General features: G+C 37.4%; 2 long non-coding RNA genes across 3 annotated transcripts; one reads left to right on the top strand and one right to left on the bottom strand.

The window, feature by feature from the left end:
- Positions 1-50,450: 50,450 nt before the first annotated feature.
- LOC111877768 (uncharacterized) lies at positions 50,451-53,133 on the bottom strand. 2 transcript variants are annotated; one of them, XR_006190782.2, is made up of 5 exons: positions 53,038-53,133; positions 51,385-51,456; positions 51,115-51,304; positions 50,893-51,046; positions 50,451-50,648 (listed from the first exon to the last, which is right to left on the bottom strand). It is a non-coding gene; the product is annotated as an uncharacterized LOC111877768 (long non-coding RNA). The 2 variants fall into 2 exon arrangements; XR_002845528.3 differs by having other exon boundaries at positions 50,459-50,648; positions 51,396-51,456.
- On the top strand, positions 51,396-51,831 carry LOC111877767 (uncharacterized). Its single transcript, XR_008232193.1, has 3 exons — positions 51,396-51,482; positions 51,550-51,656; positions 51,729-51,831. It is a non-coding gene; the product is annotated as an uncharacterized LOC111877767 (long non-coding RNA).
- Positions 53,134-72,089: the final 18,956 nt, after the last annotated feature.

Below are 72,089 nucleotides of genomic sequence, written 5' to 3'. Positions count from 1 at the left end.
TTATTTATTCGTTTTCCACTAATATTACATATTACAAGTCTGATCTTGCAACAGGTTAAACGATCAAGCATGGACGATTCTCAATCTAATCCTATCAACATCTCAAACGGTATTGGATCAACAACAGAGATTCCAATTCTTTACACTCAAGATTACGAGGTATGGGCGCATCATTTTGAAGACTATGTCATTGGATCTGAAGATAATGAGTATCTCATATGGAAAGCTATTGTGTCTAGACCATTTGCTCATTCAGGAACATCCAGAATCATTAAAACCCAGAAAGAGTATAATGATCTATTAAAAGATGTGAAAGACGTTGCTCAAGATGAAAAGGAGAAGTTTCAGTGCAACATCAAAGCATTGAGACTGATCCGATTCGCTCTTCAGTCTGACACGTTTAGGTTGGTGAGTTCCTGCCGTACAGCTAAAGAAATCTGGGATCGGCTGCAAAGATTTGGAACACTCAATTCAGACCTTGCTTTTGTCTGAGTTTGGTGAGTTCAAGCAAAACTCTGATGAGTCTGTTACACAGACGTTTGATCGCTTCAATCATCTTCTTAGCAAGATGATCAAACATGATATCGAAAGGAAGCTGATTGAACAGAAGGTCACCTTTCTGAATGGCTTAAGATCCGAATGGAGAGCTGTTGTGTCTACAGTTAAAGCTCACGAGCAGTTCAAGTCATATTCGCTGGCGAAACTGGTGGGAATTCTGAAATCCCAAGAAAAGATAGTGATGCAAGAGAAGAGTGTGGTCTCAAATTTGGGGTCCTTGGCCCTTCTGTCTAAAAGCAAGAATGTAGTAGAAGATGAAGATCTGAATCTAGAAGACTACGATCTAACTTCGGAAGATTATGCTATGATGGTGTCCAATCCAAAAAGGTTCATCAAGAAGAGGTTTCCTACCAATAAGAACCGAAATTGGCAGGGAAGCTACAGTTCAGAAAAAGTAAGGGAGGGGCCGAAGACTGAGGAACCAAAGAAAGAGGCAAAGGTTGAAGGAGATTCTGGTGTCAGCTGCTATTACTGTGGTGGAAATAATCATTATGCCAAAGATTGTGTTCTGAAGAAAATGGCAGAGAAAGATGAGGAGAAAGATGAAGAAGCAATCCTGATGAAAAAGCTAGAAGAGATTAAGAGAAAGAAATGTGCTACTAATCCTTCTATGAATGCTCTTATTGTACAGGGTTCGGCAGAGGATGACGAGTTCGGTGGCGTACAGGTGTGGTCGACCGACTCAGAAGATGATGAGGTGAAAAACCCTTCGCATGGAAAGGCGTATGTTGCTAGAGGTGGTGAAAGCAGTGGAAAGTGTCTGATGGTGACTGACGTATCTCACATGAGAGGATACAATACAGATGGTGGAAATGAGGGCACCAAAGAGCGAGAGGACTTATGCTTCACAGCAAAACCTCTCAGTGTGCAGATCAATGAACTTGATGAATTGATCAAGAAGGTACAATCTCTTTTTATTTCGTTCAAAATTCCACAGAAATCATATGAAAAGGAATTAAATAACTTAAATTCAAGAATCTCAAATCTGGATAGTTGTTTAACTCAAACACGGGTCACCAATTCTAACCTAACTGACCAAATAATCAGGGTGTCATCCAAGAGTAAGGAGCGAAGGATGTGGATTGAGCAGAAGGAGTCAGAGCTGATTAAGTCTAAGGATGAAAACATTTATTTGCAAAGAGACAATTTGAAACTTTTAAAACAAAGAAATGTTTTTTGTTTGATCGCTAAAAGACTTTACGCTCACATTACTCAACTACATCTGAATTGTGAAATAGGGCAGAAAATACATCGCATGATTTTACCCTTCCTTGAGTTTAAGGAGGATGAAATCGATGCTGAAGCATACAACTGTGAAAGTGTTGTTTCGTCTGATGATGTGAATCCTACTTATATGTACGGTCTGGACAAAATAGAATCTTTTATAAAGTCCAAAGACCATAAGGACATGCTGAAAAATCTTTTGGATGAAAACGATAAGCTGAAACTAAGGACTGAAACCATACAAAAATTCGACTCATTGAGTGCCAATTTAAGTTCAGAAAATAAAATTGATGTTGAAAACGCATCCGAACTTAATGAGGACGATGATATGAGTGAAATTTCTGTAGAGGTTGAAGTTGACTGTTCTGAGTTTGTCAAGAGCGAACCCGAAAATCACAAAAATCTAATTTCTGAAAATTTTGTGGAATTCGCTCGTTTGTCCAAGAATAAGTCCCCAGCCCTTAAAGAAAAAGCTCTTGTGTTTCAGAAGGTTAGAACTACCCCAAATCAGGTATATAAAGTCACAGGAGTAACCGTACATCAAACAGCCGAACTCACTGCGATAGTGAAAGAAGATAACGCAGATGGCTGTGATGAGTTCTACTGGTCAGCTCCTATAGATAATGCCGACGAAACAGTTGGTTTGTCAGAGCGAACATCCTGGAAAACAAAAGGGAGATATGTATCAGAGCCGCTGAATAAGCCTAACAACTTTGACGTGCCAAGCACAAGTGGCACAAAAGAAATACCAGTAGAAGAAGTCAACTCCACAAGCAAAACCTCATCTACGAAGAGCGAACCAGCTGTCAAGAAGTTAAAGCAAAAGGCTAATATCCATAGACAACCGAAACAGGTGAAAAATCAAAAGCAGAAAAGAAACCTAAGATACAAAAAGAATCTCTCTGAGCGAAAGCAGTTTTGGCGCTCTCAAAACACTCATTTCTCTTATCATGATAGAAATTCAAAGTCAGAGAAAAAGGCTTTCGGGCCACATGAGGAACAGAACCGAAAGGTTAGGTTCGGTCATGAGAGCAACAACAACCGAAAGGACAAATTCGGTCCCGAGAGCAACAGCAACCGAAAGGATAGGTTCGGTCACGAAGGCAAAAGCAACCGAAGGTCCAGGTTTGGTCCCTCCAATGACCAAAAACAAAAGGGTCATTTAAAACCTCATGTCAGAAAAAACTCCCAGTCTAAATTCACTCGTTCTGATTCCTCTCATTCTCAATTCTCATCTAAACCCAATTATGTTCCTGCATAAAATTCAAAATCATCAACGAACTTGAAAGAAAAATCAAAGATTTCCTCAGTCCAGGAAAACCGAAAGCAGACTAATGCCCAAACACCAAAATCTGAAACCAAAACGTCTGTAACTAACCCTAACAAAATCAAATTTTTCACTATTAAGAGGAAAGATGAAACAACATTAATAAAAAGAACATATCTTGTTGATGTTACTCTTACTATTCCTTTTCCTGTGAAAGGCTCACGTGGACCCAAGAAACTTCGGTTCCTAAATCTGCTTAATTTTTGTAGGTTATAAGTGACGAGCAGTTCGACGAAGAATAGTACATTGACAGTGGTTGCTCACGTCATATGACAGGAAGGAAGGAAGAGCTAAGGGAGTTTCGATCTCTTCAAAATGGTGGGAATGTCAAGTTCGGCAACAACTCTTATGGAACGATAAAGGGTTATGGGATGATAACCAATGGAGACTTTTCAATAAGAAAGGTGGCGTACGTTGAAGGGTTGCAGCACAATCTCATCAGTGTATCTCAACCGGTGGGCGGTACCGGTCTCAAGGTTTCATTCGACGACGAAGGTTCAGAGATTATAGAGAAGAAATCAAACAAGGTCATTCTGAATCAGACTGAAAAGGCGAAATGTTTCCTCTTAATCTCAAACCAATCAAAGGAAATCCAGCTATATGTCTTTTGTCCAAAGCTCATTCTGACGAAAGCTGGTTGTGGCACTGAAGGCTCTCACATCTCAACTTTAAAGACATCAACAAGCTTGTCACCGGAGGTCATGTTCGGGGTCTTCCCTTGCTCAAGTTTGATCAAGAACACTTGTGCGCTGCATGTGAAATGGGGAAACAAAGTCGTCAAAGTCACCCTTCTATTATAAACACAAAAGTTGTTGAACCACTTGAGTTGCTTCACATTGACTTGTGTGGTCCATCATCAATCGAAAGCATTGGCGGTAGCAAGTATATTCTTTTTATCGTTGATGATTTCTCTCGTTTTACATGGGTGTTCTTTCTGAAGCACAAATCTGAGGCTACTCCTAAGCTAAAGATGTTCATCAAGCAGGTTGAAGTGTAACTGAGAAAAGTCGTTCGCAACATTAGAAGCAACAATGGACTGGAGTTCAAGAACATAGAATTTGAAGACTTTTTGGCAGAAAAAGGAACCAGTCACAACTTCTCAGCCCCCTACACGCCTCAAAAGAACGAAATTGTCGAAAGACGAAACCGATCCTTGTGTGAGGCGGCCCGAACCATGCTAAGTTTTGCTTCTCTTCCTTTATATTTCTGGGCTGATGCTATTGCTGCAGCATGTTTTACGCAAAACAGGTCTTATCTCAAAAAACGTTTCTCTCTTAATCTTTATGAGATCATCAATAACAAGAAGCCTAACGTAAAATTCTTACATGTGTTCGGCTCACGATGTTTCATCTTCAACTCCAAAGAACATCGTAACAAGTTTGACGTTAAAGCTGATGAAGGAATTTTTCTGGGATATTCTCTTACTTCAAAAGCATACTGGGTCTTAAATAAGCGTTCTAGGAAGATCGAAGAAACATATTATGTGACTTTCGATGATAACTACGTCAAGAAGCTAAAGGCTACTAAAGAAGCAATTGGAGAGATTTTCTCTCAAACAGGTCAGGTCACGACCACCATTGCTAATTTGTTTGATCAGTTTGTGGAATTATTCGATGATCCTGAGAAAGCTACTCTCTCGGAAGCCAAGGTAGAAGACAAAAAAATCGACCATCTAAAGCAAATCGTCGAAGATGCAGCCAAACAAATGGGTGAAGGAGAAAAAGTTCCAAACGAACCTCCTCAGCAAGGTACTTCAGTCGAGGGGGAGAATCCAATTCCTTCAAATTAACTGAACTCACACTTTCAGGGGGAGAATTCTATTCCTGCTACACCCGAAAGTCCTGTAGCACCAGAAAGCTCTGCTACAACCGAAAGTCCTGTACCAACCGAAAGTCCTGTAGCACCCGAAAGCTTAGCTACAACCGAAAGTCCTATAGCACCAGAAAGTCCAGCTACACCTGAGAGTTCTGCTGCACCTGAGAACTCATCGGTCGAGGGGGAGAATTCCGACATCTTTTTCGATGACAATAGTCAATCTGAATTGGAAGACATGGTCAACGCCGAATTGGATCCATCTTATGATCACAAATTATCCTCCTCTTATTAAATGGACCAGAGATCATCCTGTATCTCAGATAGTGGGTAATGTCTCTGAAAAGGTCCTGACCTGATCTCAACTGAAGGCAAAGCACTCATCTCTATTCTCCAAAGTAGAGTTATGCATGTATAGTTCTTTCGTATCCAAAGTTGAGCCTAAGACTGTCAACACAGCTCTTGATTATTCCGATTGGGTCCAAGCCATGCAAGATGAACTCAATGAGTTTGAAAGAAACAAGGTATGGCGCCTCATTCCAACTCCTACAGTTGCCTCAATCGTTGGTCTCAAATGGGTTTTCAGAAACAAAATGGACAAGGAAGGCAATGTAATTCGAAATAAAGCTCTTCTTGTGGTGAAAGGATACTACCAGGAAGAAGGAATTGATTACGAAGAAACTTTTGCTCCGGTAGCTAGGCTGGAATCTGTTCGAATATTTCTGGCCTATGCTGCACACAAGAACTTCGAGGTCTACCAAATGGACGTAAAAGGCGCCTTTCTAAATGGAGAACTTGAAGAAACGGTTTACGTGGAGCAACCTCCTGGTTTTGTCAATGAAAAGTACCCAAATCACTGTTATATTCTAGACAAAGCAGTTTATGGTCTGAAACAAGCACCTAGGGCATGGTATGAAACGCTAACTAAGTTCTTAAAGATGTCAAAATTCAAACAAGGTTCGGTTGACCCAACCTTCTTTCGTAAGAAGGAAGGTAACCACCTTATGATAGTTCAAATCTATGTCAATGATATCATCTTTGGCTCAATGAATCCTAGCTTAACAGCTAAATTCAGAAAACTGATGGAGACTAAATTTGAAATGAGCTCAATGGGTCCGATTAACTTTTTCCTTGGTTTAAATATTTGACTGGGACCCGAAGGCATCTTTATCAACCAGGAAGCATACACCAAGACTCTTCTTGCTAAATTTGGCATGATGGGAGACTCAAAGGTCAAAGTTCCAATGGCGTTCGGCACCAAGCTCACACCAACCTTGGAAAAACCGGCAGTCGATATTACGCTATATGCCAGATGATTGGGTCCTTAATGTACCTTACTGCTAGCAGGCCTAATATAACGTTTTCTGTATGTTATTGTGCTAGGTTTCAGGCGAATCCTTGTGAACCACATATGCTTGCAGTGAAAAACATACTCTGGTATCTGAAACGAACCACCTCCCTCGGTCTATGGTATCCATCAAACTCAGGTTTCTTTATTCAAGCCTACTCAGATGCAGACCTTGGAGGATGTGGTTTAGACAGGAAAAGCACCACTGGAGGCTGCCAATTGCTAGACGGGAAGTTGGTTAGCTGGCAATCAAAGAAACAGACATATGTTTCTCTGTCTACAGCCGAAGCAGAGTACATCGCAGCTGCCTCCTGTACATCTCAAGTGATTTGGATCCAAAGCCAGCTCCGTGATTATGGACGCAATATGAAAAAGATCCCACTGTATTGCGATTCAGAAAGTGCAATTAGGATATGTCATAACCCAGTGCAACACTCCAAGACCAAGCATATTGCACTGAGGTATCACTTTATAAAGTATCATGTGGAAGATGGAAATGTCGAAATTCACTTTGTTCGAACCACTGATCAACTGGCCGATATCTTCACCAAAGCTCTTCCTGAAGCGAGTTTTAGTAAAATTCTACAAGGGCTAGGAATGATGGAATTGGAGTCAGTACCACAAACCACTTCTCAAAACTAAAAGTTGGAAGCGAAATGAACCGAACGTTCGGATTCGGTTCACGTGTGTGCCGAAATGAACCGAACGCTCGGGTTTGTTCCTATTCTCTTATCTTCGCCTATCACTCAAAGGTAGTTTCTTTGGCTATAAACCTTTTGTATCTTTTTCAAATTTCATCTCTCTTATTTTCAAAGTTTTTTTTATTTTAATTTCAAAATTCTTTTCTTTCTCAAAAAAATTTTTGCAACCGAAATAGACCGAACGCTCGGGTTTGGTTCCAAATTTTTTTTTTGTCTCATTTTTTTTCTCTTTATATTAAACATTCCAAATTTTTTTTATCAAAAACTCTAGAAACATTTTTTTTATTTTTATTTGTACGAAATTTTTTTTTATCTCATATTTTTGTGTGGCTATTTGTGTGGAAATTCTTTCATTAGTTAAGTGTCCCTAGAAGCATGTTGTTGTATGTGTCCAAAGCCTTACCCGATTCAGAATAATAGCCTTACTGACTTGGTATATACAAACCTTGTCTTCCCAATTAGGCTTTTATATTTATTCTAATCATGAGCTACCTTACTCTCTTCTCACATGAGATAAGAGTTTTCTGCTTGGTCCATATTTTAATAGCAGAGGTACTTTGGTCTCTTTACACCATCTACACTACTTTTCTCCATATCATTCGCTTCATAAACGTAACCCTTGAGACTCTCAGAAATTACCACTGAGGTTTATGGTTACACAACATCTGTGTTCATGATCTTAGCTTTGTGCCATTGCGTGCTAAGTGAAACCCACAATTCAATACTTATTATGCATTGACAGTGAACAATCAACCTTGTTCTAGCTTTCACTAACGAATTGACGAACTTATCCATGGGGATGTTGATGGGTTTTAGTCCTAAGAACATCCTATGTGCTCATACAAACCCTAATGCTTGGATCTAGGTTTCTCTATTGTACATGCAAGTTATCCAAGACTATAAACCCTAATTCTAGCATATTACAATCAATATAACATATAATTAGGTTTATAAGATGTTACCTTGATTTTTATGTAGCAATAACAATCCCAAATCTCCTTGTATTGACTTTAGAAAGCTTAGAGTCACAAATGTCACTCCTCTAATGGTTCACAAACACCATAAGCAAGAGGATGAAGAGGAGAGAGGATGAAGGCTGCCTAAAATGTGTTCTAACCCTAGAAGAAAGCTTCTTCTCATTTTTGGGTCATAAGGGTCTTATATATAGTTAGGCAATTAGGGTTATCTAACAAGGAAACCCTAATTTGGATGCTTAAGCCCTAAGCAACCCATAGACTCCATTAATTAAGGCCTTAGACGATTTCTTATGGGCTTCCCCAGAGAATTCGTCTACTCCTTAATTTAAGACAATCCATAGCCCAAATTGCAATTATCTTATAATTACAATTCAAGCCCCTTAAGTTTAATTAATCTCTTTTAGTTACAAAACTAATTACTAATTAATTATTGACTAATATTAATTAAACAATATGATTTCTCCTTTAATATATTCTTCTCATAATATATTAATAAATCATATTTAATCCTTTCTATCCATAATTCATCCTATCAAGTTGCTTTGGTGAAGGCAACCCAAAAGGACCATGCACCATCGGGTCAAGTACATACTAAAATAGTTATGGACTTAGGCACTAATCCAATAGTCTCCCACTTGGATAAGTCTAATAACTATTATGCGTATGACTTCAGATCCTGATCTACAATCGTAGCTTTCCAAAGCCGCTGTCAACTCTGATCCTATTAGATACGCGTGTCCTTAGATAAGGGATCATATATTCCTCCATTCTAGATATCGTATGAGACATGATTTCAAATCATTCTCTTTGTACTATATCTCGATTCCCGATATATGACGACTGACTAATTGAACAAATCAGATTAACCCTAGCCCGGCCGAGCATTTACGTTTGTCATCACTAAACCATCGAGGGGCCCAAAGATATCGCTTTTATCCTACCTTGGATAAAAGGAACGGATAAACTTTGATACAATGCTTGCTTGCACTTACTCACCGAATCACACACAACAATATGTTTTATAACACCAAGTTACTAGTGCGGTTACATATTATCAATGTCCAACTGATTTGCAAGATACAACTCACACATCTCGGTTTCAAGAATATAAGATGTTATCGTCTCACCAATCACTCGTGATACAATCCATGGAGTGATCCAAGTGAGCGTGGGTTTAATCCAATGCTCAAATCATATTCATAAGCACTCGTGAACGTTGCAACAAACATTTGCTTATGTCTAACACTCTTTTAGACAATCCACACACCAATTCACGACAGTCTTCATTCATATCTACTTCCAACATATGAACGATTGTGGCCCGTTCGAATAATTCGATTATTCTCAATAAATTCAATTATTCTGGAAGTCAAAACATGCAAATGTGAAACACAAGAATAATACTAATCCCATATGGCCTTAAACCTTTGAGTATAAATAAAACTCCTTTTATTTATCACCATATTGATTACTCATTATTTGTCATTTCGGGTAATCAACTTCTTACTTGAATTATTACACTTGTCCCATGCTCCTAGCATGCACACAATGTTTACCTATGGTTCTTACTTTGTGAAATAGATCAAATTGAACACATTTCCAATCATTCTCATTTCACAACTCCAAATCCTTTTTCCATAAGTGAAATAATATCAAATTCTTGCTACTTATAGAATATGCTAGATTATAACATTTTATGCAACGATCCTTTCGTAATGTCACTGCACCAAAGTCACAAAGACTATTGCCAATGATATTACAAAGTCCTCTATCGGAGATTGTTACAAGACAATTCCTTAGATACGATGTCTCTCACTCAAAGTACATTCTTTGATCATCCTTTTGCATAAAAGTTTCTAATCTAGACATAGATTTTCAATATTCAATTCCTAATATGGACACGCTTCCATATTTTCCATATGGCAACTCATTCTTAATAGAATCTTATCTATTTGTAATGATGTCGATATGGTCCATCCAATATGGAAACATTTCCATATTTTCCATATGACAACTTATTCTTAATAAAATCTTTTCTATTCATAATAATGTCGATATGGTCCATCCAATACCATGCTTCCAACTACCCACAAGCGACCAATCCTCGTCGAACTTTGGATTGTTCTTTGATAGTTGTTTAATTATTTTAGTCAAAATCGATTCTAGTCCCTTTTCCCTCTAAATGCGCTAGACATTTGGAAAGTTTTAGAACGGTCAAATATTAAAGCATTTGCAATCGATCCTATACCTGAAGCGTATGGGACACGACGCATAATGTTTTATTTGCTATGTTCTCAAACTTCTAATTGTGAAGAGGAATGCCGTAATCATAATCAAAATTTTAAGAACACATTATGTACCCTTGACTAAATATATTAACATTTCTCAACCTAATCCTTTAGATTTTAAATGAAGCTTAATATTCTCTCCCTCAATTATAGCAAAACAACTTTACAACCCTTACGACTTTGCAAGGTATAACTCTTGTTTTCTATAATTAATATTGCCAACTTGTAATACATTCCATACTAATCATACAATCATAACTTTTATGCTCCCACTATCATGATGATTACTATAAAACATAACACTTATGCTCCCACTAGCTTTGACATGTATTCAGAAACAGCTTAACTTTCAGAAAAACAATGCTTATTGAATTTCTTAAGTTCATGTTTCTAATACTTAGTGCTTTGATAATCTTTTATCAAGGCTTCTTGAACTTATACACCTTTTCCTTAGATAGTTCATATGTGTGTGTAAACAATTGCCAAACCTCACAATTCAAATTATGGAAAGGGATACCGTAACCATAATCGAATTCGAGAATGCAATTTTACAATCACTATCTTCTTAAAATCTTTCTTAGTGAAAGCATTTCCTCACAATCATTTTCATGAAGGAGGAAATCTTATGAAACTTAGATTTAAATGGTGTATTTGTTCCTATCCATGTGAATTTGTCAAAACCAAAGTTTACGACAAATTCAAACTCATATGGATCGAACTTTCTTGATCTCGATTTCTTGTCTTTATGGTAGCACAACTGCCCACCATGTCTTCCAAGTAGTTAAGCAGCTCACCTTTTCTTATCAATGTACTTTCCATTGATCAAGGTCCTTGCCTTTTATGCATTCAAATGAGAACTCATAGGAATTACATGCATAATTAACTCAATTGGAACGGCACAGAAACAAAATAATGTCAACACGATAGGTTGTAAACGTCAACTCGTGTGCTAGTGATGATCGAGAAGGTCTATTTGATTTTTTCTTGAAGCCTTTCAAGACCAATAAGACTCCCACTGACTCCTTGACATATAAGATTCTCTTTTCAATAACCATTTCTTGACAAACAAATATTGAAGAGTTAGTGTATCTTTTATTAAAACACTTCATAAATTGGTCCTAGTTGGTCTTTGTCCTACCCAAGACATCGCAACTTTCCATATTTGATGAATGTTATAAACCTTTTTAATACTTGTCACTCATTATCACAATCTTAACTTTAAGACTTGTTATTGGAACGATGTATGATTGACTTCCTAATTTAACCATTTCTTCAATTCTTGATTCCTCTTCTTAGACATACAATTGTACTAAGACTCACTTAGAGGATCAATTGAGATATGATTCTTAATCATTAAGACCTATCATAAAGCATAAAAGCTACTCTCCCTTCTTCTTAGAATGGAGAAACTTTTATCTTTCTGCCTACTTGATTCTTCTTATTCGTTTTGCTATTGATTTAAACCTTTTCAATCAATTCATAATTACACTTGATTTTGTAATTATAATCACATTTACTAAACTTTTAGTAAATCATGACGAATATCTTTGTTACTCTTATGGTGGACTTGATCAACACACAACTTTGTGTACTCGATCTCCTAGTCCTTCACTTGACACTTTGTCAATGAATTAGTCTAATTTCCAAAATATGAAATTTCTCATTCATCGTGCAACCAAGTTGCATGATTCCAAGTTTCTGTCCAATTGAAACTTTGGCGATGAGAAAACCTCCCTATTTGGTAAATTCTCGACTTTCCATAAATAACATAATAGGAACCAAATCCATTACTGCTAATATTCAAACATCAATTTTTCATATACGCCATTACAAGGATAAATAAATAATATAAAATCAAAATTTATTTTATTGCGGAAGAATTTGTCCTTACAATGCAATTCATTGAAAACTTTGCTAATACATCTTTCTTAGCAATCTAATTCTAACTCTAAGTAGTAGCTCAAAAATCTAATCTTCGAGAAATGCGATCGAAATCCATTCCTTCACGGTTAGATTCTGCTCACTTCTTCCCTTAAGCTTCCTCTCTTTTCTTCGATCCTACAAAACATCAATTGTAATCTTATCACAATATGTATTAAGAATCTAGAATAGAAGCTTAAAAGAGTTAGTTAATGGATTTTACCTATATTAGAGCCATACGTTTCGACTCTCCCATCTCTTAGATCTCTTAGGTAAATGGGGCAGCTTCGTCTCCAATGCCCTTTCTCTTGGCAATAAAAGCAAATTGACTCTTTTGGAACATGACATGGAACTACTTCAGACATTGCCTTTCTCTAATGATCAAACTTTTTGATCATAGCATGTCTTTGGTTGCCATTGTCTATATCCATAGAGGTCTTGAAGGCAGATTCACCAATCAACTTTGCTTTTCTATTGCACCAAACCATTGTTGATTCAGCAGCAATAAGCATATAGGTGAGATCTATAAGGGTCACGTCGCGGTTCATCATATAGTACTCTCTTACGAACTCACTATATGAGTTAGGAAGTGTCTGAAGAACCCAATCAACAGCCATTTCCTCACAGACAACGGATCCCAACATTCTTAACCTATCAATGTGTGACTTCATCCCTAGGATGTGTGCACACACCGACTTTCCTTCTTTATGTTTACTTGCCAAAAGGGCTTGAGTGATCTTGAACTTTTCAAGCCTTTGAACTTGTGGGTTAGGGAGAATAATTTGAGGAGGAGGAGGAAGTGAAGTATGATCTCTTGTTCCTCGATCGAATCGTGGAATATCATCTTCATGTGGAATGCTTATTCCATGGGATTTGAGAAGACCATAGTTGTCAAACTTTGACATCTACAAAACGGGAGAAAATGAATTCAAGTTAGTTGATTGATTGAGTCCTTAGTAAATCACCCAAATGAGATACTAAGGCTAGGACCCAACACAATATTCTACAACTCGGGAGAGGGATGCCGTAACCCTAATTGCAAAATATTTGAAGGTAAGTGAATGACGATTCACTAATTTCCTCGACGAAAAACGAAAAAGAATTTAAGTTTTAAATCTATGAAAACTCCTAGATCCTATGAGATTCATTGAACATTTCAATGGCATGTTTAAATCTCGATATGCCCCTCTTGTTTGTGACTGGGATGTCGAGGATCACAAAGCGGGTGTGAATAACCATGCAAACTTACATGGTGCCCTCACATGTTACAGTCGCCTATTCAATGTGTCGGTAAACCACACACGCTCCACCGAACTATGACAAACATTGAGTCACCCTTTGCTGCCTTTGCTTAGAACCATTTAGTGTGCCGGTAAACCACACACGCTCCACTAACGTCTTCGCAAGGGCACAAAGTGTAATTTCATGGAATTGCATCAATTCACTTTTGCCTAAGTAACTAAGATTGGGAATTTTATGAAAACATTTAGTTACTTTAATAATTCATTATACTTATAATGGAAGGTTTCGTCCTATCCTACCTATTCGGCTAAGGACCCTCCACTAGTCAAGAGTGCGGTGGGTAAGAGTGGATACCCTTTCAATCGCCATTTTATAGGCAATTTCCTTAAACACCCCTTATAGATCAGCTTCGTGAATGAGGCCTACTAACGGTAAGACTGACTTTTACTCATACATATATATAATGTTAGACTTTTAATGTTATATATAGTATAGGGTGTATTTTACACATTTAAAATACTAGGTGGTCTAATTTAATAATTATACTTTTAATTTAATTAAATTGTATACCTAAAATTTTATGGATTTATTAAACTTCTTTTAATTATACACCTTAATTAATTAATAAAATCATAAGGGAGTGATTTGAACTTTTCAAAACATTACTAGGGTTTTAGAATTTAACATTCCTAAATTAATCTTTTAATCAACTTTTAAATTCCAAAACTTGAGGGCAAGTTTTGAAACATTTCAAAACATTAGGGTTTAGAATTTAAATATATATCAAAATTAAACTATTAATTCAAAATTTAAATTCCAAAACTTGAGGGCAAGTTTTGAAACCTTTTTCAAAACATTAGGGTTTCAACTATTTAAATTTCAAAACAACAAAACTTTTGGGTTCAAATTTAAACTATAAAACCTAAAGGGGAAAATATGAAACTTTTCATAACAACAAGGATCAAATAACAAATAATCTTAATCACATAATTATCCATATTTGATTTATTTAATTATTTCTTGCAAAACAATTTACCAATTTAATCAAAATAATCAATCAATTATCACATAAGGAAACAAATATTTTATTAATTGATAAATATCTTCAATTATATCAAAAAAATAGTCAAATATATCATAAAATCGGATTTATATTGATCTAATATGATAAGGCAACTATCCTTAAGCAAAAACAGCAAGAAATCCCGGTTTTCCCTCCTTCTGACGAGCCGACTCGCCGAGTCAGGCATGAACTCGTCGAGTCACCTTGGACTCGTCAAGTTCATCTATGGACTCGGCGAGTCCAGCCTCCAGAACCACAAAAATCGAATTTTTCAATCATACAATGCATCAATACAATAGAAACCAATCTAGGCTCTGATACCACTGATGGCTTTTAGTCCTAAGAACATCCTATGTGCTCATACAAACCCTAATGCTTGGATTTACGTTTCTCTATTGTACATGCAAGTTATCCAAGACTATAAACCATAATTCTAGCATATGACAATCAATATAACATATAATTAGGTTTATAAGATGTTACCTTGATTGTTATGTAGCAATAACAATCCCAAATCTCCTTGTATTGACTTTAGAAAGCTTAGAGTCACAAATGTCACTCCTCTAATGGTTCACAAACACCATAAGCAAGAGGATGAAGAGGAGAGAGGATGAAGGCTGCCCAAAACGTGTTCTAACCCTAGAAGAAAGCTTCTTCTCGTTTTTGGGTCATAAGGGTCTTATATATAGTTAGGCAATTAGGGTTATCTAACAAGGAAACCCTAATTTGGATGCTTAAGCCCTAAGCAACCCATAGACTCCTTTAATTAAGGCCTTGGACGATTTCTTATGGGCTTCCCCATAGAATTCGTCGACTCCTTAATTTAAGACAATCCATAGCCCAAATTGCAATTATCTTATAATTACAATTCAAGTCCCTTAAGTTTAATTAATTTCTTTTAGTCACAAAACTAATTACTAATTAATTATTGACTAATATTAATTAAACAATATGATTTCTCCTTTAATATATTATTCTCATAATATATTAATAAATCATATTTAATCCTTTCTCTCCATAATTCATCCTATCAAGTTGCTTTGGTGAAGGCAACCCAAAAGGACCATGCACCATCGGGTCAAGTACATACTAAAATAGTTATGGACTTAGACACTAATCCAATAGATGTCGCATTAAATCTCTAATTTCTTTTTTGTGTGATTCCTATGAAATTGTTAAAACCCATAACATTTCTTCCCTTGGAATCCAGTTTTATTTTTCTTTGAGATTTCACATAAAATATTTTCACAATTCCACTTAGATTCTTTTCAAACCTACTTGTTCAACAGACTACATTGGTCTCACAAGTACTTCAGTAGATTTCTGTCTTATGTCAAGATCAGGAATTCTAAATTGAAGCAAAAGCCACCCTAATCAGCCTAATTAAAAGAAGCCTTTCAACACTTCTCAATAAGTTTCTGATCGTTATTCAACGGGAAACCAAACAAACACTTTAAGGTCTCTCTTGACTTTGAAGGAAGTGATTTGTGCTCGGGATCCATTGTTTTGTGTCTTTATTGACATCACAATTTCCCACATATGTGTTGCTTTACTTCTTTTTCTTTTACACACTAAGCACGAAAATCTTTTGATTTTCCATAATTCTGGCTTCATTACTTACAAGGCAATTTTTTTTAAAGACGTGTGGCTCACATTCTTACACGTGGTCATTTTGATTTAAGATGGCGTTCCTCTCTAAAGGGATAAGATGTTGAATCAGGTGGGAGTCCAATCGATTTAATTTTCAAATGGCGCTTGAATGACAGGCGTGCGAAGTGGAACCATTTTTCTTAAACGGCGCCTGATGGGAAGGCACGTGAATCGGGACAGTTCTTCTCTCTCCTGCGTAATCATCAAGGCTACCAACTGTCACGCATCAATCACCTCCGAAAAACCCTTCGTATTTCCTTCGAAGATTTGGGAACAAATTCTTCTCTCTCCTTTAGCCACAGTATAAAAGGTAATCTTGACCATTATTTACCTCTTTACTGCACCCAAAATTCAGAGATCAAAAAAAGCTTTGAGAATTCTACTGTTCATCATCTCTCCCAACTTGTTCACTTCAATGGCAGATTCATCATCTGTTCATGCCACTTCCTACATCCTGCCGATTCGTCCTCAATAGAGTCTGATCATCGATCTTACTCCACACGTTTACGACGCCTTCATGTTCCCGATCATCGAATGCCTCAAATACTCGCCGCTTGCTCCCGCTCTCACCAAAGCTGAAGCTGTTCCAATGGAATTTTTATCCCAAATATTTTCCACTGCTCATTACGATAAGTCTGTCGATAGGATCTTCTTCGACATTCTTGATCACAAGGCATCAATCTCCAAGCAGCGATTATGCTCACTTTTAGGGTTTGAACTTGATTCATCTAGGGTTAACCCTGAATCCATTCCAGTGGGTCACTTGTTTTCTATGTTCTATAACATGGGATACACCGAGGTTCTGACGACTGTCACTAAGTTCAAGAAATCGTGCCTGCCTCCACAATGGAACGGGTTATTTATGGTGCTATTCAAGGGTTTATCGGAATGCAGTGCCGGTTCATACGGAGCGAGTCGTCTGTTCATCACGATTCTTTATGGGGTATACAACGGTATCAACCTGGATTATGGGTCGGTGTTATGGCAGCAACTGATCCAGAGCCTTGCATCCACATCTCGACATTCAGAGATCTCCTACGCTCGATTCTGGACGTTGGTCACAAAATGGGTGATGGACAAGTATCACATCCCCATTGTTGCTGATTCTCCACTCTCTTCGATTGGTACTTTCCATACCACGAAGATCATAGTCTCCGATGCATCAAAATTTCAGTTTATTGGCTCCATCCCTGAGTCAATGTTTGGAGACGTTCCTGCTGACAGCGGTATCATCCGAACCTACAAGGAGTTTTGTCGCTCTGGTCCGAGAGAGCTCACTCCTGAGATGATCAAATCCATCCACGAAGCTGATAAGCCTACTCCAAGGGGAAAGAAGAATGAAAAGGGAAAAGACAAATAGGTTGGCAAGGGAGCGAAAGGCCCTTCTCCCAAGAAACGAAAACCTACCAAGGCTGCTCACTCTCCTCCACTGAAGAAGAGAAAAACCCAACCTAGGAGAAAGCTGATACTTGCTTCCTCCTCAAGCGAATCTGAGGAAGACAATTCAGACTCTGATGAGTCCTCTCATGGTAACACTCCTCCACGATCGCCTACCCCAGAAGTACACTTTTCCAGTTCACCTGTCTCTTCTCCACAAATCACCATTCCTATTTCCATTCCCCCGATAACCTCCACCACTCAAATCCCATCTACCTCTATCCCAGTACCTCCTCCCATTTTCACTGAAGCTACCACAACAACAACTGAAGTAAGAACCAACGTATCTGATACGGGGGCTTCTACTAAAGCACCCGAACCTACTCCCACTAACGAACCAACTTCACAACTCGAACCTACTTCCACTACCGAGCCTCCACCCTCCTCTCCTGCTCCGTCCGCAGAGGATGAAGAACCATTTCTTAATGGGGAGGACATGACATTTGATTCGGTCTACTACAGTCCGTATTAGGTGCAAAGTGACGATGATGATGATGCTCCCGTCACCAAAAAGCATCTCAAGGAGCTTCACGAGAAGATTGATTCTCTCATCGCTTCCTCTTCTTCTTCATCACAGTCTACCATTTCTGAGGTTTCTATTCAGAGGATGGTTGACGCTTTTACTAAGGCTCATGAAGCCTCCGTTAGCTCAGCTACTGCCGCCATTAACGCATCCACCAAAGCATGTGCTGCTGAGACCGAAAAAGTCGAAAAACTATTTACTGATGCCTCCTCTCTTTTGTAGTCTTTACAGGAAACTGCCGAAGCTACTAAAACGAAGCTTGACCCCATCGTCAACAAGCTGGCTACCTCAGTTGCCTCTGAACTGACGTCCTTCGCCACTCTTCGTAAAACTCTCACCGACGACAACTCCGCGTTTAAGGCGACCATTGAGGAGCGCCTCACCAAGCTTCAAGAAGATCTAGCTGCCGAAAACTCCCTCATGGACGTTCTCGCTAGAAAGACCACTGCTCTTAAGGTCAAGAACCTTCAACTCTCCAATTCTCAGAAGGAGATTGAGTCTCTTCGATCTGAAAGAGAGGTGATTTCATCGTGTGTTTCGGATGTCCACGCAGCGCTTTCAAACCTCCTTGAAGCACATGATCCAATATTAAACTATTCAGTGAGGCGTACTCTCACGGAAAAGCTTGCACATGCTCTTTCTCTCCTGAGCAAAATTGAAGGGCTCCTTGAGTTCGTGTCCATTCCGAAACAAGGGAGAGAGAATGTATCTCAACCGCCTCCCACTTCTACAGCAACAAAAACAACCGAATCTCCTCCAACAGCCCAAGCCTCAGGTTCGGGTGTAAAAGACAAAGGGAAACAAATTGCTGAAGATTGTGACGATGACAAAGAGACGATTGCTGATCTCTTGAAAAAGCAAGGTCGAGATAAGGACGCTGATATGAGCGCTCGGGTTGCTAGAGAGGCTGAGGAAGCTGAAAGAAAGATGAAAGAAGCTCATGACCTTCTTGAGAGTAGGAAAACCCTTTTCCTCCTTGGACTCTTGAGAAGTTGCTGAAAGAAGCAATTGAAACCCCAAGCATCCTGTGGCTCGAACCGGTGATCTCACTTGATCGTATCAATTCTGTCGATTCTCAGTTCGACATGCCACTGACCCGAAAGGCCTTCATCTTCCATGCCTTTGACAACGTTGCAGATATCCCTCATCCTCCTCCTAAGGTTGACAGGGATCTTGTCGAGTTCTATCTGAGAGCTGCCCAACTACAATATCAAACATGGAGCACTCAGAAGATTATTAACGTTTGGGTCCTCAAGCCGTATCGGGAAGGAAACTTCACGAACGTTCGATTCAAGGTGCTGAGAGGTTCTGCCAAGACCGAACATGCCATTTCGCTTGCTGATCTTCCCAATTTAAATCCACATGATTGGATAATTTTGCACAACATCCTTCTTACAAATGAAGCAGAATATGGTCCGATCATTGACCACTTCAAGAGGATGCTTGTGTGCTACATCATGGAAGTTGCCAAGATAGATCAGGAGATCGCTAGTGTCTTCAAGAAAAAGCCTACTATTTCTTCTGTTGGCTCAACAAGTGGTCTGAACATGATGCAGATGGGGAAGATAGACCCGAAAAGAAATTCTGTTATGTTTACCAGAAACGAAGGCCAAAAATGCCTGTTCGCTTTGGCCAAAAACATCTATACACCACTGCATGCCTGGAACATGTTTTGGGTGTCATTCATCGTTGCAAGCAAAACTCAGCTGACGACAAGAAGTACTTCGATGATATGATCCAGTGGTACATTCGCTTCAGACAAACAATCCTCGCTCTTACCCCTCGTCTGTTTGATACCACTAAGAAGGTTCCGGCAGCTGGACCCAGGAAGAAGAAGTGATAGTCTCGCTCCAATTGACGCAAAGGGGGAGATTGTTAGGTCCAGTTAGTGTTGCGTCTTGGGCTCGTTAGCTTGTCTAGTTTAGTCTTCGGTATGAGCCTGTCCATCCGTGAGTTATTTTGTAGGGTTTATTATTTATAGATGCTTGCATGCATTCTAAAAAAAATATAAGATAGAGATTTTCATAAAATAAGCAGAGAGAACTTGCGAATGATTAATGAATCACTCGTGCATTCAATATCTCTACTTCTAACCTCAGTCCCTATTTATAGGAAACCTGAGTGTACAAAAATTATACCAAGTCCTGAACTATACGCTTCGCACAAATGAAGACTTAGTAAAATAATTAACATGTGAAACTAAAGAAACAAACACTTCGACTTTTACAACATCTAGTCTCTACAGTCTTGTTTTGTTATTTGCTTATGTACTCTATCTTTTGTGAACACATCCTTTGTAAACTCTTTCTTTCTAATGAAATGGTTGTTTATTACTTTGATTACTATGATGCATGTCTTGTGATTCTAAACATGACGTCCTCCACCCCAGAACATTTCCGCCATTCCGGTTTTGGGGTGTGACAGTGTTCTGTTAGAATATGTATTTTAAACTCTTGGTCTACATTCAATCCTACATCCACACAATACTTACCATCTACATTATAACCTAGCCATATATGTGTGTGTGTGTGTGTGTATATATATATATATATATATATATATATATATATATATATATATATATATGGCTAGGTTATAATGTGGATGATAAGTATTGTGTAGATGTAGGAATGAATGTGAACAAAGAGTTTAAAATACATATTCTAATATAATATATATTCTGACTGAATACAAATTCTAACAGAATACATATTCTAATTGAATGAACATTTTGAAGAATAACAAAATTGAAACCATGATTTGAAGAATAACAACATTCTTTAAGAATAATTATCTATTATTAATATTATTGAAGAATCCAATTTCCACAAAAAAAAAAAAATACTGCAACATTCTATAAAAATACAATGTTATTTTTTAAAATTTTTGCCACATTCTATAAGAATTCAAGCTTTATAGTAAGTCATTCTTGAAAAAAATATTCATTCTATAAGAATACAATGTCATTCATGAAAGAATCTTTATTCTCATTTTTGTTTCATGTTTTTATATTTTGACATTTTGGTGTATGAAATCTCAATTGTCATGAAATTGCCTCTTAATTTCCATCAACCATTGTTGTTCCAAGCAACTTTGCTACATTCTGAGTGGTCCTGAAACAAAACTCATACAAATAATCGAGTTCAAGAATATAAATACATACAACTTGTGGCTTCATGGACCAATATTCTCATACACCCGATTCTAAAATTGCAATTTGCATTCAAAATAAACAAATGATCATTTTGTTATGGATATCCAACTAATAAAATGAATTCTTAATTTTGAAAATATCAAAAATACTATGACCAGTCGTCCAATTGATCAAAACTTTTTAGAAAATCAAAGTAAAATGATACGCATCACCCAAAACCATGGATTAGAAACCATCATATAGAATTAAAAAAAAAACATCATATAGAATTAAGAATACAATGTCATTCATGAAAGAATCTTTATTCTCATTTTTGTTTCATTTTTTTATATTTTGACATTTTGGTGTATAAAATATCAATTGTCATGAAATTGTCTTTTAATTTCCATCAACCATTGTTGTTCCAAGCAACTTTACTACATTCTGCGTGGTCCTAAAACAAAACTCATACAAATAATCAAGTTCAAGAATATAAATACATACAACTTGTGGCATCATGGACAAATATTCTCATACACCTGATTCTAAAATTGCAATTTGCATTCAAAATAAACAAATGATCATTTTGTTATGGATTTCCAACTAATAAAATGAATTCTTAATTTTCAAAATATCAAAAATACTATGACCGTTCGTCCAATTGATCAAAACTTTTTTGAAAATCAAATTAAAGTGAGAAGCATCATCCTCTTTTTCCTCACTCTACATCGATTGGATTAAATATTTGCGTATCTAAAATTGAGATTACATATGAAGAAGATGAAGGAATCGTCTGGGCATCAAGTGACGGCAAGGCGGAATCTGATATTCTGGCTAGCTGATGCTAGTCGATGGATCGTGAATGAAGAGAGTGGAAAGGCTCGTAAATCACGATGGAAGCGGGAGGGGTACAATTTTGTGGGTGTCGATTGAAGAGGCATTAGGGTTTTAAATAAAGTAATTACCTAAATTAAAGGGTAGATTATTTCATTAATTATTTATTAAACTTAAATAATACTTTGCCCATATTAATCCTTACATCCACACAATATTTGTTAATGCACATTTGAACCTACCTCTCTCTCTCTCTGTATATATATATATATATATATATATATATATATATATATATATATATATATATATAGAGAGAGAGAGAGAGAGAGAGAGAAGTTCAATTGAGAAATTAAAAAATGTTGAGAATGAGAAAATCATTATTAGGCAAAAAAAGCCTCTATCGTACCGACATAAATGGGAAAGGAATACACGTATGCTTTCCAACAAAACATGTTTGATGAAACTATGTTAATCATTACCTTAATATATAAAAAAACATAGTGTTTTTTTCGTTTTCTTAATTTTAAGGAGTTATTTTTATCGAAAAATGATTTTAAATATTTCAAAATTCATAATTTTTTATTCTCTATTAATAGACATCCATATTGATATAGTTTTAAAATAGAATATTTTTTTATAGTTTCAGCTATTGTTATTTATAAGTGAATAAAATGCATCAGATTTTTACTACTGTACATTCGTTATTCACTTATAAATAAAAAATATGATTAATTTTTTTACAGTTTAAGTATCATTCATATATGAATATAAAATATAATAAACTTTTTACAGTTTACATCCACTATCGTCATAAGTTATATTCATATATGAATAAAACTTGTATTAGTTTTCCTCACAAGTTATATTCATATACGAGAACACATTTATCATAATTTTGTTTCAGTTCCTTTGTTATTCATATATCAATAAGTAGTTCAAATTTTCAAACATTACAAATAAAATGGCATTTAGTGGCACAGAAAAAGTGTCACTAAAAACTAAAAAAGTGCCACTAAAGGCACCCTTGGCAATCAACGACACAAAAAAAAAGTGCCACTAAATGCCTTTAGTGACACTTTTTGGTTGTGTCGTTGCAGCTCTATAGGGTTTTAGTGGCACTTTTTTTATGCCACTATAACATTATTGGGTTTTAGTGACATTTTTTTTATACCACTAATATACTTGATAATATAAATACTCTTTTTATGTTTCTAGTGAAATAATTTTTCACCACAAAAATCTAATAAATGTTTTATTTATATATGAATATAATATATGACGACAACTAATACATGTTTTATTCATATATAAATATAATATTTGATGAAATCTGATGTAGAAGAATATAGTTTAATTTTTAGGTAAGAAAACTTTATTACGTGTTATATTCTTATATGAACGATACTTAAACTGTAAAAAAGTTAAGCATACGTTTTATTCATAAGTGAATAACGAGTGTACTGTAATAAAAATCTCATGCATTTTTATTCACTTATGAATAACGAGAGTCGAAACTCTAAAACAATGTTTTTAGAGTAATCTTAAAACTATATTAATATAGATGTCTATTTATAGAGAATAAAATTATAAATTTTGATATATTTAAAATCATTTTTTTAATAAAAATAGTTTTCTAAAAATAAAAGTAAAAACATTTTTCCTCTATACTAAGGTAATGATTAGCATAGTTAAAAAAAAAAAAAAAAAAAAAAAAACATGTTTGGTTGGAAAACACATGTGTATATGTTACCCATTTGTGCCGGTACGCCTAAGTGAAAACTCCTTAAAAAATTGAAAAAAAATATAAAAAAAATACAAATTATAAAATCGAGCATAGTATTATATCGGAGAAAAAAAATTGGAAATTTTTTTTTGGATCATTAAAATTATATAATGGATCATAAAAATTGAATCATGGATCATAAAAATGATCAATGCTTCAATTTTAATGACCCAAAATTTTTTTCCAATTTTTTCTCTCCGATATAGTACAATGCTCGATTTTATAATTTGTATTTTTTATAATTTTTTTTCAATTTTTTTAAAGTGTCTTCATGAGTCCTCACCCGATCCTATATATATATATATATATATATATATATATATATATATATATATATATATATATATATATAGAGAGAGAGAGAGAGAGAGAGAGTGAGAGAGAGAGAGAGAGGAAGGATCGTTTGAGAACCTATAGTTTCTCAAGAACCTGAGAACCAAACACGGACCGTCAGATCAAAATAATAGAACGCTAAGATGCATTGTGACAGTTTTGTAAATAATTAAAAGAATAAGATATAGGGCTATCTAATTCAAATAAATCAAATGGTATTTTAGGGAAAACAAATTTTACATCCCTTAATGACATTGAATCGTCCGTCTCTCTCTCTCTCTCTCTCTCTCTCTCTGTATCTCTCTCTATCTATCTCAGACCCACCGTCCGTCCCCTCCCCCGACGACTTTCTTCTCAGACGCTTCTTAATGACATTAAATAAACATTCTTCTCTGATGCCGATGTCGATGATTCTCTCGTTGTAACTGTGACATTCCCATTTCACGGCCAGAAAAGACCGATTTGTTTATGCTTTGTTTGAAAATCATAGTAACCTTTTGAAGAAAAGTATTGCGGAATTTGTTCCCAAAAGATAAATATGATTAAGATTTATCAAGTCATTTCCGAAGAAATATATTTCATTATATTAAAACCTCGAGATGTCATGTTCGATATAGATCAAAAGCATAAACAGAACAAGATAGGCCTTACAACATTTATTTATATCTACTGGCCTATAATCCGTAATCCCTCGTCAAGTCATCCAACTATGCTCTTGTGCCACTAGACTGTCTAGAATAGTCCGTGGTCGTCATGTATACTCCACTAGATGACTGGATCATCGTCAATATCGAAGCCTCTCATCATTTTATCACACATTAACTATTTCAGCTACCTATATTTTTCCCCAACATTTTGTAGATATAAAATACGTATACAGTTTAAATAATTTAAAACATATATAAATCATTCATCCAACATAGATATCAAGAACACAAATAATACGCACACATATGACGTAATTTATATTAAATACTTCATATATATGTGTAAGATGAAAGTAACTATGCACTCACCTGTTAAGGTGGTGATTCCGAACTCAGACAGCGCTTCACTTAATTTATTTTCCTTCAATAAAACCTAGTATCATTACCATTATATTTAGCATAATATTCATTGCAACTAACTATTAATATAGATTCATCATTAACTCAGAGTCTAGTTCATGATCTATCAAGTAAGGAACACTCAGCCAGGACAGTTGGGAGGTAGGACCATTTCGGCATATAGCTTTTCTGAAATCCAACAAGCAAACCCAACGAGACCATTCTAGACACCTCTGCCGTTAGTAGATCAATCAGTATAACAACTTTGAATCACTGATAAATCTTATTTATAGGTTCATAATAACGATATTATATTTAAATATAAGCTATATTTAAAGTAAGGTTGGTGTATCTTACTTACAACGGGTTTTGCTAAAAAACCAGGCTCCGCTGGAGCAGATCTTTTGAGCTGAAAATCTATTTTTCTCGGAGCCTTCAGGCGCTGCTGAGCTTTCCTCTAGCACCTTGAGGTTACTAGGGCTTTAGAGGGGTTTTGAGAGGTTTAGAGAGAAGTTAGAGAGAGAAAGACAGAGTGGAAGGTGTGATAAATTAAGGTGATCTCGCAAGGTATTTATAGGCTGAAATACAGCTCAACTCGTTGAGTTTTAGCCTCAAACTCCTCGAGTTGGTGCCAGATGTCACCATTTGGTGGCAAGGCTTGGGGAGAAAGCAATGGCTCGGATTCAGCCATGTCACCCCCTTCGCAGCAGCACCCTGCCGACTTCTAAACCTCATAAATTTCGCATACGAGCTCTGTTTTTGAAGTTCATTATATCCACGCGTAGGTATTGACGAGATATACAACACTCCTTTTGACTACATAGGCAAATTATCGATCGATTTTAAATTTAACAGTATGAGATGGTTACACTGTTTAACGACCGTGTAAAATTCATAACTTCTACGTACAGACTCCGTTTTCGTCTGTCTTTTTATCATTGAACTCTTATTAATGGGATATTCAATTCTCATTTAAGTTGTGTCGATTAAAAATCAATCAATCTAAATTTCAAATTCCAGGTAGTGCACTGCTTTGCTAAATCTTAGAAAAATCATAACTTCCTCATTCGAAGTCAGATTTGGGCGTTCTTTTTATGTACACTCTCGGTTTAACGTATACTACAACTTCAATTTTGATATATAAGGCTAAAAAGTAGTTTATCAAAAATTCACTTTTTACGTTATGTAGTGTCGTGCATGTTTAGCCGTAAAACTTCGACAGGTCATAACTTCTTCTTTATATCTCGGATTTTGGCGTTCTTTATATGTTCGGAATCCTTGTCACGACCCCTAAAACTTTCTTCATAGATATTGGGTTTATCTATCATTTTATTTTTGTTGCTTATTTTCATTCTTGATTTATTATATTTTTATAGACAAGTATATAAGTATATAAAATCACATAATATTCAAGTAATTCGTCTTTATTACTTCAAAATGAGTTACAATGGTTGACCTTGACTATTACATCATCATACTAATGTGTAGCCTAGAAACACGTGCGTTACAATTCTCCCCCCCCCCTTAGGATGATTCCATCTCGGAATCATGCATCAACAAACAGATGTGGGTAGCGACACATCATGTCACTTTCTTTCTCCCAGGTGAGGTTTGGCCCATTCGTATGTTTCTATCACACAAACACTAAGTCAATCATCTTGTATTGCAACTTATTAGTCTTACGGTCAACAATCACCTCGGGCTCTTCAATTAGCCTCTTATTATCATCCATCCTTAACTCTGAAATTGGAATTATGTTGGGAACTACTCACGTGAACTTCCTCAAATAACACACATGAAAAGTGTTATGAATACCATCTAGTTCTTCCGGTAGTTCTAGCTTGTAAGCTTGGTTCCCAATCCTCTGAATAACTTTGAACGATCCAAGAAACCTTGGACTCAATTTTCCTATTTTCCCAAATCTTATAAGTCCCTTCCACAGTGAGACTTTAAGCAAATCCACATCTCCAACTTCGAATGTCATCGGTCGTCTTTTCTTGTCAGCTTAGCTCTTTTGACGATCCTGAGTTGCTAACATTCTTTCCCTAATCACTTTCAACTTTTCAGTAGTCTGGTGGACTATCTTGAGGCCCATAAACTGCTTTTCTCTAGCTTCAACCCAACAAGACGGCGTATGACACTTCTGTCCACACAAGGCTTGATAAGATGCCATCTTGATGCTCGAATGGTAACTATTGTTGTAGGAAAACTCTACCAAGGGTAAATGCTCATCCCAGTTAGCTTGGAACTCTAGGGTACATGCTCTAATCATATCTTCCAGTGTTTGAATCATTCTTTCACTCTGACCATCAGTCTGCGGATGGTAAGTTGTACTTAAACACAACTTCGTACCCATTTCCTCTTGTAGACTCCACCAAAACCTTGACGTGAAACGACTATCACGATCTGATACAATCGTTAAAAGAACACTGTGAAGTCTTACTACCTCCTTCACGTAAGCATTTGCAAGCTTTTCCTTAGACCATCTCTCATTGGCTGCTATGAAGTGTGCACTCTTTTTGAAACGATCCACGACTACCCAAATTATGTCATGTTCAATCTTCGTCCTGGGCAGTTTAGTCACAAAATCCATGGTGATGTCTTCCCATTTACCCATGGGTATAGGTAAAGGTTCTAAACTCCCATACGGTTTCCAATATTGTGCCTTAACTCTCGCACATGTTACTCACTCTGCCACATACTTTGCAACATCGAGCTTCATCGTCCACCACCAGTAGTAGTGTTTCAGATCCCTATACATCTTAGTGCTGCCGGGATGAATCGAGTACATGGTCTTGTGAGCTTCTTCCATCAGAAGATCTCTTCTTCCTCCCTTCTTAGGTATCCAAATCCTATCTTAGAATACCTTCAATCCTTGATTATTTGTACCGAGCCCCAACGTTTTGCCTAAATGTTCTTCCTTTTGGTCGTTTTTCTCTAAAGCATCTTCCTGAGCTTTCTTGATGCTTTCCATAATCGTTGAGAAAACTTTAATTCTTAGCGCTCTTGGCCTTTTCCTTTCCAAGTTTACTTTTTGACTTAGAGCATCAGCTAACATTTGCTTTACCAGGGTGGTAAACTATCTCACAGTCGTAATCCTTGAGTAACTCAAGCCAGTGTCGATGTCTCATATTTAATTCCTTTTTATCAAAGAGATATTGAAGACTCTTATGATCAGTGAAAAGTATGCACTTCGTTCCATAGAGATAATGCCTCCATATCTTTAAGGCGGATATTATTGCTGCCAACTCCAAATCATGAGTGGGGTAGTTCTTTTCGTGCTCTTTCAATTGTCAAGATGCATATGCTATCACCTTTTCTCTTTGGGTCAGAACACAACGTAACCCAATTCCGGATGCATCACTATAGACTACGAGGTCTTCAACTTCGTCGGGTAAAGAAAGAATTGGTGCTTCACACAACTTCTTCTTTAACTTCTCAAATGCTTCTTCATGTTTCTCACTCCATGCTTATGTAGCTCCTTTATGAATGCAATTTTTCAATGGAGCAGCTATTGATGAATAGCCTTGGATAAACCTTCGGTAATATCCAACTAATCCTAGAAAGCTTTGAATCTCCATGGGACTTTTTGGTCGCTCCCACTTCATCACAGCTTCAATCTTTGCTGGATCAAAAATTATTCCATATTGGTTGACCACATGACCCAAGAATTGGACTTCTCTAATCTAAAAATCACATTTGGAGAACTTTGCATACAACTTCTCCATCTTTAGAACTTCTAACACTACTCGTAGATGCTTGCCATGCTCCTGTTGGCTGTTTGAGTAAACCAGAATGTCATCTATGAGCACTATCACAGATTTATAGAGGAATGGTTTACAAACCCTATTCATCAAATCCATGAATGCTACTGGAGCATTGGTTAGTCCAAATGACATAACCAAGAACTCATAGTGTCTGTATCTCGTTCTGAATGCAGTTTTCTCAATATATTTATCTGTCACCTTCAGCTGATGATATCCTGACCTAAGATCGATCATTGAGAAATAGTTCGAACCTTGCAGCTGATCGAACAGGTTACCAATCCTTTGTTCTTTACTGTTGCCTTGTTCAGTTCTCTATAGTCTATGCACATCCTCATGCTTCCATCCTTCTTCTTTACGAATAACACCAGAGCTCCCTAGGGTAATGAACTAGGTCTAATGAAACCGTTGTCCAACAACTCCTGAAGTTGGTCATAAGCTCCTTCATCTCTTTCGGTGCTAATCGGTATGGTGCTCTTGAAGGGTTTTGAGCATTCTAACACTCCTATGGTATACATGCAACCCTAGAAACCTTGGATCTATGTTTTCTCTAAGATACATGCAAATAATAATTTTCCAAGGTTTACATCCTAACTAGAATGTTATGGGGTATTTGAATCATAAAACACTAGTAGAGTTACATAACTTTTGATAGTGGTTGATTGCTTGGAGTTTGAGAGCCTAGGACCAATAATGTGGACGCCTCAAATGAAAGTCACAAATCAACACAAACCTTGGAAACTTGAGAGAATAGTAGAACACTTCTTGAAATCGGCCTACCCTTGTTCTCACACACACTAGTGCCATTTCAAGTGCCAATGACTCCTTTATATAGTGTGGTGGATTAGGGTTACATCCATGCAAACCCTAATACCCATGACCTTTTATTTCCATGAGATCCATGGGTTAAATCTCCATGGACTATCCATGGACTTATCATGCAAGCCTAGCCCATTCTAAATAAGCATTAGTCCACACTATATAAATACAAGAGTCCATATTTAATTAGTTACCCTTTTGATCACTAAATTAATTGTAAATTAATTTTAGATCAAGACTATTTAAATAATATGATTTCATATTAATATATTAGAACTTAATATTAATAAATCATAACTTTTATTATTCTCAAAAGATTATCCATATAAATTGTTCGGGTGAAGTACAACCCAAATGGACCATGCTGGGTCGGGTCAAGTACATCTCAAATATAGTTATGGACTTAGACACCATATCTAACAGCTTTCGCTATTAGCGTTGATCCTTGCAACAAGTCTATCCGAAATTCTACTTGTCTATCAGAGGGTAATCCAGGAAGATCTTCAGGAAAGACTTTCGGATAGTCACACACTACTGGTATTTGATGCATCTCTTTCTTCTCTTTCTTGGCATCAATCACGAACGCAAAGTATGATGTGTAAAGTATGATGTGAAATCGTAGCTCTTAAAATCTGTTGAACTATGAACCACCGTTTTAGATAAGGGATCATATAATCCTCTGTTCTAGATATCACCCGGACAAATACAAGGAACAAAGTCTTACTTATTATCCAACAGTTTGTTTCCCGATTTCCGATTTGTTTGACATAGAACTTAATTGAAGACGTCAATTTAGTTCTGAGCGTGCCCAGTACATGGGTCAACACAAAATCATCGAGGGGCCCAGATATCGCTTCTAATCCAAGAAGGAACAGATAAACTTCGACTCATATGCTTGTTCTACTACTTGTTGAATCATACACAAAGACATGTTTTATAACATCGAGTTACCAATGCGTTTTCGTACAATCAATGTATAACCAACTCAAAGTCAACAACTCATATCTCTAGGTTTGAAGACTTATATGAATTTACTATCTCACGATCACTCGAGATAAATTCCATGAAGTGATACAAGAGAGCGTGGGTTGAATCCAATACTCAGAACTTATGAGAACTCATGAGTGTTGTAGCAACTCTTGCTATGTCGAGTACCTTGGACATCTACAAGCCAACTTCATGATAGTCTTGATTCATATCTACTTCCAACATATGACCGACTGTGGAGAATTTGAATAATATGATATACCATAGCATAATTATTCTGGAAGTCAAAACATGCAAATTGAAATGATAGTAAACGATTGACAAAAGATAGCAACACTTATACTTATAAATAAACAACATCTTTTATTTATCCTCAAATGTCAATTAAACTTTACACATTTCAAAAGCTATCTAATTACTAAAACTAATATCATCCTTCCGCCTTATGCGCCTCACATGCTGGAGATGCTTAACCCTACTCAGTCCCTTCGTGAGGGGATCTGTAGAGTTCTCATCTGATGATACCCTCTTTGTCACGAGGAGTCATTATTCTATTCGATGTATGATGAAATGGTATTTTTTGTTGATGTGTTTGGATCTTCCATGATCCCTTGGTTCCTTGGGTAAGGAAACTGCACTTTCACTATCACATAAAATCTCCATAGGCTCCTTTATAGTTGGTACAACTCCAAGGTCTCCAATGAAGTTATTCAGCCATATAGCCTCCTTTGTTGCCTCGCTTGCTGCTATATTGTGACATCCATCAAAATTCGAGTCGGTTCTAGAATTGATAAACTTAGTTGCACATATAGGCACGACACATACTAGACTTAGTAACTAGAAGCTAAGTTATAACCTAATAGAAACTTGGAAACAATTAGAAACAATGGATAGTGTACTTAGATTTCACATTGATATGTGAATTCTACAACTACTTAAATGTAGAGGCTATTCATATTCGGGTCACTCTTCGACTCGAACACCTTTTCATGAATCATATACACACATTATGCACTTGACCTAGTAGTAGAAATTAGGTCGGAGTCTCCTGGAACTTAAGTCAATGTTGAAACTATGACTAGTATACTTGGTTCTTCAAGTTCACTTGAATCTCGGAACCACTACATATAAATGGCAATAAACCGAAAAAAAGGAATTAAAAACATTATTTATAACTATAAAAGAGTTATAAGACTCAAAAATAATTTCATGCCTCCAAAATTCAATCTACCTTGATATCTAAAGTTTAGCAAAATCCGAAAAACCCTAAAAACCCTAAAAGCCCTAAAAACTCATATTTATAAACTTTAACCATAAAAATCATATAAAAACAATTATGAACCTTATAATATTATCTTATCATAATAATTATTATGAAATACAATCAATGAAAAATAAATATTTAGTTATTAACGTTTACCCTTGATTTATAAGTCAAAAATCAAGAGTTTTATGCATTAAAACTAGGTTAAGGTGCACATTTTATAAAAAGTTGGATATTTTTATAAAAGATTTGAATTTTTATAAAAGAAAAAAGAGAGAGGGAGCCTCTCCTCCCATAAAATTCGTTCTCTCCCTCCCCATATATCTCTCTCACACTCTCATTCTCCAACATACACACATCTCTCTTCTTTCTCTCTCTAGAAAACTCTCTCTACCTTCTCTCTAATTTTTTTCTCCAAACTCCACAAAGACAGCCTCTTAACCACGAAATTATGGATATTCATAAGGGGTTTTCAAGCCACAAATAAATTTAAGGTAAAGAACATACATCTCTTGAAGACCCATAACAATGTTTTAAGCCATGCAAGTCCATTTTACTTCAAAAATCGACTTCTACTTCTTCATCTTCTTCAAACATGTTTTCTTTTTGTAAAAATGGTTTTTAGAATATCATGGATGTGTTTTAATACCACTCATGTATGATAAACAAGGTTGCATGTTCATGATCTTAGTGCAAAAACTAATTTCAAGGACTAAAACATCAAACTCAAGTTAAGAGTTTTTGACAAACAAAATTTTGTTCATAAATGCATGTATACATTTTGATAAGTTTTAATCTTTTGATCTCTGAAAACATGATTAAAATATGAGTTTATCATGATATATTTAAAATATTTCAAAAGATTTACTCGAGGAAATGATGAAAACTCATTTTTCTAACCAATCATCATGCATGCAATCTGCCAGATTTCTTTACCTAAATTTAAACTGTCATATCTCACTCATTTCTTAACCAAAATTCATGATTATTATTTTGAAATATAATATTTTGAGTTAGCTTTCAAAACAATCTGACCTCACTGGATAATTCCAAAATTTCGCTTTTTAACAATTTTTACAAAACTGTTGCTCAAACAACACTTTCCTTATGAACATTTGTTTTGTTTTGCATGTTCAAAGGACTTATTCATCACTAAATATCATTCAAAAATTATTTTGAACTCTTAACATCATGTATTAATAGGTACAAAAAGATCTTGATTCAAAAAGTCGTTGGAACATGTTGCAAAAATTCTCAAAGTAACATCAATAATATTTACCAAAATCACAAGAACCAAGTTTTCTCTATAATTGTTTGAGCCTTTAGGCATGTTTTTCGACATCAAAAATAAGAAAAAAAATTTAAATTTTTATTAAATTGTTTGAAGATGCATTCTGCAAATTTTCAGCTCAATATATATTTGTTTTATTTTTACATGAAAATAATAAGAAAATAGAGAGTTAAAGCATATAAAATACTTACGCTTGTAAATAAATTCTGGAAATATTTGTGGATGACCCTTTATGTTAATAAACAAATCTCATAAAGTTTCATCAATTTTTGTTACTGTTTAGTATAGTTTTTAATGTTCTTTTTATTTAACTCCAATAAATCATAAAACCAATTTAGGGAATGTGAAAATATTATTTCTTATTTTTCTCAGCTTGTAACTTATATTTAAGACTCCGAAAAATATTTTGAGAATTTTTCAAGATGTATATCTATTTTTCTTGAATTTTTGTGTTTATAATGGAGTAAAAACAGGAAAAGTAGTTTTACTCATGCAAACTTCATGAAAATTTACCAGAAACTTTTATAATATTTTAGGATAATACATAAGTATTTTTTCTGATTTTTATCCTCTGTATGCTATTTTTCTTCTATTTTCCCAAGATTTAATACACTTAAATGTACAAAAATCATAAAATTGGGTTAAACAGTCTAGAAATCCATTTTTATATTTTTCCCACCTTAAGTATGTGTAATAACACTTGTAAAAAAAGTTTTGTGAAATTTTGAAACTGTTATCTATTTATTTCTACTTTTATAGAATAAATACACAAAAATCAGACAAATTGTGTTAAACTTTTTGAAAACAAATATTCATATTTTTCCCAGATTATGTACATTGTAAAACAATTATAAAAAAATTATAAGAATTTTTCATGATAATTTACCATTTTCCATGATTTAATGAATACTCAAGGAATTAAATGGTGAAAAATAGTTAGACAAATCAAAAATTCAAGAAAATTTATCTTAAGGTCTTTGACTTCAACTAAAACTGAAATGAAAAGTTTGGGAAAGTTTAGAACCAAATTTATTTAGTTTTTGAACATTTAATCATTGGAACACCTCTTAAAATGTTAAATATTAACATTTCAATAATGGGAATTTTTCACTTAAGTTGTTATATAACAATTGATTCATTGAAATTTAATTTTCATAGAAATATGTTTTTAACTTATCAATATTAAAGTTTGACACAATATTGGCATAATTCTATTGTAGTAGTATGTATACTAGTGTTAGATTTCGATTACAGACTCACTAGCGAATACTATTATTGTAGGAATCGGTAGTGGTACAAGTGGAACTTATATCAAGGAATCATTTGCATCATCTCAATGCATTGTGAGTATTCACCACTCATCTTTTTTCGGTTTTTACGTTTCGGGGTGGAAAAGCATGTCCTAAACTATTTATGTTCGTTGTATTTATTTGAATCGTATAAACTTGGTTGCTATATTTTTCATATTGTGAGTATTCACCACTCCCTTATTTTCGGTTTTTAAATGTTTTGGGGTGGAAAAGCATGTCCTAAACTTTTTATGTTTATTGTATTTATTTGACTCCTATGAAACTTGGTTACTATAGTTCGTATGTATTTGTATGTTACTTTAATTCATGAGGACTGTATCGCAGTTAAGTCCTTGGAATCTCTAGACGCAACTCATTAACTCTTTTGACCCTGTGGTTATTATGGATAGCGCTACCAGAAGGTAGACAACTCCTCCCTCGCACAATTCTCTTGAGTGCATTTTACCATTTTATTCACTATGTTTGCGATACACATAGTAGTCAATAGGGCACGATTCGGTCATTAGGCTTGGGCTGTGAACTCATGAATGGAAACTTGAGTCACATACGAATACTACATCGCATTTTAGCAACGAAACTTTTACACTCATTGTATCAATAAACTTGTTTATTAATTATAGCAATGAACTTTGTTTCTCATTACAACAACGAACTTTGTTTATGCAAACTTAATACTCATTTTTGCAATATATTTCTATTTATGGAAACTTTTATCAAAACTTTGATTTCGATTCATGAAACCAATATTATTATTATTATTATTATTATTATTATTATTATTATTATTTTTATTATTATTATTATTATTATTATTATTATTATTATTATTATTATTATTTTATTTGTGAGTACTCACCAACTATTTTTTTAGTTGACGCTCTTTTTATATGCTTTTCAGGAATCATATAGTAAGTGGCACTTAGGGACACTTCACTGTTAGGAGCATTCGCATGTGTTGTATTCCAATTTTCATTGTAATTTCTTTTAAAAGTTGTTCAAACCCATTGTAAATTTGTAATGATTTTTAATACTATGGTTGGTGTTGTCTTTTAACTTCTGCTATGAAACCCTTTATACTGTCACGCCTCGTGTTTCCGCTTTAGCGGGGTGTGACATATATACTCTGCTTCGCAAGTTGAATTGGCCACTGTCTCTTGCTTGGAACTTTTCCAAGTAATTGCTCCTCCGTTTAAGGTAAACACCCAGCCTGAATGAGAGCGAAAATTATCCCTATCAGTCTGGAAGCTAGCATCACTATACCCTACTATTCTCAAGTCATCACTCCCACCAAGGGTAAGGACCTAGTCCTTAGTCCTCCACATGTACTTGAGAATGTTCTTTACCGCTGTCCAGTGAGCCTTGCCAGGGTTCCCCTGATATCTGATGACCATGCTCAATGCAAAGGCCACATCAGGACGAGTACAAGTCATAACATACATGATTGAGCCTACAACGGAAGCATACGGAACTCGACTCATCTCTTCTATCTTAGCCTCTGTACTCGGGCTCTGAGTCTTACTCATTCTGGTGTTACTTTGGATTAGTAACTCACCTTTCTTGGAGTTTTGCATGTTGAACCTTTTCAACACTTTGTCTACATAGGTGCTTTGACTAAGTCCAATTAGTCTCTTACTCCTTTCTCTCAAAATCCTTATCCTTAGGATATAGGCAGCTTCTTGAAGGTCCTTCATAGCGAAATATTTACCAAGCCAGGACTTCACTTCCTGCAAAGTTGGGATGTCATTTCCTATGAGCAGTATGTCATCCATATATAGTACCAAAAAGCTAACTATACTCCCACTAGCCGTGACATATAGACAAGATTCATCTTTGCTCCTCGAAAAGCCAAACTCTTTGACTTTCTCATCGAAACAAAGATTCCATCTGTGAGGTTCTTGTTTCAATCCATAGATGGATTTATCAAGCTTACACACTCTATTAGGGTACTTTGTGCTGACAAAACCCTTTTGGCTGACTCATGTAAACATCCTCAACCAACTTTCCATTAAGGAAAGCAGTTTTGACATCTATTTTCCATATTTCATAGTCATGAAATGCAGCAATGGCTAGCATAACCCTAATAGAATTAATATTTGCTACTGGTGAGAAGGTCTCATCATACTCAACTCCTAGAGTTTGAGAATAACCCTTTGAAACTAGTCGCGCCTTATAAGTATGTGCATTACCATCCATGCCAGTCTTCTTCTTAAAGATCCATTTGCACCCGATAATCTTATGACCTAGTACATTGTCAGTCTTATGACCTGGTACATTGTCAACCAAGTTCCAAACTTGATTTTCATACATGGACTGTATCTCATTGTCCATATCCTCTTTCCATTTAGCAGCCTCAGGGCATGCCATGGCTTTCGTGTAGTTGTTAGGTTCATCCAGACTTACCAGTGTGCTGTCACTGATAAGTGTATCACCTTCCGCAGTAATATGGAAACCATAGTAATTCTTAGGTGCATTCTTAACTCTCGTGGAACGCCTCAGAGGTACAGACTCTTCTGTCGGATCAACAGGAGTTTCCTCCTCAAGTTGATTTCTTCAAGGTCAATTTTCCTCCCACTGTTTCCTTGGCTCATGAAATCTCTCTCGCAAAAGACTCTTATCCTTGCTACAAAGACCGAATTATCACTAGGTATGTAGAAGAGGTAACTAGAGGATCTTTGTGGGTAGCTGATGTAAATACACCTCTCACTTCGAGGTTCGAGCTTATCGTGAGTCTCGCACCTCACGAAAGCCTCGCAACCCTATATCTTGATATGGTCTAGATTGGGAACTTTTCCAGTCCACATCTCGTGAGGTGTTTTGGCAACTTTTTTGTTAGGGACTAGATTAAGAATATGGGCGACAGTCTCTAAGGCATACTCCCAAAATGAGACTGGTAGCGAAGCTCGACTCATCATGGAAAGAACCATGTCTAACAAGGTTCGATTGCGCCTCCCAGTCACACCATTAAGTTGTGGTGTCCTGGGAGGTTTCAATTGTGAGACAACCCCACATTCCTTAAGATAGTCAAGGAACTATGTACCAAGATACTCACCACCTCGACCAGATCAGAGCATCTTAATGTTCCTATCCAACTGATTCTCCACTTCCTGTTTAAACTCCTTGAACTTTTCAAAGGTTTCTGACCTATGCTTGATTAAGTAGACATATCCATATCTACTAAAATCATCCGTAAAAGTCACATAGAAGCGGTTAGCATCTGTTGTGGTGGTTCTGAAGGGTCCACACACATCAGTATGTATGAGGTCCAACAAACCCTCACCCTTAGCACAAGTACCAGTGAAGGGTGACTTTGTCATTTTCCCAAGCAAACAAGATTCATAGATATCATCTGACTTTAGCTCAAATGACTCGAAGACACCATCCTTTTGGAGTTGGCCTATGCGTTTCTTTCTTACATGTCCAAGCCGACAATGCCATAATGATGCTTTATCCAAGCTAGTGGAAGAATCTATACACAATACATTATTTCCTACGTTATCAACAACCGACACAGTTTCATACACACCATCACAAGGTAATTCTTTAAAATAAAGAACATTATTAAAAAAAAGCATTAATACCACCACATTAATTATCAAACGAAAAGGTAAAACCTTGTTTGTACAGACCATGAAAGGAAATAATATTTTTCGCCATTTTAGACGAGTAACAACATTTATTCAAATCTAACACTAACCCACTACTTAGCAACAAAGAATAAACTCCAATCTTGGTGACAGGTGAAACTTTCTTATTCCCCATGATTAAGTTTATCTTCCCATGCTCCACATTCTCACATCTTCTTAGTCCCTGCAAATCAGAACTTATGTGAATACCACAACCTGTATCAAGGACCCAATAATTAGAATGGGGTGAGTTATTAGACAATATAGTGTAAATACCTGCATGGTTGGGTTTCACTTTCCCATCCTTAACATCTTGCAGGTACTTCGGGCAGTTTCACTTCCAGTGTGACTTTTCATGGAAATAGAAGCATTCAGCCTCTTTAGGGTTAGTAGAAGGAGTGACAAAACCTTTCTTGGTTCCACTTGAAGAGGATCCATCAAGGGAATTTCCCTTGGGACCCTTCGAAGGGCTCTTCCACTTCTTCCCTTTACCTTGACCAATTGCCAAGACAGGAGCCACGGTAGGAGTAGGAGTGGTAACAACCGATTTATCCGTAAGACCACTTCCGGCGGTCTTCAACAGTCCTTGAATTTTGTTGAGTGTAACTTCCTCCTTGTTCATGTGGTATGTCATTCGGAATTGATCATAACAAGAAGGTAAGGAGTGCAAAATGATGTCAATTGCCAACTCCTCAGGAAACTTCAGATTTAGTTTCAGCAACCGGTCCACATACATTTGCATCTTCTGCATGTGGCCTGTGATGGGTTCACCATCCTTTTTCCAGGTTGTTATCATGGAGGAGATGATTTCGTATCGCTCTTGATGCGCACTCTGATGGTATCTTTCCATCAAATCCTGGTGCATCTCAAAATGATAGAAATCCTCATAGGACTTTTGGAGCTCGGCTGTCATTATGGCCAACATGATACATGCCACTTTGGTAGCGTCTCTCTCATGTGCCCTAAAGTCAGCGATCTCCTCAGGAGTAGCAGACGACTCATAAATTTCCTTAAGCTCCTTGTGTAGGACATATTCCTTATCCTCATAACGAGTGACCATCCTGATGTTCCGGATCCAATCCATAAAGTTGGAACCATCGAAGATGACTCTCCCACAAAGGTTCATGAGAGAGAAGGAGCCGGTAGGGTTTGAGCCAGAAGCAACATAGTTGGAAGACATCTAAAAAAGAAGAAAGACAAGTTTAGATTAGATATAAAGATAGTTTTTAATAAGACACCCAAATGTAATATTAATGCTAGGACCCAACATAATATTTTATAACTTAGAAGAGGGATGCCATAATCCAAGCTATAAAATATTTGAAGGTAGGTGAATGATGATTCACCAATTTCCACCATGAAAAATGAAATAAGTTATTAGGTTTTAATTGGTATTAAAACTCCTAGATTCTTTGAGATTCATTGAACTTTTCAATCGCATATTTTAATCTCGAGTGTGCCCTTCAAGTTTTGTGACTGGGATGTCGAGGAACACAAAACAAGGTGTGAAGTAACCATGCAAATTACTTAGTACTCTTAATGTTTATCACCTAACCGATGTCACGGTTAACCACACGCGCTCCACCGATCTATGATAAACTTTAAGCCACCCTTTGCCTACCTTGTTAAGTCCAAGTTAGTGTGCCAGTTAACGAGACACACTCCATTAACGACTTAATCAAAGAGCAAACTGTAATTTCATGAGTTAGCTCCTTATTCACATTTTCCTAAAGTAACCAATATTGGGAATTTATAAAAACATTTAGTTACTTTACATTCATCATACTTTTAATGAGGATTTAAAGTCCTTGTCCTACCCGTTCGGCTAACGACCCTCCACCATTCAAGGAAGTGGTGGGTGAGAGTGGACACCCATTAAGCTGCCATTTTATAGACAACAACCTTATCCCCCCTTATAGACCAACTTCGTGAATGAGCCCTACTAACGGTAAAACGACTTGTTCTTATACATATATAAATATTATTAAACTTATAATATTATAAAATATAAGGGTTGAATTTTAACTTTTAAAATTCTAGGGGATGGAACTAAAGTTTTACCAAAGTGTGTGAGACTTTACATGTTCCAAAACTTGAGGGCAAGTTTTGTAACTTTCAAAACTTTTCATCTTTCATAACTTATGAGTTAATGGTTTATTAAAATGAGAGACTTTTCATTTTATGTAACCTATGTGTTTAATAATGGACTTTAAAAGAACGACTTTTGGTAATCCATAACTTGAGGAGAAATTATGGATTCCATTAAAACAAATCAAGATCAAGAATTAAACTACCAAGCAAGTTGCAAATAATTCCTATGATCTTCTAAACTCATAAGTGTATGAACATTCATATCAACAATTTCAAGAATCATAAAAAAACACATATAAGACTTGAAATTTTGATAATAGCTATTGAAAATGGATTAGCATAACCATTACACTATCTAAAACAAGTTTTTATACTACTAAAACAGTTTAGGGTAATGTTTCTAATCCATTTCAAGCAGCAAAACTCGAAAAAATGCATTCAGGGGCTCCTACTTGTTGAATGCAAGAACATACTCAACGAGTAGGATGAATTAACTCATGGACTCGTTGAGTCCCCCCATGGACTCGGTGAGTTCATGTTGCACAATGCAAAAAACTGATTTTTTTTCCAACAAGTTTGCATCATGTATCAAGAAAACAAGCCTAGGATTTGATACCGCTGAAGGGTTTTGAGCATTCTAACACTCCTATGGTGTACATGCAACCCTAAAAACCTTGGATCTATGTTTTCTCTAAGATACACGCAAATAATAATTTTCCAAGGTTTACTTCCTAACTAGCATGTTATGGGGTACTTGAATAATAAAACACTAGTAGAGTTACATATCTTTTGATAGTGGTTGATTTCTTGGAGTTTGAGACCCTAGCACCAATAATGAAGATGCCTCAAATGAAAGTCACAAATCACCACAAACCTTGGAAACTTGAGAGAATAGTAGAACACTTCTTGAAATAGGCCCACCCTTGTTCTCACACACACTAGTGCCATTTCAAGTGCCAATGACTCCTTTATATAGTGTAGTGGATTAGTGTTACATCCATGTAAACCCTAATACCCATGACCTTTCATTTCCATGAGATCCATGGGTTAAAGCTCCATGGACTATCCATGGACTTACCATGCAAGCCTAGCCCATTCTAAATAAGCATTAGCCCACACTATATAAATACAAGAGTCCATATTTAATTAGTCACCCTTTTGATCACTAAATTAATTCTAAATTAATTTTAGATCAAGACTAATTAAATAATATGATTTCATATTAATATATTAGAACTTGTAATATATTAATAAATCATAATTTATACTATTCTCAAAATATTATCCATATAAATTGTTCGGGTGAAGTGCAACTCAAATGGACCATGTTGGGTCGGGTCAAGTACATGTCAAATATAGTTATGGACTTAGACACCTTATCTAACAGCTTTCTCTATTGGCATTGATCCTGGAAACAAGTCTATCCAAAACTCTACTTGTCTATCAAGGGGTAATCTAGGAAGATCTTCGGGAAAGGCTTTAGGATAGTCACACATTATTGGTATTTGCGGCATCTCTTTCTTCTCTTTCTTGGCATCGATCATGAATGCAAATTATGATGTGCATCCTTTAGACAAACATTTTCTGTCTTTCATCAGGGAAATGATTCCAGAATTCACTCTGCATTAGTCCCCGTACACCATAAATGACTCTTTCCCAGGTGGGTTTACTCTCACCATCTTTTTCCTGCATAGTATCTCGACATCGTTGGTGCTAAGCCAATCCATTCTCAGCACGATGTCGAAACCATTCAACTCAATGGGTAACAGCTCCTCGTGGAATTTGTTTCCATTCAAGTCGATGACAATGTTTTTAACATAGTCGCTAACAGGTATGAATTTGCCACTAGTAACTTCTACAACTAGATCATTATCAAGTTTATCTACATGTAATGCTAGTCTTCCACCAAATTTGTGCGATGTAAAGGAGAAATTTGCTCCGGACTCAAACAATATATTGGAATGCAATCCTTTTACAAGAAAGGTACCTGAACTGAAATTCGATGTATCCTTTGCGGATTCCAGGGTCAACTGGAATGCTCTGGCTTTTGGCTTTGGTGGAACATCGGGCCTTGTCGCCTCCTTCTTCTTCGGGCAGTCCCTCGAGATGTGCCTTCCTCATTACACCCACAACAGACTTTCTTGCTGAAGGTGCATTCATTGGCATAGTGCCCAGGCTTTCCATATTTAAAACAAGTGAGCTCCCGGTCACATTTCCCATGGTGCTTCTTCTTGCACTTGTCGAACCACTTGGCATCACCTCTTCCAAGCTTCTTCGTACCAGAACTTAAGAATTTGCTATTTTTGCTAAATTTTGACGATCCATCAAATTTCCTTTTCTCACGAACCTTTTCTATCTCCAAAACCTTCTGCCTTATTTGGGTCTCCACATTCTTAGCAGCCCAGATGGTGACTTTCAAAGTGGTTGCTTGCTTGACCATTGGACCAAAGTCCACTGGTAATCCGTGGGAAAACTTGTTAACCTTGGAGAGTTCGGTTGGAACTAGGTAAGGAACAAACTTCATCTTCTCTGTAAAACTTGCAGCATACTCAGTGAAACTCATTCTTCCCTTATTCAGATTCTGAAACTCATTGTTGATTTCTAGAAGATCCTACTCAGAGTAGTAGTGCATTATCAGTTGCACCAGGAAATCTTACCAAGACATCTTGCTAGCTTCTCCCTTGGGCATTGTATTAGCTAGTAGCGTCCACCAGCTAAATACTCCCGAATTTAACAGGGGAACTGCGAGAGCGGTCTTCTGTATGTTGTTATCGTCGCAACTCTAAAACATTGTCTCCATCTCGGAGGTCCAATCCATAACTTCCACAGGTGTTGGGCTTCTAGAAAGACACGGTGGTTTGGATGCCATGAAATCCTTGTATTTGCATCCACGTCCATCGTTTCCTCCATCTTGGATATTCCTTCTAACCTTTGGTTGTTCGGCTTGACCAACGGTCCTATTGTAGTATCCTTCTTCCGACTATCCATCATTAATTTCGGGCTGTTCAATAGGCATTGTAGGTTCGTCCCTATTTTGTTGCAATTGCCTTGTCTCCTCCATTTGATGATCCAACATCATCTGGATCATCGCTTGTACCCTGACCATCGTGATTGGCTCAAGTGCAGCTGCTACCACCAGTACTTTCTCAATCACTTGGGGTTGAGGTTGCTTATTTCTATTTCCATTCGCGTTTCCACTTCGGGTTCTTGCCATTTTGATCTATACACCAAAGTAGGTGAATTTAGATCTTTATTCACGATAGACTTTTAAGTCCTCCTTATCACTCCGAAATGTTACATGTTAGTTCTAATATCATAATCAAATGCTTACATTCCTGAACACATAAGGTTTCCAGATCCGGTGGCAATAGACCAAAGATCCGAACAAATAATAGCATAAAGCATTTAACACATAAAGCATATTAGGCATACTTCCTAAAATTAACTAGTGCTTGTTTCTAAAATATAGCAGACACTCATCTCATAGTCATCGCTTAGCATTCTAAGTTTAAGTCTATAAATCCTACAAATTCCTAGTTCACTTAAACTAATGCTCTGATACCAACTGTGACATCCCAATTTTCACGCCAGAAAAGACCGATTTGTTTATGCTTTGTTTTGAAAATCAGAGTAACCTTTTAAAGAAAAGTATTGCAGAATTTGTTCCCAAAAGATAAATATGATAAAGATTTATCAAAGCATTTCCGAAGAAATGTATTTCATTATATTAAAACCTCAGGATTTCCTATTCGATATAGATCAAGAGTATAAACAGAACAACATAGGGCTTACAACATTTATTTATATCTACTGGCCTATAGTCTGTAATCCCTCATCAAGTCATCCAACTATGCTCTTGTACCACTACCTGTAATACAAGAAACTGAGTGGGTCAGGCTTGGGAGCCTGGTGAGCACATAGGGTTTTCAGCCCACAATAAATAAGTTTATTAATTTCATCAAACCCAACATCCCGATTACCCATTCCCGTTATCCTCACTTTACATCCTGTCACACCCCCAAACCAAGGATGGCGGAAACGTTCGGGGGTGGAGGACTTCATGTATAGTATCACAACAATGAGTATAATAGTGCTCAAAGTAAATACAACCATCATAAATATAATTGAAAAAGTTACACCAAGTATATGTTTACAGTTTTCAAATCAATTGCATTATGATGACAAAATGAACTGTTTGACGATTTATCGTCCCATCCTCAAAATGTTGTTGGTTTTCCTGTTTCACTGATTTCCTAAGAATACATGTAGTTTTGAAAAGGTGTCAACAATTAAGTTCGTGAGTTCATAAAAGTTTTGTTTGAGAAAGAAACCGTTTTCCTTTTAAAAGCGACAAAGTATGTTTCCAGAAAATCCAATATTTTCTTTATTAAGTGTGAAATGAATGCTTCTATGTTATGCGATAATGAACCCTAGAAGGACCCATAGATTCCTTCTATAATCACTCAGCGTATATAAGTTATATAAAAATTAAGTTAAATAAACCGTTGAATATAATGGGTCTGCCCTAGGTCCACAACCAAACAAGGAACAGGAGATAAGGCGGGCCCACAAATTCTAAGTCGATTGTGACTAGATTCTTATATAACCCTATCATATACACTTAGCGATTATAGCTGAAGTCTAACAATTCTAGCTTTATGTAGTTTTAATAGAAATATGTTCCAAAGAAAATCTAACATTTTCCTTGTAAAAGTTAGGTAGTCTTAAATCCCAGGACTGAAAATAAACAAGTACTTTTCCATAGTTAAAGATATAAAAGTGATTTTAAATCGGCATAAAACCCTTTTTGATATAAAAGTGTACAAGTATTTTTCCATACTTAAAGTAATTCTTGTGAGTTAAATCGACATAACTCGCTAATTTAAAAGTAGAACCCGTAAATCTTATGATTTGTTAATACCACATGTGAGTTATTATAACCATGCTAAGACTCAGACGGCCTCGTAATACGACGTTCTTCAGGCATCGCAAGTTAAATGACACTTGTCACCTCAGACCTGCCGGTCTAGCTGTTGCATGCAGCTCTAGTGTGGGTTTGTCAGACCCAATATAGATCTATACAGAACTATCACACTCTCCCTACAAGAGACTCTGGTTACAATTTACAGGACTTTTGACTTTGTTACCATGAAGGTTGTAACATCCATATTCCCAGGTATAATATTTTATTCTTTTATTTTTGGAAGTTGTGAGGAGACTCGGCGAGTAGGTGTTTAAACTCGCCAAGTATGGTCGCGGATTCGCATCCGGTTTCACAACCAGACTCGGCGAGTTCATGGGGGGACTTGGCAAGTCCATGCTGTTTAATGAAACCCTAATTTCTTGGGTTTGGGATCTATTTAAAGGCCCTTAAGGCCGTCATTTGCGGCTACCAAACCCCATAGAGAAACCCGAAGAGATCTAGAGCGTTTGTGAGGGAGGAGAGGCCATTCTTGATCCTTTTGTTGGTGGATTTTCAAGAAGGAAGTGACCAAGGCAAGAGGAGGCTAAAGGAGGTGTGATTTTGGAGACATCTAAGTTCATAGAGCTCATATTGAGGTATTTGTTCGTACCCTTTTTAGTTTTGGTGTTGAATCTTAGTGTTAGCGTTTTCTAACCCCTTTAGAGGATGAATAAGTGGAGCATTTGGTCCCTTCTCGAGTCTATGCTTTGGATCTGGACCCAAAGAGGTCCAGAGACCTTTCCCCTTGGAGCTTTATGGGTCATTTTGGGAGCCATGAGCTTGGGATATCATTTTGGGGGCTAAATCACCAAGTTAGACCATTTAGGTGTTATGTAAGTGTCAAGGTCTAAACTTTACGTGATTATCATGCTTGGGAAGGCCAGATCTATGAGTTTAAGGAAGAGATCTGACCTCAGGAGGTCTATGGAGTTTGTGCATGGCACGAACTCGCCGAGTCTGAAGATCAGACTCGACGAGTTGGATGAAGGTTTCCCATATATCACTCAGCTAGTAGAGTTGCCGAGCTGGGGAAATAACTCGGTGAGTCAGGGAGAGTTAGGGGGACTGGAGTTCAAGGCAGAACTCGCCAAGTTGTTCTTGAGACTCGGCGAGTTGAGTCGGGGTGGCCCCGCGATTCTTGCCAGGTGTGACTCGTTGAGTAAGGGGAAGGACTCGACGTGCCAAGAGAGGGACTAAGAGAGTCTGTGGACACATGTAGACTCGCTGAGTCGCCTTAGTGCGCTCGACGAGTCGGGTCAATGTTTGACCATTGACTTTTGTTGACTTTTAGGGTTTGGTCAACAGTGAGGCCCTTAAGCCAAGAGAGGGGTAAAATGGTCTTTTACCCTTCTGAGGGTGTCAATAAAGGTTTGAGTATAGTTATATTTATGAGAGTATTTACTTTATGTGATTAGGCGGAGGCTAGATCACATTTCTACCGAGTCAGAGACTTACCGAGACACCTGAAGTGAGTCTTCTCACTATACGTTACCTAGAGTGGTATTATGTGTTGACCAGAGGGTCTTATGTGTTATGTATGAGATTATGCGCTATGTGATATATGTATGTTGTATGATGCTATAGACCGGGCCGGAGGGTCTAACGAGCTATGACCGGACCAGAGGGTCCAGCGAGCTACGGGACGGGAGGGTTCCACTAAGACACATCGACCAAAGGGTCGTATTATAGCCTCGAGGGGCGCATGTGTTGTATGCGGTATTTGGGGAACTCACTAAGCATTTATGCTTACAGTTGTTGTGTTATGTGTTTCAGGTACTAGCGAGGGCCGTGGGAAGGTGCCGACGTGACTCGTACACACTGGAGAGAGAGTTGATTTTATGATCTTGGGATATGTTGTGTTTCAAAAACTAAATATTGGAAATAATTGAAAATGTTTTTTTGTGAACTTCGTTGATGAAAAATAAAAAAAAAATTGTTTTGAAATTTACGTTGTTACAAAGGTAATACGAAGGGAATGTCTCACAAATTTCTTCATTAACAGATTTACGTGAACTGAACTGAAAATCTTTGGTAAATAATTTGAAATGTAATTGATACATAAACTATACCTATTATAGTTTATCCAAAATGTTTGTAATGTAAAAGAACTCTTTTATGAAAAAACATTTGTGCTATGAATCTATAAACTATGCTTATTATAGCTTATTATATGTGTTCTAAATGAATGAAGAATCTTATCATAAATGCATAAATTTCAGTTTATGATGATAAAGTAACAAGAAAACACATTCAATATTTAGAACTTAATGTTATACACTTTGCTCAACATAATACAAAGTGTTAGGAAAGTTATAAGTTGTCAACTAGTTTTTAACCTTTCTGCACTGTTTTGGAAAAATCATACGAAGTCAAAAATTGAATCCGTAAATTCTGACAGTTCATAATATATTTCTAGTTTATTCATAATTTTTATTATGATTTTTGAAGGTCTTTAACGTGTGTTAAAATGTTCATATTCATAGACTGGTCCGAATTCGTTTCTGAAATGATAGGCAGTTTTGTAAAATTCACCATAAATCGTAGAAAAATCATATCGAGATGTGAAAGTAGTCATTTTAAAGGTATGAACCTGAAATATTTGCATATAAAACCGTTTTGAAAGATACGAAGCTTAAGATAGTTAAAACAGTCCGTGAATAAGACTCAACTTTTCTGATGAAAGATGTTGTATGAGTTTAGTTGTGTTCTTGGTGTTTTAACTTGTATTCCCCCCCCCCCCCCCCTGAAACTTGATGAAAACATGAAAATTTAGGGGTATGAACTCACCTTGATTGATTTTAGTATATGGCTGATGAAATAAAGAAGTATTCAACACAAGAACACTTAGATGATGCTTGAAGATTTCGAAGATTTAACAACAAATATGACGATATTTGTGTAAGGAACTCATGATTTGAGTGAAGAAGTGTAATAATCATATGAAAGATGATGATACTTACCAAATTAAGAAGAAAATTCTTGGGAAAAAGCCTTGGAAATCTCGGAATTGAAAGAGAGAAGTTGAGAGAAAAGTGTTTGCTCTTTGGGTGGAAATGAGAGAAATGAGTGAGAATGATGAGAGAGGGTGAGTTTTCGAGCTCTTAGGACGTAGGAATGGATGGAGATTGATGGAAAAGTACAAGGAAGTGACTAGGTATGGTGGGGAGGGGTATGGGTTGGTCATAGAGTGGGTGTGGGTGGTTGCTTGTGTCATAAACCAAAATGAAGTCAACACTCCACCTCAAGTACTTCGCCCACTCTTCTTGGATAAGATTTATACTAAAAAACTTGATTAATTAAGAAATAAGGGGTTTTATATGTTAAAATATAATTCTGGGTGAAAATCCCGCGCTAAAATAATTAAAAACGGACTTAAAATGCAAAACTAGTCGAAAACCGAGTGAATTTGGCCTTTCGGCGAGACCGGCCTCTCGGTACTGAGCCAAGGTTTGGTCGCTTCTGGTCATGGACTGAAGGCGAAAGTGGTTTGGACCCGAAATGAAGCGAAGGCGAAGGTAGAGTTCGGTCTGAGAGGACCTTCGGGTTCGGTCTATGCGAGGTTTGGGCCCGAGACTTCGGGTTCGGTTCATGGCAGCTTCGGTCCTTCAGCAGTTCGGTCCCTATAGGGACCTTCGGTTCTTAGGAGGGTTCGCTTCTTAAGAGAGGGTTTCGACTCCTAAAGGCTATTTTTCAAGAATTCTTCCCGTTTTGCGCCGTTTTTCACACAGTTAAGTGTTGGGATGCCTGAAATGATTATAAAAAGTTAAAGGGATTTTCGAGAGAGATTTGGGAGAGATTTCACATACTTGGAGAGATTTTAAATAGAGAGAGATAGAGTGAAAGAGATTGGGAGAGGCTTCTTTTGTGACCTTTTTGAGTGCTTGGCTCCGCAACGCAAGGTCCGTAAGCCCCGTTAAACCATGTTTAAGGATCTTACACACTCCCGATGAGTATGCAACATTGTTTTACCGGTTTGGTTCGTTACTTACAATAGTTTTAGGTTAATGAAATCTAGATATACGAACTTTTCAATTGATGATTTCTCATTAGCATAGCGAGTTGTATAGTAATTACCTAACGTAAGCCCTAGTACACAAGGGTTAGTTGAGTTGACCGGTTTGACTTGTTGACTTTATTTGACTTTGACTTAACTAGAATCTGAGGGTTGTCACATCATCCCCACTTTAGAGGGAATTTCATCCCAAAATTAGCACTTTTCCTGGGACTTCGAGAGTTGGGGAAGGATGGGGGTACTTTTCGGAGTACAAGAAGTTGGTATGGCGGGGACCAATCCGCCTCACTACAAGAAAAAAGGCCTTTTACGACGCTCATTGCGCGTCGTAAATGGCTCAGACGACGCGCAAATGCGTGTCAAGGAAGGCCATGTCATAAAGATAGACGACGCGCATTTGCGCGTCGTCTAGAGACGACGCGCATTTACGACGCGCATTTACGACGCGCATTTACGACGCGCGGTTACGACACGCAATGCGTATCAAGGAAGGCCCTGTAATAAAGGAAGACGACACGCATTCGTGTGTCGTAACCTTACGACGCGCATGTTAATGACACGCAATGCGTATCAAGAAAGCCCCTGTCAAGAAAGGCCATGTCATAAATGAAGATGACACACATTTTTGCGTATCGTAATTTTAAATTAAAAAAAAATTATTTATGGATTTACTTATTTTCATATTAAATTTGCATTTTATGTCACATAATGGAAAATAAAATACCATATACAAATAATACAATGCATTGCACAAAAGTTAATGTTATACAAATAATCATTCGAATAGTAGACAAATGTAATACTACAAATAATCATTCCAATAGTAGACAAATGTAAGATTTCAACATTTTTTATATAATTAACTAAATTATTAGCCAAATTTCCTAAAATACCAACATACTTTTCTATGAAGAGCATTAACACTATTCTTTTCCATCAAAAACTTCAAAACCTGCATAATTAATTTAATGTTTAATCAGCTACAGGTCAATAAGGTAGGTTTAAGCAAAAGAGGTTCATAGTAGTAAGATTTTACTTACCACTGTTGTTAATGACATTGAAAGAAGCAGCCCAACAAACACCCCCTCAGAAGGATTATTACTAAATGAAACCACAAACAAAGTTAAAAAGTCAAGTATTTTGTGACAACCTCGGAACCAGGGGCAAGGCTGTTTTTACCCATGGTATGACCTAATACATGATAATAAAGACTTGTTTAACAAAAAGAAAAATGATTTCTCACGTGACATCACTATTAAGAATTGATGAAAGAGGGTACTCCACACTGTATTGCCAACAAGCTTGACACCAACACCTAAAAGCTGGAAAAAATAATAACAGAAATAAAAATAAATGTAAGATTTGAGATAACAGATGCATAATTCACATGTCTACTTTTACCAATTTATTTTATGCAACATATATGCAGCTGACATGAATGAATTATACAACAAGTTAGGAGTAAAATAAGGGATGGTTGCATATTTAGTATGATAAATAAAGAGATTTGTGGCATAAGGGTGCATAAATAATAAAAAGCAAAAAGGAAGAGGAAAGCTGACTTACATAATCAGCAAATTTCTGAATTGGTGCTTTTAACATAATACATAAGAGTGGTCCCGAAGGGATAGCTGGCAGCAAAAAATCTCAGGCAAAAAAAATTCCAGGAGAAAACAGTTAGTACCTCAAAAGCAAAGGTTTTATAGGGTTAGGCATGCACCTGCAAGACAGGGACTAAGATTATAAGTGATGTGAATGGGACATAGTAATTAAAGGAATTTTTGTTACCATTGTTCCATGCATAGTGGTTGGGGTAGAGTGTTTTTCCATCACTGTTAACACGGAAGGGTCCAAGTTCTTCCATGGCTCCATATCCAAACAACAAGCATCCTAGCCCAGTAGAATACCTTCATTAATAGTGGTTCGATCTTACTCTAAATTTTGGTGCATTTGGATGATGATCTTTAGAATCTCCATTCTGATTCATGAATATTCTAATTAGTTTGGTATTGTAGAATGTAGATTGGTATCTGCATTATTAAAGTTCATAGGACTTACTACTGACTCACTTTTCTTTTTTTAATCATTAGCCTTATGCAGCTCTCAAAGCTAGAGAATATCTTGATAAGCCTGCAATACATGAGACAATGGTGAAGGTATGTAGATTATATCTTATATTTCCTACACAAATATAGACAACTGTATGCTGATGTCATTATGCAGGTTAGCGCTTATCTGCTTGGAGAATACAGCCATCTTTTGGCCAGACGACCTGGGTGTAGCCCAAAGGACATTTTTGTCATTATACATGAGAAGCTTCCTACTGTATCGTGAGTATTTCTATTTCTATACATCTATGTTTTCTTTTGTGATCCTCATCTATTTTTTTTTTGTTTCTACAGGACTCCAACAATATCCATTCTTCTCTCAACATACGCAAAGATTTTGATGCACTCTCAACCACCAGATCCCGAATTACAAAACCAGATCTGGGCAATATTTAGCAAGTGAGTTTATAATAAATAGGAGCTACACTTTTTTTTGTATATGCAAAATTTGATAATATTTAATTTCACACACATTGACAGATATGAAACATGCATTGATACTGAGATACAACAAAGAGCTGTACATCTATTCATTTTCAATAGCACACTTGCAAAAATTTTAAACTTTTAAAACCCATCTTAGAAGGACTAAAGGTTAGAAAGGAGAAGTAATGAAGCTATGAGTTGAGAAAAGAGTAATCACAACAAGGTCTCTAAAACAGACCTGCTGTTCAAAATGGATTTACTCCAAAATCTAAAACAGAAACATAGCTTTAACTAAATTTTATAGGAAACTATGATTATTCAGGATTCCAGAACTATAAAGAACTCCTTCTAACTCCAAAGGATGAATTAAATATGAATTTTACAAAAAGGTGTATCACTTCTGTCTCCAACAAGACAGTCAAGTGAGGTTGGCCAATTCTACCCAACTTGTAAGTAGAATTCGTCCATACCAAAATTCAGAGAAGTAAAGGATATACAAATGAAAGTCTCAGAGTTGGAATTGAATGAAAAGCATCTCCCAAGCTCCGGATATAAAATTCACATTGTGGACAATCACAACACTAGTAAAAGCTGGTGACTGCCCACTGATCTGGAGTCTGGATCAATTCTAACCAATTTATAATTGGAAATAACACCCCATCTGCTCCAGATCTTAAATTCATAATATCAGGAACATATAGAAACTTGGAATCACTCTGGATCCTTTTCCAAGCCTTATAAATGATGAAAACAAAATGACATATCAGAACAGACCCGAATCAGACCTAACAGCAAAGATTCCATTCTTGCACATAGATAAATTCCTTACCAGTGAGGTTGGCCTGCTTAAGAAAGTTAGCCAACTCAATTTGTGAACTTTGGGAACTGGTTTGGGGTCCGTTTGACTTCTATAGCTCAAGGTATGATTTTTACAATATGACTATAGATCTGATGGAAAACAGAATCATAGGCACCCGTGATTCCGTTTGAGTTCTATAGCTCAAGGTATGATTCAAAGCCCTTTTTTTTAAAGACAAAAGATCTCAAATATACATGATAAGGTTTCTCACGAAGTGTGATCTTATGCTTGTTTTCTATATATAATCCAAAGAAACACAACCATTAATTTAACCAAAAGAAACTCAACACAATTTAGATATCATGATTTGTTACTTACCCCTTTTCTGTCGGAAGGACGAGGTGCTAATTCCTTCTTGGTGACAACATGCCCTTTATTTAGACCCACAAAGAGTCCTGTGTTTGGCTATTTTGGAGCCATTGGAACCTGAAAACATAAACATATATTAGCGTAAAGCAACATACACTTCACAACAGTTCATCAACTTAGCCTATGCAGTTTTAATTCAATATGACCTGAAAACCTTACAAGCCTCAGACTACAATCAAAATGCGCAATATATATTCTTATTAAACATGAAGCTGATTACAAGATATAAATGAGTTTATGCGTGCCAATAAGTTTGTAAACACCAGCAAGCTTATAAGCACATGGAAAGCATCTCGGAACTATAAGAAGATGCGGGAAAACTAAAAGTACAATGAGGGAAGAAAAACAACCTGGACAAGAAGAATTTGAGACCAAGTAAACTTTAGTTGCTGTACATTTTACTTGCTTCTTGAAAGAAACCCCCAAATTCTTAACTCCACACCGGAGGAATATCACGTGATGTACGTCAACGAGGATGTAAGCCTGAAGTGGGCCCTCAATTCTACAATAACAAAAAGTGTATCTTGTTATATGTAACAATATGATGAAAACAATGTAAAAGGGGTTGAGTATTGAGGTGGTTTAGTAAATACTTTGCTTTCCAGATGAGATTCTATCAACTTCAGCTTCTCATCTAATTTAAACATCATCAGAGTTGGTTCTGTAAGAATAATTTCATGCAACAAATGTGATAGTCATACTAATTTAAACATCATCAGATTTGTTTCTATAAGCATGTGTAACTATTAACTCGAGAGTAACAACACAATATACTACTTGTCTTCATTTTCAGATAAGGTGCAATGGCGTTGCTGTTCAAGGTAATATCCAATATTTTTCCTATTTTTAAAATTACTAAATTACCAATATCACTTATCAATGTGCATTCTATTCATTACCTATGTTAATGTTACAGGATCCAACAAAGATTTCAGCGTATCGTGACAAAAGGTTTCCAGGAACACAATAAGAATATGAACACGCACTCCAAAATTCAACAACCGTATACATTGGCAACATGTCTTTCTACACTACTGAAGAAAAAAACGGGATAAACCTTGTTTAAGAGATTTATCAATTTCTGAATCTAAGAGAAAAATTAATATTAGATCTGGAGGCTGATGAAGTTAAAGCAAAGAAGAACAAGGAAAGTTTTTTTTGGAGATTGTAATATGGCCTTATCATGTCTTCCAAACAGAACCGAGGCAGTTAGCCCAAAAGGGTAACACAGGCTCATGTAACCCACAACTTCATCCAACTCATGCAAGTGGTGCACTTGGATTCATGGGATCTATTAATTGACCTACTTAAAGCTCATTGCATACCTCCCAGAGACTCGTTTATTATCTCTAAATATGATAGACAAACTAAACTTCAAGTCAAGAAACCTGCACAAAAAAGTGAACTTATTTTTATCACAGATTAACACATAAAACCCAATAAACAAAAAGAGAATCAGACCATATAAATTAGATATGAAATAGAACAGATAATGCTCATTAGAGAAAAGGAAGCAAAAGAGAACATTTCAATGAATCTAAAACCTATTTCCACTAACAATTAATCTTAAAAAATGAGAAGCTGGAGAGAGAACTAGCACATACCAAAGAGAATTTTCAACTGGGGAAGGAGAAAAAGAAAAAACAGAAAAAAAAAACAGAAACCCTAACCAACCTTGGTCGTTGAGATGATGGTGGAGCTTTTCCCTTGACGCAAAACCCTCCATGGTATCAAGCTCAATCTCTGTAGCCCTACGATCTGCCATGTCCAAATCTCTCTCATCCTCCAGAGAATCGTCCAACCCAACCGACCTTCATAGCCATTTCTATTGATTTCCAACTTGATATCATAAATTATGTTTCGACATGAGAGTGTGGGGAGGTTTCAAGAAGAACAGAGCAGAAGCAACAACGCAAAAGATAACATTAGGTATCGAGGGATAATTGAGTTTGATTAAAAAGGTTATAAAACTCGTAATAAAGGAAGACAAACCTCTGGAACAAATAAAGAAGTAGAATGTTGATGGTGATTGACCATGGAGTTTCGAGACCTTGACTTTAATGGAGCTAATGTTCTAGTTGATATGGAAATCACTCTAAACTGTACCCCTTTGATCAATTTCATGGCCTGGTGACCAAAAAACCTTCGATTTCACTAAGAACCGAAACCCTAATTCCAACAATAGTCAATTTTTGGTATTTGATTGAGAGAGAGAGAGAGAGAAGAACGATTGAAAGAAGGTAGAGGAGAGCATGGCGGGGTTTTTAATTTTTTCAGAATTTCATTTCCCCCTTTCCCCCACTATTAAAGGATGGAACGCGCGTTCCATTAAAAAATATAAAGCGACATCCTTAGACGACGCGCATTTTATTATAGGTGCCCTCCGTGTTTTTTTTAGACACTAATTTAAGGGCGCGAAATAATGCGTGTCTTCTATCCTTAAATTTTTTGAAGAGATGACATTTTTCTAATGTCACTCTCCTTTGCGTAACATAGATCAATGAGCGTCATATTTTGCGCGTCGTAAAAGGCCTTTTTTCTTGTAGTGCCTGATGTAAAATGACGACCTTGGAATTTCTTATTGTAACTTGAGCTAATTTGATTTAAAGGAGTTATTGTTTTAGAATGATAGTGTATTCTAAGAATGCCTTTATACTCTCCATTTTATTCTCGTTATTAACACTATAAACATTTCAGGTTGTACTTAGTCAGTATTAGCACTAAAAGGGCTTTGACAATTAATGACAAAGTTGGTAGTATGAGCCCTACCAGTCCTTTTATAATCGCTTGGTGTAAACTAGTCGTATATCATTAAGGTTGCAAGGGCAGTCGAATGAGTGACTCCACCTTAAGCCCACAACCAAACAAGGAATATGAAATAAGGCAGAATTATACATTCTAAGTCCTTAGAATCTTAATGATATATGACCATAATGCTTACACTAGCCATCATAGATTCGCTAGTAAAATCCCTGTGGTTTTACATACGTGATAACACTTACTTGGATTTGTCATGTCCTCTAGATCTATGGTTGATAAACCCTAAGTCGACACTAGTCTCAGCAAGGATTTAAAACCTACATGTGGCGGTTAGAAGCACGTACCGCTATTCACGGGTGGTTCCGGGGGAGTTTCTCCTGTAGTGATCATAAGCACCCTTCCACCGTCACCAACATTCCTTGTCTTTGGACAGTCTCTCTTAAAGTGTCCTGCTTCACCGCACTCATAACATGTTGGGCTCGCTCCAATGCGAGGGACCTGGTTGATGGGTTGTGCCGGTGCTCTACAGAAACGGATAGTGTGCCCCTTCCTGTTGGAATTCTTGCAATGCATCTCCCGGCAAACCCCAGTATGATGGAAGTTACACTTGTTGCATTTCGGAAGGGTTCCAGCGTATCGATTTATGGGTGCTGGAGTGGCAGGAGTTGTGGCAGCATGAACAAAAATAGTATGTTGCTTCTTGGTGGATTCCTGGGCTGGTTGGTCCTTCTTGTTGTTCAAAAACTTCTTTTTGTTGCTTCTCCCTCCATCTTGCTCAGGAGTGGTTGTTACAGTGTCATGGCTGGACCTATGGTCAATGAGTCGTTGTGCCAACTCCTTGGCACTATCAAAGGTAGTTCGTCTTGAGGCCAACACGCTATTTTGAATTTGGTTAGACAATCCCCAGAGGTATCGTTCCACCTTCTTATCCTCAGGAGTGACCATCGCGGGACAAAGGAGTGGTAGATCACAGAACCGGTCGGTGTAAGTTGCAAGGTCAGAGTCTGTCATCTTGAGGTTCCATAGTTCTTGCTCTAGTTTTTGCACTTCGCCCCTTGGGCAATATTCTTTCAACATCATCATCTTTAAGTCTTCCCAGCTTAACGAGTTAGCCACTGCAAGCGTCAGTGACTTAACGTGGCTGTTCCACCAAGTAAGGGCTCGTCCTGAGAAAGTGCAAGCTACAAATTTGACCTTGCTTGCCTCGGGGCATGCACAAATTTCAAAGACCGATTCAGTCTTCTCGAACCATTGCATAAGTGTGATGACTCCCCCGCTTCAATTGAAAGAATCGGGTTTGCCATTGGTGAAGTCCTTAAAGGAACACTCTCTCGAGCGCCCTTGGCTTTCTCCTTGAGTGGAGTTATTAATACCACTCCCTGTCCTTATGGTACGGTCAGTGCTGATTTGGGACATAGCAGTTGCCACTGCGGCTGTGACCGCAACTTGGAACATGACATGATCGTATTGGGGAGGCGGCGGTGGCAGATTTGTTTGCGTTCTGCCAGTGCGTCTAGAAGACCTACGAGGCGGCATCTTTCTGTTATAGAATTTCAGAGACAATATGGGTATAAGCCTTTTAGTAATGGTTATTAGTCATATGTCGTAAAGCTAGGTTATCAGTTTTTAAGTATAGCATTTCCCTGTTGTTCGAAAGTGGCAATCAGTTCATAGTAGAGATCTATATAAATAAACTTATGAATTTAGTAGTAATGACTCGAATGAAATCTTGTAATCTTGTTCCACGCCTGATCCACTCCCAAGATCACTTGGCATATACCAGTTGTGTATAATTAAGGTCCAATAGGTCGTTGAACTTAATGAGTCTCTTAATTACACCTAACCTGGGGGTATACATTAAGCAATCTTAGAGGCACCATAAGCGAATCGTCTGTAATACCAGGTTATAACATATTTGGTAAACTCCCAATGAAATAAAATGTATGTTAATTCCATTTACATAGTCTAGTACATAAAGTTCTGGAAATTTTGACCTTATAGAAGGTCCATGTTACGTTATGGTGTGAAAAAAAACTTCGGCGGTGACGCGACCCCTTGAACGGCATAGTCTTTGAATTTGAAAGATCGAACTTATGTATATGACGAGGAAGCATCCAAAAGCACGCCAGAAGTTTGAGTCTGTAATGGTATGCCAGTAGTGTACACACTACTCGTGGTGGGTGGGGTTTCGTGGGCCATAGAATGAAGGCATGAAAGTCTGCATTGGCCTAATTCCTGCCCTAGTTTCTGTCATTTGGTGTTCTGCCTTTACCACATGTTCTCTCCAACGCTGTTGACGTTTCCTGTACCCTCTAGTCTCGGCTCGGGCTGCGATCACTTTCCTCCGAAAGGTTTGACGTGGTTTCCGATCTCGTTCATGGCCTCTATCTAGATGACGAAGGAGAATTGCGGTGATCTTGGTGGTAGCGTTGATCTCCATTGTTCGGCTTACCGATGCTCGTGTTGGTACCCCCTTGTGAGTGATGTGGCATGCTATGACAAGGAGAATCATGTCTTCTACTCTTCCCCCGTTGAGTTTGTAAAAACCCCATCCATGCCATAGGGAGGGTGTTGACCTAGTTCCTAACTCCGTCTCTGTAAATCTATGGCTCATTAAGGTGTCGGACCATGGAAGTCTCGTCGGGGTCTTCCTCTATTATTTCTTCAGTATCCTCTTTGAAGTTCTCTCCGTTTCCAACCACCATTTTCCTGGTTAAGAAGAATAGGGCCTCCTAGTAGTTTAGCTCCCGCCATGCTGTTTGTGCGATAATAGGGGTAGAAGAGATAATTAATAGACGTCTAATCCTATAATTACTTATAGGGGTGATCCTTATCAGTCATGCCTATAATTGCATAGTGCATACCAGTTATACATAATCTGAGATAGAATAGACCTTTGAATAAATGACTCTACTCTAAGTTCACAACCAAACAAGGAACAAGAAGTAGAACAATAGTCATAGATTCTGAGTCTATACTATCTTCAATTATGTATAACCTTAGCGTATGCACTCAGTCATTATAGACCTACTAATAGGGGTCTTTAGTTTTCAAATAAGGTTGTTCTAGTATCACCAAATACTCCTATAGTATTTTTAATGTTTGTCTTATGTTTTCATCTTTTGATTGTAGATAGAATTGGTAAGTTTTTAGACTTGTTACAACGCCACAACCATTCCCGAGCATATGCTAATAACTTCTGGGTTAGACATAGTTTATCAGGCTATGTCATTCCCAGACCTGACTATACATCCCCAAGCCTACTTGTGCCATTCAACAATCATTACTTTTGTTTTGTTCTAGAATTAGGCTGACCTTAGTATGTATGCATGCATGTATACTTTTAATAAGAAACTATTTATTTCTAAAAGTATAGTTATTTTAAAATGTTAAATCAGACACCTTAGTCCCAATGCATTTATAGATTGTCTATCTTATGTGATTCGATACACTTAGTTCACTATAAACAATGCTCTAATACCAATCTGTCACACCCCCAAACCAAGGATGGCGGAAACGTCCTGTAACACCCATAAAATTTACGCCAAATTTAAACTTTTAATACTAACAAAAGAGTCAAATAGTAATTGTTTTACAAAATGCTTACAATTCGTTTATCATCAGAGTGTCCCAAAATATATCATGAGGATGAGGAGCGGTACGGTCACGCCTTCGCCTTCCCTCGCTCTCCTGAAGTACCTGAAACAATAAACGGAAAACTGTAAGCCCGAGGGCTTAGTGAGCTACCCCCAAAATACCAATACCACACTGGCAGAAGCCATAGCCATAACGATCAATCAAACAACATACATACTGGGCCATCGGCCGGACTGGTCCGCCCTACTGGGCCTACAGTTTATCTGAATCTATCCCGAGCCTTTCGCATGACTGGTCCGCTGTGTAGGCCTACAGTCTCCCCGGACTGCTCAGAGGGTGTGTTGGCCTTCAGCAAAAAGCAGGACCGCCTCAACCCATCCAACCAGCAACTAACCATGTACGCATACTATCATATAGTGGCACATACACATAGCAAACATATCTATCTCAATTACCATCAATCATAGAGTTTCACTTTTAACTAGAGCATTGACCTAACATGTCACTATCATACCAATCCTTACGGATCATAAAGACATATCATGCTATCTATCCTGATTTCGATCTAACATATTAGAATCGTATGAAGCATACTATGACAACCAATCTAACCGATCTCTAGCATAACAACCATCCTAAACAGGATGAATTCTAACATGGCAATCACATAACACACATCCTAAACCCGGATGAATCTAACATGGAAATAACAAAGCAACCATCCTAGACCAGGATGTGAATCATACAGGGCCGGCCTTGGTGTCGTGGACCCTATCGATATAGTGAAGATAACTCACCTCGCAGATGGCGATTGAAATGCAAACCCCAACTATCGGATCACTTGACACTGGCTCCACCACCTATAACCATAGCACAATATACTCATAAATTCTTACTCTTATGAGACACCCCATAACCCCTTAGTAATTCCTGATCAAGGTCAGAGTCCTCAGTCAAGGTCAACAGTCCATGTTGACCTCAACTCGCCGAGTGCACTCGGCCACTCGCCGAGTCCATGGAGCACATTCCAACTCGCCTAGTCATCGGAGAGACTCGTCGAGTTCCTTCAAATCCCGATCAATCCTTAAGGGCCACCCGTCGAGTTTCCTCCTTGCAACTCAACGGGTACACACGCATGCCTACCCAAGGGAAAAGCCACCCGACTCGCCGAGTTGTTCTTCAACTCGTCGAGTTTTATGGTGATCTTCATTGGACTCGCCGATTTGTTCATCCAACTCGCCGAGTTCAATGACCATCTTCATGTGACTTGCCGAGTTCACTCTTGCGACTCGCCGAGTCCATCCTGTCCTCTTTCCATACAGACTTGATTTGAGCCATGCAACGGCTCCAAATCACAGATCCAAGCTTCTAGGGCATACTTACCACGTAATGTTGCAAATTTTACGTGCATGCATGGTTATAAAGGCTCCAAATGTCTATTTTAAGTTCTTAATGGAGCTTCTAGTCCAAGAAGGACTCGAACCACAACCAATACAACAACTTTATGACTCTAGCATCCAAGGAGGGTCCATATCTGAAGTTACAGCTTCAGATCTAGCCCATAGCTCAACATCCCAACTTGAAAATCCATAAAAAGCCCTAGAATCAACCAAAGGGAAGAAAAGGAAGTAAGAATGGTACTTTGATACCTTCAAACGATGCTAGCTGAGGCAAAACCCACTTCCCACTTCTTTCTTGCTTCAATTTCCTTTGGACTCTTAGCTTCCTTCCTCCAAGATCCTCTTTCCCAAGCTTCAAACCCACACCAAAGCACACACACACTAATTAGGGTTTCAAGGGCTCTCAAAGACTGTAAGGAGGCCCAAAGGAGGCTGAGGCTCCTTTAAATAGGGCTGCAAACCCCGGGATTTAGGGTTTCATCTGCCAGCTCCTACTCGCCGAGTCCCACTAGTGGACACGCCAAGTAGGTCACTAAACACGTGTTCTCACCCCGCTGCTACTCGACGAGTAGGTCGACCAACTCGTCGAGTAGAGCGTCATCCCTAAATTCTTAATTAATTAATACCTGAGGATCAGTGCGTTACAATTCTCACCCACTTGAACTAGACTTCGTCCTCGAAGTCCGCTGAAGAAAACAATGTCGGGTAATGCTCGCGAATTTCCGCTTCTGGCTCCCACGTCCACTTGGATCCCCTCCGATGTTCTCACTGCACCTTTACTAAAGGTATTTCCTTGTTCCACATAATCTTCTTCTTCTTTTCCAAGATAGCTACAGGGCTCTCCACATAGTTCAGGTGCTCATCGACTTGAATGTCATCCAACGATACCACTGCCTTCTGGTCAATGACGCACTTTCGCAATTGCGAAACATGAAATGTGTTGTGGATCCGGCTAAGTTCCTCTGGAATCTCTAGCTTATAAGCAACCTTGCCAACCCTGGCAACAATCCTGAACGGACCGATGAATCGGGGACCCAATTTTCCCCTCTTCCTAAAACGGATCACACCCTTCTAGGGTGAGACCTTCAAGAGAACCATGTCACCCACCTGAAATTCCAACTCAGATAGGCGTCGATTGGCATAACTCTTCTGTCAACTTTGAGTGGTCTGCAGCCGCTGTCTAATCTGCTGTATCATCTCGGTAGCTTGCAGAACTACCTCTGTCCGACCCATCACCCTGTGCCCAACCTCGCCCCAACAGACTGGGGTCCTACACGTCTGCCCATACAACAGCTCGAAAGGCGGGGCGCCAATACTGGAATGATAGCTGTTATTGTTGGCAAACTCTACAAGCGGTAGGTGGGAATCCCAAATCCCACCAAAATCAATGACGCACGCCCTAAACATATCTTCGAGGGTCTGAATGGTCCGCTCACTCTTCCCATCAGTCTGCGGATGGAACGTTGTACCAAAATGTAGCCTCGTGCCTAGTTCCTCGTGAACTTCTGCCAAAAACAGGAAGTGAATCGGACATCCCGATCGGAAACTATGGAAACTGGAACCCCATGGTGAGAGAGAATCTCGCAGACGTATAGGTCGGCCAACTTCTCCGTCGATGAACTCTCCCGTATAGCTAGGAAATGGGCACTCTTGGTAAATCAATCCACGATGACCCATATAGCATTGAAACCCTTTGCCATCTTCAGCAACCTTTCGACGAAATCCATCATAATCCGTTGCTATTTCCACATGGGAATCTCCAGGGGCTGCAACTTACCATGCGGCCTCTTGTGCTCGACCTTGACCATTCTACAGGTCAAGCACCTTTCAACGTACCAAGCGATATCTCGCTTCTTACCAGACCACCAATAACTCAAACTCAAATCTCGGTACATCTTGGTAGCCCCCAGGTGAATATAAAAACGAGACTTATGAGCCTCCTCCATCACTGTCTGCCTAACTCCTCCGATCATCGGAACCCAAACCCGACCATATCGGGTCAATAGCCCATGGCTATCCTAAACAAACCGGGCGCTTTCGCCCTTAATCCTTTCAACTTTCCCGTTCTCCGGTTTCATACCCTCGATCTGAGCATCTCTGACCAAACCCACCAGCGGGGAATCCACCACTATCCTCATACATCTGGATGGGGTAAAAGACCCAGCTGACTTGCGGCTCAGGGCGTCCGCGACCACATTCGCTTTACCAGGATGGTAAAGGATCTCTTAATCATAGTCCTTGACTACATCCAGCCACCTGCGCTGCCTCATATTCAAATTCGGCTGATCCATAATGTGCCTCAAACTCTTGTGATCCGTGTATATGGTACAACGGACCCCATACAGATAGTGCCTCCAAATCTTGAGAGCGAAGACCACCACTCCCAACTCAAGATCGTGCGTGGGGTATCTCGTCTCATGTGGCTTCAACTGCCGCGATGTATAAACTATCACTCGCCCCCTCTGCATGAGGACTGCCCCTAAGCCTGTGATGGACGCATCACAATATACCACGAAATCCTCCACTCCCTCGGGGAGTGTAAACACTGGCACCTCGCATAACCATTTCCGGAGGGTCTCAAACGCCATATGCTGCTCCGGGCCCCACCGGAAATCCACTCCCTTCCTCGTTAGACGAGTGAGGGGTACAACAACTTTGGAGAAATCACGAATGAATCTCCGATAATACCCTGCTAAGCCCAGAAAACTCCTGATGTATGAGGGAGATCTCAAAGTCTCCCATTGCATAACCACCTCCACCTTGGCCGGATCGACCAAAATCCCATCATGGTTAACGAGATGTCCAAGGAACTGAACCTCCCGCAACCAGAACTCACACTTCGAGAACTTGGCATAAAGCCGCTCTCGTCGCAGCACCTCCAACAGCTCCCTGAGGTGCTTCTCATGCTGCTCTCGGGTCTTGAAATACACCAAGATATCATCTATAAACACAATGACTGAGCGATCGAGCATCGATCTGCAGACTCGGTTCATCAGATCAATGAACACTATTGGCGTGTTGGTGAGTCCAAATGGCATCACCACGAACTCGTAATGACCATAATGAGTCTAGAATGTGGTCTTCTCCACATCTTCCTCCCTCACCCTGACCTGGTGGTAACCTGATCTCAAATCAATCTTGGAAAACCAAGGTGCACCCTGCAGCTGGTCGAAAAGATCATCTATCCTTGGGAGCAGATAACGGTTCTTCACCGTTAACTTATTCAGCTCCCTATAGTCAATGCACATCCTGTGCGAACCATCCTTCTTCCTGATGAAGAGGATCGGTGCTCCCAGGGTGAGCTACTCGGGCGAATAAACTGCTTACCCAGAAGTTCCTGCAACTGAGATGACAGCTCCTGCATCTCTGGCGGTGCCAAACGGTACGGTGCCTTGGCGATAGGGGCCGCACCTGGCACTAGATAAATCCTAAATTCAACCTGCCTCACCAGAGGCACTCTGGGTAACTCCTCCGGAAATACATCAGCAAACTCTCTAACCACATGGACCTCTGAAACTGAGAGCTTCTCTTTAACCCGCGTATCTACCACATACGCCAAAAAACCGGCACACTCGTGCTGAATATACTGTCGAGCCCTGGCCGCCGAACAGAACCCTGATCCCGACCTAGTGCCCTTACCATATACCACCAGTTCTCCCAAACTTAGGGTTCGAACCACCACCCGCTGTCCCTCACAATCAATCATGGCGCTAAAACGGCTAAGCCAGTCCATTCCTACAATCACGCATACATCCCCAATAGGGATAGGAATCAAATCTATCGGGAAAGACACCACGAAAATATCCAACTCGCATCTTTAGTAGACCGAAGAAGCAAAAACCTCGTGCTCATTAGCGATCGAAAATCACAACGGACTCTCAAGATCATCTATCAGCACACTGAACCCCCTAGAGAAGGTCTGAGATACGAACGAACGACTCGCCCTTGAGTCAAATAAAACCAAAGCAAGAAAATAATTTACTAAGAACGTACCTGATCATAGGCACGACCAATAAGCATATAATAAATACAATAACTGAGATAAAGAATAGGAACATACCAGCAACCACATCTGGTGCTGCCTTGGCCTCCTTGGCCGTGAGCTGGAAGGCGCGACCCTGAGACTTCGGAGGCTCCATCTTGACTGGCCTCCCATCTCCAATCCTCACAGTAGCTGGTGCGGAACGCTATGTTGGCTTGACGGCGAGCTGCAGACAGTTGGTCTTCACATGACCAACCTAATGACAATGGTAACAAATCCTCATATCTGCTGGAGGGGTGGACTGACGGTAGTCCCTGGCATAGTGCCCCTGCTTGCGACATTTGTGGCACCCACCTCCTACTCGACAAACCCCTGAATGAGCCTTGCCACACTTTCCACAAGTGCGGCTCTGATGACCCCCGGAGCATGTATCAGCAGTCTTAGACCGCTTAGGTGCCGACTAAGACTGTGCCGGTGCCTGAAGCTGCTCCTTCAGGTGCAGCTCTATCTACAACTCACTTCGCCGTGCGGCTTCCTGTAGGTCCAGGAGGGTATCACATCGCTTAGTAGACACAAACTGTCAAATATCCGTCTTGAGCATAATCAGATAACGAGTCATCTGAGACTGCTTTGAAGCAAATTTCGGGAAAAACATAGCCCTCTCCGTGAACATACGGGTAATCTCCATCACAAACTCCCCATCCTGTCTCAAGGTCAAAAACTCCTAGCAAGCCGCTTCCGTTCCACGCGCGGAACGTAGCGGGTGCGAAACATATCCCAGAACTGCTCCCAGGTAATAGCAACCCTCTGATCATCAGTATACAACCCAGTCGTCAGCCTCCACCACTCCTTTGCCCCAAGCCTCAGCAGGTTCAGGGCACACCTGACCTTCTGGTCAGCAGGGCATGAACACGTGAAGAAACACCCCTCCACGTCAGATAACCACCTCATAGCCCGAATAGCATCCTGTGTACCATCAAATGTCGGGGGCTTCATATTGTCGAAGTCCCGGTACTGGAAAGGCCTGCTGGCTCCTCCTCCTCCAACCCCTGCAGCAGTTATAGCCGAAGTGGCTGCAGCGGCAGCAGTCTCTGCTAGAGCGGCATACCGCTCATCAAAATACTCCATGGGAGTTACAAACCCATGGGTCATCGAAATGAAAAGTCATGACACATTAGGGTTTACATGGTGTAACTCTAGATGTGTCACACTATATAAGTAACACCTTCTTAACCAAAATTGGCTACACAAGAACATAAGAGGGCTAGGCCGATTTTACAAGTGTGTGCATTCACTCAAAAGTCATTCCAAGGCATTTGGTGTTGTGTGAAGCATTCAAGGCATCACACTTGGGGTGCTGGTTTCACAAGGTTTTCAAGGAATCAAATCAACTACAAGGTATGTAATTCTAGCCATCCTTTTAGGATAAAGTTCCCCATGTATGCTAGATAGGATTATGAACCTTGGAAATCATATTTTGCATGTATTTTAGACAAACATAGATCCAAGGTTTATTAGGGTTGCATGTACACTTAGGAAGTGTTAGAATGCTCAAAACCCATCATCTTCTTCATCCGACTCAACATCGTTTTTTTCCTCCTCGTCACACTCCTGATTGTCCGATTTGTTACAATCATTGTCATCTTGTGAAACTAGGTCACTGACGTTGGTGACGGTTCAAGAAGAACAAAGGCCAGGAGGTTGTTTCTAACGATGGGAGGCAGAAGAAGGTAGCGGATAAGCAGATCCAGGGAGAGTGAAAAGGCATCATCCGATGGTTTCGATAACGTTTCGGTGGTTCCGACAACGTTTTGGTGGTTCTAGCGACATTTTGGAGGTTCTGACAACCTTTCGGTGGTCCGGCACCCGTCAGGGCGGTTCTGGTGATCTTGTTGGTGGTCCTTCAAGACGAGAGAGAAAGAGAGAGAGAGAGAGAGAGAGAGAGAGAGAGAGAGAGAGAGAGAGATGTAGAGAGAGAGAGAGTGAGAGAGAGAGGTGAGGGATTTTGTTTAGTCTAATTAAAAAATGTTTGCAAACATTCTCATTTGAACATAACTCTCTCTTTCTCTCTCTCTCTCTCTCTCTCTCTCTATATATATATATATATATATATATATATATATATATATATATATATATATATATATATATATATATATATATATATATATATATATAGCGAGGTTCAAGTATTCTAAGTAAGTATTGTATGAATGTATGAATCATTGTGGACCAATCAATTTTTAAGGAATATTAAATAATTAATAAGTTGTTTAAGGGGTATAATAGTAATCTTAAACTATTTATTTTTAGTAAATATTGAAAACATTTAATATCCCTTTGAATTAGGAATTTAGTTTAAAATCCTACAATACATCTATGCCTCATCGCTCACCATCATATCGTTAACCATCAGACTTCTTCCTGTTAGAGTCGCGCTGTAATCCTAGGGTTAAATGATCGACCTTGATGCCTGTATTCAGTGCTTAAATGATCGACCATGCCACCATTAAGTCACCGACTCCACCAGTGCCTCCTACTTTAATTGAGATCACCAGCAACTCATCCCTCCTGCTTTTTACTCCTCCACCAATCGCTAACTTATTGGTGTCGTTTGTATCCCCCCTGTCGTAGCAAGACAACGGCGCAGACCCCTACTCCCCTACCATCATCGCTTTATCAAAGAGCCCCAAGCCTCCACCCTATATGGCTTCAGCAACTCCCGTTCTATGTTTTTTGCTTCTAGGTTTGGGTCTAGATCGTATCCATAATGATCTCCAAGCTCCATGCCCTCCTACTTCCATTCCTTTTTGCCCTAATTTTCACTCAGATTAGAGTCGTTGATGGAGTGGCAGTTGGATCCTATTATTCTCATGCAATTTGAATCGAATTGGATAAGCTCACCTCAAAGATCCAATCACTTTGTTTGTCTTCTACCTTCCGTTCCTCTGAATTATTGTAATTTACTTCTTAGTATGTATTGTTGAAAACGTGACAAACAACGGTTTTAAAAAATCTATCCTAAGGATCCCACAACGCAATTTAACTTTTAGGAATCTAATCCAACATGTTTATAGAAAGGCAAGAATGTTCTGATATTTAGCTTCTCGTTTTTAGTATATAACAAGTGGAGAATGTAATCAAATTCTTGATAAGAACTATAAAACATCTCAACTTTCAATTCTAAAATAGATATACAATAACCACTAACCATATATGGATTATACAAAATGACAATTACTCTAGTATTTAAATCAAACAAATACAATGACATAGAAACTTAGTAAAAGACTGAGTTCTACATGGTTGGAGCTGTAAATGTTAAGCCTTAATACTCATATTAGTTAGCATAGAAAGAATAGACATTTAGAGGGATATGCCACATGAGTAGCAGTAGACCAAATGTGGCCATGGATATTCCTTTGATTTTGTTTTTCTTTCATTTGTTTTGATGAAAATTCAGTGGAGTGTTGATGGGTTTTGGGTTTGATTGTTCTTGATAGAAATGGATAAATGAAATGGATTTTTTGGGTTAATATTTTACAGGAAATTGTTTGTTTTGCTTGACTGAATTCGATGTGGTGTTTATTTCTTTAAATTACCATGGAAAGAAGATTAAGGAATAACAATGAGTGGTTGTATTTCTCATTTGCAGGTATACACGAAATCAAGAATAAGAATGTTCTTATTTTCTTGGCAGAGAATATCAAAGCAAAACATTGTACATATGAAACTTACAACATTCTACTGGAATGGAATCTTGAATTCTGATTCTGTCAGAATAGAATCTAGAAGATGAACATTGTATGGGATGAAGATGAACAATAACCACTAATCTTCCAAAAAGAATGGATTATTCTAGCAGAATAATATACAATATAATGAAAAAAATATATGTAATAGAATATTCTGGTAGATTGATTTATATATTGTGTTTTTTTGTTATTAATAAGTGTAATAATCTCATAGAATAGTATATAATTTTTTTTCTTTTCTAAGAATGTAATGAATTTTTTTTAAGTTGTATCTAAAACTTTGTTATTTTTCAAGAACTTCATTAAATCAAAATATATATTATGTCATAATGTGTATTCTTGTATGGTTCAATCATATTTGTTATTTTTCAATATATTGATAAATATATTCTGTTAGAATTTTCGAATTATGAGAATTATCATCCATACAATCAAATTTTAAAATTAATAGAATCTATTTCCCTTAAAATATGTAATTTTTTCTTTTTTAAATTTATGTTAATCGACTAAAATACCTTTAGAACGAAATTAGATGATATTTTTTAATTATCTTTAATTTAATAATATGTATTATTTACTTTCTAAAAATAAGTAAAATGATTGGCCCACAATCATTCCTACATCCACAAAATAATTAGTTAGAATATAATAACCTAAGCATCTCTATATATATATATATATATATATATATATATATATATATATATATATATATATATATATATATATATATATATATATATATATATATATATATATATATTCAATTCTTGCAAAACAATAAATATGATATATTTAAAAAACAAATATTTATGAAAACGTTAACAACATAGTTTTACTTTATATATATATATATATATATATATATATATATATATATATATATATATATATATATATATATATATATATATATATATATATTTGTTAATAAGGAAGTTTAATATATATATATATATATATATATATATATATATATATATATATATATATATATATATATATATATATGATAGGAGTTATTTAAATAAGAAACATTAAAATGTTAGAAACTAAAGAATTTAGTTTATCATTAAAAGAAATGGAATGATTTTGATTTAATAGAATAAAATATCGTTTCTCTGATTCTTTTGTAAAAAAAGAAACAAATGTAAATTTCATACTTCATCTATGATTAAAAGGAAACATTTGATAAAATCTCAATATTTTGAGTTAGTTTGTAGTTTAATCTCAATTTTTATTTTTAAACAAAAAATTCATGATTATTTTATATTTTGTCCAAATTACCGAAACAATTATTATTTTTTCAACTGAAAATGATATGTTAGCGTATAAATATATATTAGCGGAACTTTTCTATTCAAAAAATAAATTGGTGTATTAAACCGTTAACTGGCCGAAAATATTGAGAATTTATCGAAGATTTTTCAAAATTATATTCACATTTTAGTACATTCATTTCTTTAAAATTTCATTCTAAATAATTATGAATATAAATATATTCATACATATTTATACAACACAAAAAAATATACACTCACAAGAAAATAATACAAAACATTCATACATTCACCATTCACATTTTAACACAAAAAACTTGTACATTCATAAAATATTTGTAGCTTAATGCGTAAAAAATATACATTCACAACATTGAAAATTACCTTATTTCATTGAAACATTTCACCATACACTTTGTTTGCACCAAACACATCGGATTTTCGAGCTTATCATCTCTGTTTTTTGTGAAACCACACCTTCATTCAAATTTGAAGTCATCGCAGATGAGGTAAGAGGTGATGGTTATGCGGTGATGATGGAGGAAAGCAACGACATCGTAGAGATGAGAAGAGGTAGTATTAGGGTGGTAATGGTGGAGGAATTCAACATCAACACATAGGAGGGAAGAGGCGGTGGTAGGGAGGCGTGGGTGGGGGAAAAGCGACGACGTTGGGGCCGATGTTGACGGTGGTGACGATGGTGATAGGTGGTGTTAGGGTTAGGGTTTATGTTTGAGCTATTGGAGGTTGATGCGAGTTGTTGGGGTTCGAAAGTTGTTATGTGTCGAAGGTGTCTAAGTTGTTTTGTTTTTTCGAACATTTGAGTGTATTTTATTTTAAGGACATACAGTTATATTCGAAGCTTTAGTGTCGAATGTCCTTATATTTTTTGTGCTTTTAGTTTTCCCTATAAATATAGGAAGGATACTGTTATGGGTTAAGAACTTCTCTGATTGTAATCTTTTTCTCTCAACCTCTTGTGTTCAACTGTTAAACAATAATATCGTGCCAAACAATTTATATTTAGATTACTTGTTCTAAATCATTTCATACTCTGATTCTGATTCAATACTCTATTCAATCTTCACTACAATTGGTATCAGAGCAGGAACCTAACTATTTTTGATCTGATTTTCACTTGTTTCAAAAGTATTTTGAATCTCGTTCTAAGATTCAAAAGTTTCCGCACTTTTGATACTGAAAATCTCTAAAGATCTTCAGTTTAGATTGATTTCGCACTCTAGTTGATAATTCGAGTGTTCGTTGTTAAATTTTTGTTTGATTCATCTTTTTAATCTCAAGTTTTTCAAGTTTTTTCAAAAATTCGTATATACATCCATGGAGAGTTTCAACATGAATACAATGACATCTTATTCTCATTTGCTAGGATCTTCCACTAAGATTCCTATGCTTATTCCAGAATATTACGATCAATGGACTAATCAAATGGAGGATTATTTGCATGGTATTGATTAGGAGCTTTGGAAGTGTATTACTGATGATGTTATTCCACCTTCTTCTATTGGAAGCACTAGAACTTCTTTAACAACTCAAAGTGTTGCTAAAATTTCTGAAAAATTCGAGAAGAATGAGAAGAAATGCATGAGAGAGCTTCATGGTGCTCTTCCTCCCATGGTGTACAATCATGTTTGTACATAAAAAACTTCAAAACATATCTGGAATACTCTGAAAGAAAAATACCAGGGAAGTGAGAAGACAAAAATCAGTTTGGTTAACCAATGTCTGATTAAATTAAGAGAATTCAAACAAAAGGATGGAGAAACGATCGAGTTGTATTTTGACCGTCTGAATGAGCTCATCTACAGATGCACAAGGTATGGAATCTCAATGACTAACATGGAATACAACCTTACTTTCATTATGGGTATTCGCAAAGATTGGAGGAATGTGAGTTTGATGATAAAGACACAATATGGCTTCGATTTTTCTACTTTGAATGATCTTTACAACCAGCTAAAACCTCATGAAGCAGAAGTGAATGAAATGGCTGAAGAGTCTAGGATCAATCTTGGTGGTCCTTTAGATTTGGTGTCGAAGGTATCTGGTAGAGAAAATGAGAAGGAAGTTACAGAGAAGGAAGGTTCTAAGGAAGAAGGTCTTATTGTCAACTCGGATGATGAAGCTGTAGCTTTTTACTCTAACAACAAAGTAAAGAAGTTTTACAAGTAGCCCTTTAATGAGAAGATGAATACTGAGGAAATGAAGG

This window comes from Lactuca sativa, chromosome 4, assembly GCF_002870075.4.
Source record: "Lactuca sativa cultivar Salinas chromosome 4, Lsat_Salinas_v11, whole genome shotgun sequence".
Taxonomy (NCBI): Eukaryota; Viridiplantae; Streptophyta; class Magnoliopsida; order Asterales; family Asteraceae; genus Lactuca; species Lactuca sativa.
Note: the sequence above shows the minus strand (reverse complement) of the source record. Positions and strands in the feature narration are given on the sequence as shown.